Source organism: Pseudopipra pipra, chromosome 17 (assembly GCF_036250125.1).
Source record: "Pseudopipra pipra isolate bDixPip1 chromosome 17, bDixPip1.hap1, whole genome shotgun sequence".
In the NCBI taxonomy this organism is placed as follows: Eukaryota; Metazoa; Chordata; class Aves; order Passeriformes; family Pipridae; genus Pseudopipra; species Pseudopipra pipra.
Window position 1 is genome coordinate 5,002,813 of NC_087565.1, and position 72,089 is coordinate 5,074,901.

The window sequence follows — 72,089 nt, forward strand, 5'->3', positions numbered from 1 at the left end:
AAATTTTTAATCTTGATGGATCCATTTTTCTAAAAAAAAAAATTGTGTTGGGAAATTTCTGAAATGCATTTAAGAAGTCCAAACTAAAGCATGCTAGACAAAATCCTTTATGTAGCCTACTGAGCAGTATTTATTAAAAAAAATATCATAAGGGGAATTGTTTTCTTTTTGTGATTATATTCTGTTGATTCAAATCTCTGAATGGAGTCTCTCTGCTTCCATCTGGTTAAATTTGAGAGCTGTGGGTGGTCCATTGAAAAGACATGATCAGTTAATTTTGTATGGGGAATGTACAATCAAATGGTGAGCATTGTGACACTGTCCCTTAGGCCAGTAGTGCTACGGGCTTGGTGTCTCCTCTTGGTGTTTTCCTTTGATTTGAATCTAGTTTGTGCTGGTACAAAGGACTGTAGGGTGCAGGACAGGACTGTTCCTCTTGGAAATGAGCATGGAGGAGAAAAAAAAGCAGTGAGTCCCCGTTCACAAGGGTGAGCAGCAGCTCAGGGAAGCCACCTCTGCATTCAGAAATGGTTGAGTAATTTGCCACTGTGTTGGTGGAAATGTGTGAGACTGTCTGGGTTTGTATGAGGGATCATCCTGCAGGTTGTGCTGATGGTACCTGGAAATTCATCTTTTGTCAACCTTGTGTTGTTTTAATTGTTCAGCTGGGGAGCAGAAACATATATTGAGTTTGGTAATAAACTACTGTGGTGAAAATGATGAGATGTCCCAGAGCAGTTCTGGGACAGCCCTGGTTTCAAATGTGACAAAAGGCAAGGAAACAAGAAGCTGGAAGGAAAAGGACAGCTCTCTAACTGGATAGAGATCTGAGTACTGATATTGCCCAGCAAAAACAAGGATATACCTATGGTGAATATTTTTTTACTAAGGTTTATCTGATCAGCTGTAATACTACACAAAGGTTTTTTTAAATGGTATCCTGATATGATTTCTTATTCTGATTTGTTCTTACAATATTTTCCTTTTCTTTTTCTTAGCTACAAGAAGTCATCCAGTGGAGCAGTCCCTACTGGGGAACAAGAAACCTCCAAGCCCAACCACCCAAAAAAAGAGGTAAGCACAGATTAATTTTTATTTTAGTTCCATTCTTAAGTTGTCAGTGATTCAGATCTTTTAAACGGATTCTGACCTTTGGGTACAGCAGTGTGGTGTCTGCTGAGCCACAGAGCCAGTGTGTGTGCACAGAAACGTGCTTTTTGTATTAGTGGTGCAAAACCAGAGCAATATCCCTGCCCAGGTACCCCCTGTAAGGTGTGCACACCACGTAGGGTGCAGGTTTGAGTACTCCTTCCACACAAAGGCTGCTCAGAAAAGCACGAAGCATCGTTGCTGGTACCATTTCACGCCTGGTGCCTTCACTAAAGCTGGAGGCAGAGCAGGCAGGGAGCTGGAGGTCAAGGGCCAGGCTCAGCTCGATGCATCAGGCAGCCTCCCTTCAAATCTTACCTGCCCAACCTGCGATGCTTTTGCAGTGAGACGGCGTGCAAACCAATCCCCCTCTGCGACTAAAGATGGAAAAATCCCTTCTTTTATGCAATTGTGTCTCTTCTCATCTCTATTTTTGTCATTGGCTGACAGGGTGGGAAGAGAGAAGGAAAGGATGGGGAGGGAGGCACCAGCGAGAGGAAAATTACCACCAAATCAGGCAGTTGAAGGGAGAAGGGAGGCAAGGGAGAGAAGGGAAAACATGCCAATTCCTGAGGCTGTCCCCTGCAAACAGAATTCCGGCTCCTTTACAGGTGCTTGAGTCAGGATCATAAAGCCCAAACGTAAGCAGATTTCTCTTCCAAGGAGGGCTCATCCCCTGGCTCAATTCAGCAACATTAAGGTGATGTCACTGCTTTTGAAAACACAGAACCAATGGTGGTTGGTGCAAGGCTGCTGCTCTGCTCAGTGTTTTATCCTAAACTCTTGGGGCATCAGTCAGGCAGTTGTTAGTGTGCCTCCCAAGCAATGCCAATACCAATTGCAAACAGAGTTCAGACTGGGAATAAGGGATTGGTTACTCTGTGCCCTTCTGCCTTCCCTCAGCCATGGTGTGCTCCAAGCAGAGGAGAAAAACCAAAGGTGTTACCTTCTGCTTGCAAACCATGGCAGTGATGCAGGGATTTGTGTTGGGCTATTTCCAGCTGAAATGGAAGGAGACACAGTGCTTGTCTCGTGTTGGTTGATTTAGGAGGTTGTCTGCATGTTGAGATTTCAGAGAAGATTGGAGTTTGGCTTGGAAGGGCTGGCTTTCTCAATGAGAGCCTGACTACCATTCAGCTGACTGCAAAGTCTTGAATCAGGAAGAATGCGTTGTGTTGAATTGTTTCTGCAGAACAATGACTTTGGAAAACAAAACGGCAGTAACCAGAAAGAAAACCCCTACAAACAAAATAATATTTATTTCCGCCATGGCAGCTCTGTGAACTGAAAATGGGATGTTTTGTTTTGCTGGGCTCGTATGTAGAAAGTGATTGTATCCAGTTGCAGACAGAAATTACATCTGGGCCTTGGAAGGGGGAAGAGGAGGGTGGAAAGATCTATGTCTGCAGAATCACTGATGCAGGAGGATGCAAGTGCTGTGTTGTGTCTAGTTGCATCATGTGTGAATCCATCAGCGACTTAAAGAAACAGCAAACTCGGTGCAACCTTTTACTGTGGTTTTTCCATCTGCTCCCTGATCTGCTGGTGATGAATGTTCAGCTTTTCCATCTCCTACCCTCGAGATGTCCTTTGTGGGAACTCCTGGTGATTTTTCTTAGCTGAAAAGATACCCAGGAATGTCTGCAAACTTCTGTGAAAAAACCTTTGTCAAATTGTTACTGTGGACGCTGCACTATCATTATACCAATGAAAAGTAACATTTTTTAATGACTTTGAGTAGGGTGTCTGTTAAAATTTTTCCCGTATCTTTACTTTAAACACTGGTAAGATAATAATTATGGGTGGAAAAAAAGGCTTCTAGTTTGCAACTTTGGGTGCAAGTGTGGGACTTGAATCCATAATGTGCTGGTTGTGAGGTCAAAGCTGCTCTGTGAAACTGCTGATTGAGGTTAGTCTTGGGAAGAACTGTGCTTCCAAACCCTCAAGCATGGCTTAATATTTTACTCTAAACCCATTCCTTCTTTTACATTGCTCACTGAAACTCAGGAGAGCTGTCTGCCTCCACCAGGAATCTGTCAGCCTGCTACCAACAAGCTCATATCCACATCCTGACCTGCTCAGGGACTGACCGTTTTCAGTTTTAGCCCAGTTTTTCTCAGGAAAGCAGTGCTGTGCCATACAAAGCAGCGTGTAGGTGTCTCTGTCTATCAGTTCCCATAATATTTTTCAAGCCTGTCAGCTAATTTCTCCCAGTTTTGACAGAGGTAGAAGTGTCAATGTTATTTAATTACAAGTTTTCCAGTATGGGCAGTGGGGGAGAGGGGAGACCCCATTGCCTATTAGACACCAGAGCCCCCCCCTTGGATCTCTACCTCAGCAGTGGGTATTTTGAAAAACCAAGCAGAAATACCACTATTCATTTATTTGCTATTTGCTCACTCACCCATTGAAGGATTTGTTTTTTCAGATGAGCCATGGAGCGATGACCACCAGCATGAGGTTTCTGGGGAGCTTTGCCTCTGTTGTGTGCTGGGCTGGTCTCAGCACATGGAGGTTGGCAGGCGTGTGGTAGGGCTGGGCTAGAAACCTGGGTGCTTCTCTTCCTACCTGTCCCAGGACCTCCTTTCCCAGTACACCTTCATTTGTAATGATTACAAAAGACTTTTTTAATTGACATCTGTAATACAGCCTTAATTTACTGTGGGTAGTTTCAGTATTAGTTGTGTTGGTACCACGTTGATTTTGGACATTCTACAGGATCACCTATGATTTGACTGACCCATAATGAGAGCAAGGATAGTGCTGACACAACAGAACCCCCGAAATGTTTGGCAGTGACAACTGGGGCCGTGCTGCCTTTGCAACAATTGCAGGAATTGTACATTAACACGAGAAAACAAAACACGGCACTGATGTTAGCCAAGCTTTGTGCTGCTGAACTTTAATGTCTGTGTGGGGAATGACTCGGGTAAGATAAGAAAAAAGCTGAAAAACTGCTCACTGCTACCACAGAGATCCTATAGCAGCTACACATCCACTCCATTGTGCCGTCATTTGTGCCCACGAGTATATTACTATAGAGGGGCTGTTGTATTAGCAGAGACTGTCCTCAATGGTGGTAATTTGGTTTTGTCATGGTAATACAGCGCCGATGCACTGCAGACACAAAAGTGAGTTCTGCATGGCTTGGCAAAGAGATTTTCACATAGCTGCTGGGCGAGTCCATTGGTTTCTCAGTGTTCCTAAACAGGAACGGGTCAATGGCAATTTTTAGGAAGGCAGATGCCCCTTGCTGAGCTTGTCTGACTATAAAGTGCTGCACAACACATGCAACGTACACAGCATCCTCAGCCCTCTGTGTAACTTGCAGACTGTTAAAAGTGCACAGCAGGAATGAGGACTCTTTTAATCCACTGAATTTGCTGTTTAGCATGACCTGAATAATCCGGTGGGGCTAACGTGATCTTCAGCACTAGCACTCAACTGCCTGTTATCCCCTTTGAAGCTGCAGGGTATCAGAAATATCTGACTGGTTTGGACTTGGATAGTGTCTGTGTGTAATTTGTTTTTCAGTGACATTGTTCCAGGCTTGGCTGTTCTCGATGCCAGTCAGTCTGTTTCTGTGTGAACTTTCAGATAGGATCGCTCTCGATCGTGCTACTTCTTCTGTTGACCACAGCTGCCTGTTCATCATCACTTCCTTTATGTTTTCTCTTTGGTGGGAAATGAAAAGTAGAGGAGGGCAGAGCCAATGTAGGAAAGCTAAAAATGTGTCAGTAACTGCCTAGCAGGAGGCAAAGTCTTTCCTCCAGATTGCCGGATACATGAAGGTACAGCCTTGATTGGTGTAAATTGCCATAGATGAGAAACTATTTGTATTCATTCAAATTTATAGCATCTCTGTGGATGTTTAAATTCCTCCCCCTGTTCAGCAGCGCCATGATCAGCCACAGCACAGAACTGGTGGGATGATGGGTATGAAGAATTGGACCAAAATGGGTTTTTCCCATGGCTGGTGATCTCTCAGTGGTCAGTGTGTGGTTACATATTTCCACATGCAGTGTGGCTGAGCATGTGTGTTCTTCCTCCCCAGTCTGTCTTAAAGAAATAATCATGTGGAAAAGGGAGTAATATTTTTGGGAAGGGTCTCCTGTTACTCCAGGATTCTGTCTGACTTGTAATATACCAAGTCCTTTCTGTCACTAATGTTAAGAGCTTCTCTGGGGTTATGAGAAAAGGCAAACTTTCAAACCTAGCATCCTTAAGAGGGCATCCAAATGCTGCACTCTACAAAGGAATTGAAATTAGCTCTAAATGCAGTTGGCTTTACCTGCTTTATGAAAAGGAGAAATATATTTTAAAAGGATATGTTTCATGTAATCATGCTGGGTTTATCAAGTGCAGAAAGATGTCTCCTAACAATACCCAGGAAGATTACAATTGTCAATCAGAGCAGAGGTCCTGTTCGTGCCTCTCTGCCTCCCTCCCCTGCCGCTCTGATTTTTCTGGGCATAGCAGCACTGAACAAGGCAAAGAGTGTAAAGAAAACTATTTAACCATCAAAAGACAGCGCCAGCCAGGCATGGCACTGAATTTCAGCTCCTAAACATGCCAATAATGAAGTTTTTAAAGGGAGAAATATGCACAACAGCAAGAGTGGAAGCCATCCTGTGTGGTCCCATAAATGGTACACACTCTCCTTCTGGGGCTCCACAATAGCACAGGGGCTGCTGCAAAGTGGGCAAAGCCCTTCTGAAGGGCTCCTGGAGCTTTTCAGCTCATTGCAGGATCCTCAGAAACCCTCAGCATCCTCCTCCTCTTGGCATGGCAGGGTCGATAAAAATCAGATCAAGGCTTAGTATTTCTAAACAAAAGGGAGTGGTTAAATGGGCTTTTAAACACTGGAACCTGTCCAGCTCGTTGGGAGGCAGAGCCCGGAGAGGCGGGGGTGAGGAGAAAGCTCAAGGTGCCAAACTCAGAGTAGAGTGGCACTTGTGAACAAAGTTGTTGGAAAGTCATTTTGTTGCTTGTGTTGCTCAGTGTGTGTGTGTGTGTGTGTGTGTGTGTGTGCAGAACAGATTGGCAGACGCCTGTGCCCACGAAGGCGGGCTGGGGGCCGGGGGGAGGCTGCTTTGGAAAGGTGCCAGTTGTTCCATGGGCTTTCTGCCATCAGGATTTTTTCCTCCCCTTCCCTTCCTCCCCACCCCAGCCCCCAAACGCACACGAACAGGCTGGCAGGAAGAGCATGCTGAAAAGGATCTGACAGTTTGAACAACACTCGATGACTTAGTTTGTTTTCCCTGACTTTGCGCCAGCAAGCAGGTCTCTGGATGAAAGACTTTATTAGGCTTTTAGAGCCACTGACACAGGTCTTTCTTTGACCTGAGGTACTTGAGAAGAAACGAAAACAACGTGTAACTTTCATGGAGTTGAAAGACTGCCCAAATCGAAGAATACGGTTTACAAGGGATCCAAAGTATCACAAAACGCTTCCCAGGGTGAGGCGTGGCAGAGCAGAGCGGGGGGAGAGCCCATCCTGGGCAGAGGGAGAAAGCATTCAGTGGCTGCTCGTGATGAGGAGAAAAGCTGATCCGGCTAATTAGGATGTGATGAGACGATCGCATCCAGCGGAAGGTGCCATAACCAGTCATCAGCTTTCTGGGTGTCCAATGGAGGGAAGTGATGGAAATTAGCACTTATTGCCAGGAGCCTGTCACCACGCCAGCACCCCAGCACTGCCTGGGCTGTGAGCTCAGCACTGCAGCTTCTGCTCCACGCGCTCTGCTTAGACCTGTGGGGAGAGCCGTGGAGGAAAAGCCACGCACTGTCAGCAGTGGTAGCATCCACAAGGAAAATGTAGGACAGTTGGATCCTCCTCCGCCTCCCGCAGCGATGCTGGATGTTCTTAAAACGGTCAGAGCGGGTTCCGAATATTGCCTAAATTATCCCCTCTTCAATCCTCAGGGATAGAGGGAGAATTTCTCATTAACTTTCTGTATGCCTACTTTACTCCTCAAGGGGCTTGGTTGAGGGGTTTGAACAAGAAAACCAAGAATTAGGCTTTGCCTATAAAAAAATAAAAATAAACAAGCCCCTTGGTAAGGAAAGAGAAAGCATCAGAGAAATGGCAGGTACTAAGGTAGGAATGGTGCAATGGACACTAGAAGTAAGTAACTTTGTGAAGAAGCCCCCCCCCCCCCCCTTGGAAAAGTAATTAAAAGAAGGGGTGATTCATTCTTTTTTCTTTCTTACATCTCATAGAAGGGAAAAGATGGCAGGCCAGGTTTGTAGAACTGAAATAGTTTCTCAAAACTGGAGAACAGATGACTGAGAAACAAGTAATATGGTTGCTGGCTTATCGGTCTTGGAAAAGAATCACAGAAACTGAAACTGCATCTATTTAAGCCTCAGGAGACTGGGGAAGGAGTTTTCATGGTTACAAGCCATGACTGAGAAGTTTTTCTGGAGCTCGTTACAGGCCTGATCCCTCCTCAGACTGAAAATAAAATGCTACAGTCAGCACAGGCCACGGTTCCAGAAGCTCTGGGATGGGCCAGAGTTGTCACACAAGGACATCTTGCAGGAAAAGTTTGGGGAACAGCCATGTTTTTCTTGCAGGAGTAATAACATCTTCTGCTCTCTTAAATCTTTGCTCTGTGGACAACACAAAGCCATGAGGACTCAAAGGCCCCATTCAGATGTATAGAATCACAGAACCACAGAAAGGTTTGGGTTGGAAGGGACCTTAAAGGTCACCTTGTTCCAACCCCCCTGCCATGGGCAGGGACACCTTTCTCTGGATCAGGCTACTCAGAGCTCCATCCAACCTGGCCTTGAGCACTCCCAGGGATGGAGCTGTGGCTCTGGAAGTGCTTGGTGATACCTACTGGTCTGCAAGACAGACCTGAGAGATGCATCCAGGGACCTTGGGCTTGCACCATGTGTCCACTGAGCCCACAGATGTGTCATTTGTGTGGACATGCCTCACCAGAGGCTCTGGTGGCTCTCTGGGGTCTGTGCCAGAGAGTCATGAACTATCTCCCTGAAGGTTTGATGTTCACAACGAACTTGTGACCAGGAAGCCTGGAGGAAGCTGACACTGGCACAGTCTGCTCCTGTCCCCTTTGTTTCAAGTCCTAGTGCCACTGCTGTGTGTGTGCAGGAGCACAAGGACATGTCTGTGTTTCTTGTTTCCTTTCTATAGGACTGAATGTTCTGAGCGATCATGTTATTGTATGTGTCTGATGAGCCATATGGAAGCTGTGAGGCTTCAGGAGTGTTTTGGGAATATAATGCCAGGAACTGATAATCTCAGCAGCTCTTCCTTCTTATTATCACATTGCTTTTGCTGCCATAGCCACTTAGAGCTATTTACGCCCCTTCCCCGAGAAGCTGGTATTTCCCTGCCACATTTTTTGTTCTCCATGGGGTAGAAAGGCTTTGGGAAGTGCCATTTGAGGCTCATTGCGACACAGAAATGCTTTACAGAGCCCGTTCTGTTGTCAGGCTGCCTGCAAAGGGTTTATAGCATGAAATAGCTCAGCCTCTCTGATCGGGAGGATTCCGTTCCTGCAGTACTATTAAGCAGACAAAAGGTGAATTAGCCCCACTCTGTGAAACAGCCCTGACACGGGGTGGTGCTGCTCTGTCACCACCATTATTTCACAAACTGGTTTTCTACGGTCTTTGATTCCAACAAGGCAACTTGCAAAACACACAAAGGATCAGATTGTATCTCCTAGCGCTGGCCGCCGTTTCCTTCCTGTGGGACACCGGCGGCTGCTGCTTTCTCTATTTCCACACCTTTGCATCTCCCGACCTCCTTCCAGAAAACCCACTGGCAGTTGTTTAGCAGTTTCACTAGCGAGTCAGGCAGTGGGCATTTTTCCATACTGTGTGTTTTTCTTCTCCTGTGTTCGAAGAGCCTGTTCTTCCCCTGCACCTGTGGAGCTTGTTAATCTCTGCAGAAGATTCAGTTCTTTGACTGCAATCCAAGCCTGCACCATCTGAGGCAAACTGCATCCTTCTGCCCTTCGAATGATCCTGATCTTATCTTTGGTCTGGCTCAGCCCCACAAGGCAAAGATGGGTGACAAAACTGGGGATGGTTCATCTAAGAGGGGTGGACAGTTTGAAAAATTGCAATATTCCTTGCTGTGCATGCAGTGCCCGGGATGTGATGCTTGACCCAGGGATGAAGCTGGGGCTTCATCCATGTGGCCTGTTAACATGGCTGTGTTGGACAGCCTCAAACAACAAGAAGTTATGACCCCCCCCATGTGACAGATGAAGAACTAAGATACCCCAGGGGCAACAGCACCATGTCCTCCAAGGGTCCTCATCAACATGGGGAGTTCCATCCCTACTGTGTGACCAGGACACCTCCGTGGTACAGCTCTTTCCAAGAGGTGGGTTGTTCAATGTCTGCTGCAGCCTCAGTTCAGTGTGGAGCAATTCAGGACAATTTATATATTGACTTTTTTTCATGTGAAAGGCAGGAAGTGTGAGACCCCTGCTAAAAGTTTGCCTCTCCTTGAATGAGTGAATGCAACTTAACTAACTGGAAAGACTTTAATTACCATCCAGCTCTTGCAGGAGTGTCTAACCTGGCTTAAGAGGTCTTTGAATCCTTTTAGCCCCTTGAGTTTTCTTAACCCCTGTGATATATTCTGTGATCCCTGCAGCCTCTCTATGCTGCACTGGGGATAAACACCACACAGTTTTAGCATTATGCATGTTATGCACCCAGCTCATCCCTCTATGGGCTGTTCATTTCCATATGAAACGTTTCTTTAAATAGCAACAATCTCAGGGGCTGATTTTATTGTCTTTGCTGTGGCTCAGCTCATTCAGAGTGCCCTTTTGAACATTCTGACTTATTGTTTATTTGTGGTGGTTTTTTGTGGCCCCATAATTACTTCTTGCCCATCCATTTTTCATACCAGAAGTCTTACTCTACAGTCTGGTCCCAGACCTCTGCCACGTTCCTGTCAGTGGCATGTGTCCCTGAGCAAAGATCTTGCTCTAGCAAGAAAATCCCAGTCTTTACAATCTGTCTCAGTTTCTCCAAATCTCTCTCCAAAGGAATAAAAGGATACCTGCCTCACCATGCCCCAGAGAGAAAGGGAAGGGAAATCCCATCCCAGCGCATGAGTTGGTGGGATCTCCATGGGATGCCCATGCACACCTTGGCAGAGGTGCCCGTGTGCCCCTGGGACAGCCTTGGGGTGCAGGAAACCAAATCCTGCTGCTGAAGAGGACCAAGTGTAGCCATGGGGGGAATAAAAATAGTTTCAGAAGCAACACAGCATTTCCAGAGCAAGGAAGACAAGTCAGTGAAGTGGATATTTTATTTGAGTGCTCCTTCGTGTTTCTAAGAGGATTGGTTTAAGTAGAAAAGTTGGTAAACAAACAGGTTTGCTTTTTCATAGTTCCTTTGAACTTTTTTGATAATGGAACTGCTTTGTCTATGTCTCCCTATTTCAATTTCCTTTCAAATTTAAATTTCCCTTATAGGAAATAAACGCACCTGATTATTTCCTAATAGCTTTTCTATTAGTCCTGGCAAAGTTGTCCATATACATACATATATATTTTTTTTCTTGATGGTTCTTCTTTTCCCCAAATATGTGCGCTGATCTTCTGTGTTCCTTTAATGTCTTCCAGGAGATTTCCATTCCCCACATCAAGTCTTCCTAAATTGTCTCTTTAATCCCCAGGTTTTTAGTGCTTGGCAATGCTACTTGTTCTGAAGTGCCGTGATGGGAAGGTGGAGGGTTTTTTTCCCCCTCATTAGCTGCTTTTAACATTCACCTCCTTTGTTTGTGTATCTTCTTTAGATTCCCTTCCTTTTGTGGGCAGGGCTTTGCTCTTCTGAGGTGTTAATAAGCCTCTGGCAGAGACGACATCTATGGCAGAGGACATTAAGTTCTGAAAAACATACTTCTTGTGTTATGAGGCCCGTTACCTCATCTGAGCAACAACTACAGCTTTTAAAGAGCAAGGACAAAGGAAACATTGGCTTAGGGCTGCTTCATGGTTGGGTGTTTTTTTTTTTTATATATATCAAAACTCGAGCTCAAAGTGTTTATATGGGAGAGGGGGGAAGAGACTGCCGAGGGGAGGAACATTAGAGGAAAACTTGTGAAGGGGAAAGGAAAAAGAGAAGAGGCTATTTAAAAATACTGTGCATTGCTTAAACCAACACCTAGCGAAGGATAAAGGCTTTGCAGTGTGTATACGTGATCCATCCATCTGTTCATCCCTTTTATCCAATCCTATAGTCATGGGTATCATAAGAAGGAATAAGAGCGGTTAAAGCTTCCCCATCACAGGCATGTCAGATGTTCCACACTGAACAAGATCAAACCAGGGATTTGCAGCCTGTGGGATGCAAAAAGATGTCATGGAGGGATAAGTGCTCTTCCCTTCCTATACTGACAAACGGGAGGGGATCGTTTTTAGCAGGACGGGGAGCAGAGCACTGGCATCACCTGCACCAAGGGGGTGTTAGTGGCTGGATTACCAACCCACTGCTGCCAGGTGTAACTGTCTAAAAAGTTGCAATCCTGCATCAAGACCTCCTGCCTCCTCCTTAACCTTATATCCTGATATGATTCATCAGCTAAACATCTCAGGGCAAAAAGAGGGCTGGTGTAATTCAGACTTCAGGTGTTTGCTCTCTAAAATAATTTTGAATTTGAATTTTAAAAAAGAGTTTTCTCTCCTCATCCCATTCTACTGCCCTTTAAATTACCTTTGATTTACCTGGGAACATTACTTTTGCAATATTTTTATTAATTTCCTGTTGTTCCCCAGGATGTTGCAATGCAAACACTACACAATGCTCTCTGGTCTGTGAAAGTCAGCCTGACATGACATTCTAGCTGACACATTCCAGTCTGTTTTTAAATGAAGGTATCAATTACTTAAGCTGCTAGCTGAGCACCTTGTTGGCTATCAGATGGTTCTGCTGTAGCATTTTCATAGTTGTTGGTATCTCGAAAGCTGAATAAAGCAAAAAGGTTCACTGCACAAGGTGCAGTTCTTAATATTTCCATCTCCAGTTGCTGGTGCGTGGAAAAGGAGTCCTTGCCACGAACTGGGGGACTGAGTGGTGGTGGTTTCATTGCTGTACCTGAACCATTTCACGCCTGTGCCTTTACACAGCTCTCAGCAGCAGGGGGGGGCAGGGGCTGGGATGCTGCTGCCTCGATGCTGCCTCTTCACCTCATCAAACTCCCTCCCATGCCCCGACCCACCGCGTGGGACCAACCTGACCCCCCCCACCCCGCATCCTCCGGCAGCAAATCCCTTTGCCTGGGGCCTGCTGTTGTCTCCCCAAGGACACCTTTCCTGAAGTATCTGTTCTCGGCTCCTGAAAGGCATCCAAACCCCTGTGTGAAAACCGAAATGAAAAACTGGCTGGCACGCGCTTTCGCGGCGGAGCGAGGTGACTTCTGTGCCTGCAGATTGACGGTATCGCTGCTGCTGGCATGACAAGTCTCTGCGTGTTGTAACCCTGGCACCAATCAGTGCCACGGATGCGAGCTAGCCTCCTCTTTCATTACTCTCAGTAGCTCCTTCCCTTCCCTGCTTAGGAAAAAGAGCTATTTATGGACCTGGACAAGGTGACCTCCATATGGCAGATTCTGCCACTCACCGTGGGGACTCGAGCGAGGCACATGCTCCTTGGGCAAGGCAGAGAGACACTCGAGCAGTGGGCACAGGCAAATGTGTGTTGCTTTCAAAGCAGCAGAACATTTGGGTGGGTTTTTTTGTTTGTTTTTTTTTTTTTTTTTGTCGTTGTTGTTGGATTTTTGTTTGATTTGTTTGTTTTTACAAAAGAAATAGTAAAAAAATTAATGACTCAGAAAGCAAGGACTTCTGATTTCCTCCAAGCATTTAAAGAAAGAAATGCATTCCTGCAGATTGCATCTTTGTAATATTCTGAACCTTATCTGGAATATCACGAAAAAATATATATATAAATGCCTGTCTATATATTCCCCCCAGAAGGAGAGAACTGAATTCCTGTGCACAGATAGCTGCCTCTCTCCCTGTAGCACCGATCCCCACTTTATTCCTACCCTGGGGAACTGCACAAAAGCAGTTTTCATTGGGCAAATCTGTGCCAGTGTAAGCAAGGTGACCCAAATTTTTAAAGAAAAGGAGAGGCTGAGGGGAAGGGTGAAGAAGGAAGCGGAGCAGGAGGGAGGATGCAGTTCCCTGTGGATGTGGAGGGGGCCGTGCCGGGCTCACACAGGTCACATGAGGATGCGCTTCTGACTTCGATCTGTTTAATTTGATCAGGCATCAGAGGTGTTACACCGTGACCAAAGTCAGAGGAGAGGAGCTCTGTTCCCTGCAGCTCCAGACAAGTACAAGTGCAGATTGCCACTGTCCTTTGCGTTCCATGTCCTAGAAAATGCAGGCGAGCCCAAGCGCCGTTGTCTTTGTGCCAAATCTGCTATTTGACCTGAGTGCTGCAGCCCTGCTGGAATAAACAGATTTACATGGGTTTAGCCACCAACCAGTATTTTTTTTTTCCAAGTGCATCTAAATAACTCTTAGTATTGCAGTAACAACATTGCAGTTTTTGTGAAGAATCACTCTTAATTATATCAGATTTCCTTGCAGCTCCACAGCCCTAATTTCTAGCTGGGGGACCCTCAGCTGCAGTGTTTTCTGTGAAACCCTCTGAGAGTAGTAGAGGGCTTTCAACAGAGGCATTGTGTGCTGAAAGATCCTAGCTGCACACAATGGCTTTAAAACATATATATATGTGAGCTGTGAGGTGAAGAAGAGTCTGCTCTGCTCTGTGTACCTTTGCCTCCCATTGGATTTCCCCGAGGCGATGCAATTCTCCATATGCAGCTTCCGAAGTGGAATGTGCTGTTTGGGTTGTTGCAGGACATATGCAACACAACAGAAAGGCAAAAATCTTGTCTTGCTATTTGTGGCAATTTATATTTGGAGTTGCTTGAATAATTCATGGCAGATCTTAACCATTTCTTTTTATGTGATACTTATTCAAAGGTAATTTTTCTCATTATCTGACTATTTTTGCTTATACGTTTTTGATACATGGTAATGGAGGTAAACCAGCCAGAATTGCCTTCTTTTAGTGCTGAACAAGGAACTTTATTGCAATGAGCAAAACAGTAGCAGCTCAACAGTTTCTGGTTTATTTGGCATCTGAAGAGATGTGGTGTAACATCATCTCTCTCCCTTTCTACTCAGCTCCTCACTAGAATGCTCGTGAAAAGCAGGTATCCTGCTCATAAATCCCTTCTCCAGGCAGTGATGGGAGCAAACAATGGATATGTATTTGCAACCAGCAGCAGTCCATGGGTATTGATGTGCTGAGTTTCATGATAAGCACCTATTAAAAGTATTTCAGAGTTTGTTTTAAAGGATATGTTAAAATCTGTCTTCCTGTTGATGCATAAGTTAATATTCCAAATGTGTTCACAAATCCTAATACCTGATTTTAAATGTGAGGAGGTATCTTAGGTTGGTATTTTGGCTCTCTTTGTGCAGATGCATATGTAAATCTATATTTCACCAATCACAACCATCATTCTGCTTTCCTGGTCATGTTCCTCCTAGCCAGGTCTGGTTTCCAGGAGTGTTTTCACCCTGTTCTAGGTTGAGTGAAACAGCAAACGAGGCAGAGTCCCTTCCTGAGGGGCTGCAATCACTGTGATTTATCAAACTCCAAATGCAGATTCTAGATGCTTTATTAGAGTGTCCACATTTGGAAACTGTTCTGTAGGGACATAATCCGATGTTTATTGAAAGGAGGAAAACAAAAACCTCCCCTTGACATCAGATTTTGTAGGCATTGGAGCAGACTTTAAATGTTTTTCTTTTCATCATGTCTTTTCTGTTCTTCTTTTGAATTACCTTTCCCCTCCACCCATGTCTTTCCCTCATCCCTCCCTTTCTAAAATCCAAGGTTGTCAGGTGGGAACATGATTCTGCTTTCCAGACTGGGCAGAAGCAATCCACACTGGGAATTTCTCATGGAGGATATCTGGGGGATGATAACTGTCCTGCGTGACCTGCCGGCTGTCACATGCTTACATAATTTATTTTAGGGTGGTGTGGTGGGTTTTTTTTCATCAGGATTTATATCTAAAAGCACCTCTCCTAAGCTCTAGATGCTCGCAGTCTGCCAGTTCCAACCAGCCAAAAATATTTCACCTTCCTTGGCTTGTGGGCATTTTTGTATCTTTAAAAGTTAATCCAGCTCTAAGCTGGATTAATAATGGAACATCCCTTTAACCAAAGGCACGTAAGGTCGAGGCAGAGCTATGAGGATATTCCAGGCTGGTAACCACGGAAGTAATTTTTTTTTTTTTGTCCTGTATAGGGCCAAAAATGATTTATTTCAGCAGTATTTTTTCCTGCTGGACTGGAGGAGGAGCAGAGGGGTGGGAACAGGGACAGGCTGAAGGAAGAACAGGCAATCTGAGAGGTCGGTGGTGGTGTGGGGCATTGGATGACCAGGTACCCAAAGGCAGGAAGAGAGACCAGAAAACCACCAGCCTTTCAGTGAGGGAGAGCCAGAGGGTGAGAGGAGCTCTTTGCGCAGATTAAAGAGAGGCAGGCTGGCACGAGGATGCCTTTCGGAGCGGCAGCGAGCACACTCAAGCTGCGTTCGCGTGGTTCGTGTCGTCACCGGGGCACTTTGATGTGCTCGGCTCGCCTCGCAAATCCCGCCTGTCTGTCGTTTGTTCGGCAGCGTTATATAATGTGCTGTTAAGATCACTGACTGTGCACCCTCGGAGCGGCAAAATGCTCCTCCTTGTTACCCTCCTGAATAAAGAAGACACGCAGAGATCTTCAGATGCTCCCCCTCCTCCCGCTTTCAGTTCAGAGCCTTTAAAAATAAAATAAAAAAAAGGAAATGGAGGGCTTGGTTTTTTTGTTTCCATGCAGGGCTGTTTCATCAGTGGGTGCTTGTCTGGAGCCAGGTGAATTGCCCTGGGGTTGGAAGTGATGTGAGAGCAAGACTGGGCCTTTTGATCCCCAAAAATGTGGTGGCAGTTTTGGCTGCTTTTGTTTTGGAGCAGTGTCCTGGTGAAGCACTCGCTGGGGTTGGATCCAGCAGTACAGGCATTAAAGCACGGGCTGCTCCTGAAGGCAATAGGAAATTTAGGCAGCTAGAAATCTGTGGTTTGAAGGCTGCTATTTTTCCCTTGAATTATTATTCTCTTCCTTTTCTTCTCTTGAAGCCCAGAAATCAATGCTTTTCAAAGATCCCCGATGGATAGGTTTCTGAAGTGTTCTCTTTATTGTCTATTTTAGTGCTTTCCCCCCTCCCTCCCCATTTCTCCTGCTCTCTGACAAGGGTTTCTGGAGTGGCTGGAGCAGAGAGAACATTTCATCAGTGAGGGACATGGGGCAAACCCTCACGGTACCTGTCCCAGAGTGCTTGTTGGCTGGGCTGTTCACACCACCTGAGGTCACAGGCTGCATCTAGCCCTGAGGTGGTGGGTGCTCTGGGGATCTGAATGGATAGAGGACTTCAATTCAAGGGGCAGATGTAAAGCAGAATTGGTTAGCCTTAGCCTTTGGAGGAAAAGACTGATTTGGTCTTGCTTTCTCCACTCAAAACCATTTCATTCATTCTCTCTGAGTCTTCCTGGCAGAGCCCTTAGCTGCTTGGTGCTTTAAAAAGTCTGTAAGGATCAAATAATGTAAAAGAAACAGCATATAAATTTCTTATATTGAGGGACTTGACCTTTCCTTCTCAGTGTTTCCAGGAGCAGGGACAGTGGCAGCTGGCTGAGGGTCAAGCTGTGCCCCCCAACTCCATCAGCCCTCAGACCCTGCACTTTCATAGATCTCATTGTATAAATTGTCAGAGTACAAAACTTGGATCTGAGCATAAAATACTTTAAAGCTTGGACTTTTCTGAGGAATCTGCACTTGAAACACATGTAGGAGATATATTTATCTATCTATATATACATACGTGGAGTTATTGCTGCTGAAGGAGGTTTATTGAACATCTCAGCATGTTTATCAATGACAGACAAATCATTGACAATTCTCATGGCCATTCCCCAAAATCCTAAACCCAACGCGTTAGGCAGCGCGGTCACGGTCAGAGCCACACAGAGATCCATCCCCTAACCAGGCCAAATGCTTCTTTCTTACCTATAAAAACCCATGCTGTAAGATACATTAGCTGCAAATTCCTAACAGATGGGGCTGTAACAAGCTGTTACAGAGCATCTCCTCTGCGGTGGGGTTGCACTGCTGAAATAGTGCCACGTGGCTGTCTGAGCCCTAACGCAACTGAGACGAGCTGGAGGAGGAGGCTGTCATCTGTCTAGGTGTTGATGTCCTGCTCGTCACCGAGAGATCTAGTCAAGCAGTTGACCCCTCTGTTAAACTCACTCAGCTCCTCTGCATATTTACAGAGGCACGAACGCTGCCGTGAGGAGAGTTCTCTTGTTAAACATGTGCCTTTGACGTCCCAAACATTTCACGAGTGATTTGGAGAGAGCGCAGTGCAGGAGAGGTTTTCGGGCGGGCCACGTGTATCTGTGGTACTTTAGAGTTGGTACTGTGGAGGGTTTTTTCCTCTTTCACCTTTTCAGGTGATGGGAGAGTGAAGAATTTATACGAGCAGTGACTGAGTTATCATGTTGTGCATGCACATATAGGCCTGTGGTGTGGGGTGTGCACAGTTATGGGTGTGTATATGTATATATACATATGCAGCAAAGTGTACATAGATATATATAGGTGCCTCTGTATATTTTAATAATGAGTAAACCTACTTAAGTCTGAGTGGGTCCCTTCCAACTCGGTGTATTCTGAGATTCTGTGAAATTTAAAAAAGAAATCTCCCAGAAGAGGAAGTTCATCTACAACTTTTCAACGTGACAAAATAACTGAAATAACAAACATTAGAACTGCTTTTATACAGAGGTGACATATTTCATTAACCCTGTGTAACCCCTTGAAACAATTCCCCTACTCTCCCTCTGACCTAGGAATGCACTCCCTCCTACATTGTGTTTGAGAAGACAATGAATGTTTTTTCCTCATTTTTTAGTATGTGTTGGCCTCAATCTTGGGTCATCCCCCCCTGCCCCAAACAAACTGGAGTTCTTCTGAAGCCTTGTAAAGCACTGCTCCATAATCCCATAATGAAAAGCAGGATTACCTCCAGTGTAACACGTGCAGGACACGTCTTTGCGTGGTGATCACACTGGGCTGGTTACCTGCACAGAGGTCTCAGCTGCCCTGCACAGGAGGGACACAGAGGCTTTCCCAGGTCCCTGCAGCACCTTCACCCCATGTGAGCTCCCCTGTCCTGAAGCATTTCAGTCTACCATTTAATCAGGCAGCTTGCCCTCAAACTGAATAAGGACCAGGAGAAAATTAAAATGCTTGCTAAAATCAGTTAACAAAAAAAAGATATATTTTTCCCAACAAATCTATCCTCAAGTCATCCTTGCATCTTTCTTTAAAGGTGAGGATTTAATATTTAAAACTTGGCCCCAGCTGTTGGGTTTGGGCTCTGTTGTAAGAGTGGATTGAACTTGCTCTTCACTGCATTCAGTGCCAGTGCAGAATCATCAGGCCCAGGAAATAAATGGGCCCCCTGTGCAACTTTTGAATAATTCAGGTGCCTCAAAATCACACAAGGGAATTTTATTTTTTTTTTAAATAACGCCTAATCAGCCCTTGGCACACAATGCCACGAGAGTTTAATGAGATTCCAAAAAGAGCCATCTCCAAACAGCTGCAGATTGAGCTCGTGTGTGTAAAATACATAATTTTGTGCCTGGGTATGTTTATGTGTATATACAAACACGAGAATGCAATAAAATAGTTGGGAAAAGTATTCTCATGAATGCTGTGAGAAAAAGGAGATTCAAATAAATTCACAACGACCCAGCTGATATGCCTTTTTTAAGTGATCTTCTGAATCTTCAAGATGTCCTTGTTTATTTTCTTTGATTGTGCTTTGATTTAAAATTCTAGGCTTATTAAATGCCATAAAAAGAAACATTTACATAATTTACAAGCTCTTTATATGAACATTTTAATAAAAGAACACACCTTTAAATCAAATCACAAAGGCATACGACATCTTTGAAGGAGAAACTTATATTCCCAAACACAATAAACATTCTTCTATTACTATGTTAATTTGGAAAACAGGTCATGGGAAATTAAATTGCTTAAAATAGGTCACCAATTATAACTCTGCATTCTATTAAAGCAAATGCATCTCTGAAATCTTTATTAGTTTATTTTAATTAAAGGCAGAAAAATATTCAGTGTTAAATTATTGCCATTTGTATGTTTTACATTGATACGGACACACATTTATTATGCAGTGTAAAATGCTGCACATCTTTTTCATTATGATGCTTGTATTGTTCTCAGTTACTTTACCCATAAAGAAAGTCTATAATAATGTTGTTTTAAACATAAAAGGAGGGGAGCCCAAATGAAGTAACGGTGCAAATTTAATTTGATCATTTATAAAAGGAAATGCAAAAGCAAACACTGTCTGTATATGAAAATAGTTATTGACCTCCTCAAAATTGTTACAGTGTTGGAAAGACCTGAATTACATTTGTGTCCCATGTTTGTATGCAGTATTGCAGTTCATATTATATTTCTAAATTAAGTACTTTGGGGTATATTCCCCATTGATGTTCTCTCATAAATTCATTAATACCAATGGTAATTATTGCACAAGCCTATGGTGAGAGCTGGAATCTGCCCCACATGCCCTTATTTGCAAACACCATTCCCAAATCACAGTTACAGCCTTGAACAGAGATTGAAATGATTATGAGCTGTGTGCCTAAATCTCCTGGGCTACACTGAAGGCCCAGGTTTGGTGTGGTGCACACACACCTGTTCCTGCACAGGTCCTGTTAAGGCAGGCTGAGATCTAATCTTTTCCTTTAGGCTGAAGGAGGGTCCTAAAGTAGCTTTAGCACCACTAAATCCCAGAACCATGTGAAGGAGAAGCTCACCAGCAGTGTGAACGTGCACAGCCATGATGGGATGGTGCCTCTGTGCCTGTCCGGGCTCTGTCCCACCTCTTGTGCCATCAGAAATAAGGAATATTAACTTTTGGTGTATGTAAGAAATGAAAATGTTGAACATGTGCAAACTTAGGATGCCAGTAATGTTTTTTTTATGGAATACCAGGGGCACCTGTCTGGAGCTTTAAGGATCATGTGAAGGAACCATTCACGAGCATACAATAGTGTTGCTTGAATCCACTCCGTGTTCTTCTGTTGAACGTGCTTCCCCAGCCCAGCTGGAAAAGGTCACTGTGGCTTCACAGAGCTGTATAGAAATGGTTTGCCCAGATGCCACAGAGGTGTTCAATGTTGTAACCTTTCCAAATCAGGATGGCAAGGGTCTTGAATGCTCCTAATAATTAGCAAAGAGATATAAATGCCCTTTTACCTGTAAGCTGTTGGTTCAAATTCAGCCTCCTCTCGTGCTCACTGGTCTCTGGACTCGTGAGTCCTTTCCTTGCTTTCTGTGCTGTTTGTGAGCCCTTCTGCAAGGTCCCAGCCAGCTCAGGGGAGGGCAGCAGCTGGACATGGTTCTCTTTAAGGTAAGGTCAAAACCGCACCTTCATCCTTCATCCTTCACTCAAATCCTTGGCTTCTGCGAGAGGTTTTGTTGTTCAGTCTGTGCTGCAGACAGTTTTGCTGTTCAATCTTCTATGGAGACCTGCCAGGGCAAAGCAGAGCAGAAGAGTAGCTTTGGCTTCTTGCCAATGGACTCACCTATAGATTTCTTGAGCAGAATTCTTTTTTTTTTCTTCCCTTAGCTGCTCAAAGCACGTCCTTAAAAGAGGCTCAAGAGATCTTTAAGTCTAAACAATAAAAGACCTATTACTTACCTCAGAGACCAACAACAGCTCTCAAGGGTAAACCCGCATTAATTATGTATTTGAGCATTTGTATGTTATGCATTTAGACAGCACACGTGTTATTTACTGAAGGGCTGGTAATGGCTGGGAAGCAGTTGTGATGATCCAGGGTAAATACGAATGTCTGAGGATTTGAGGTGAAGCAGGAGGACACAGAAACTGGGGATGGAGCACCAGGAATCTCTCCTCCCTCGCCTGGCTGAGTTGTGGCTGCTGCTGTTATTTTGCCAGCCTCGGGACTGATGCAAACATGAATGGTGGTGACAGAAAGCCACATAGTGTTGCTATTAAAGCCCTCAGATGGTTTTGTAGCCAGAATCTACCCTTTCAAGCACAATAAGCTGTATGCAGTTTTGTGGTTGGAAAAGGGAGGAATGCTTGCTTGTGTGTGAGTCCCCAGAAGATGGGAGCTCTTGAAAATTCAGAGGTTTTCTTCCCTGTAACCATGAATGTAAATTGCCTTTCTAAAGGCAAAATCCACTCAAAACATATATAGTGCTCCCCTCTGAATGCAGTGCTGCCCCTCTGTAGGAACAGCAGAATTTCAACAAAAGAATATTTGTTGTCTTCATCAAGAGAGGAAGGAAAATCAACCAGTGTTGAAAGTAACAGAAATTGAACCTAAACATCAGTCTGGTGCCACCAGCTGTGTCACAAATCTGGATTCAGCAGAGACTCTCATGGAGAAACCATCCCTCTGCAAATCCAGGGGACCAGCTGCTGGGAATAACAGAATTAGGGAAGGGACCTGGACGAAAGGTGTCTCTTGGGTAGTCCTTCTTCCCTCCCTTGGTTTTGCACTAAAAGATGTTTTCAAAGAGTTGCTTTCTTTCTGCATGACTGTGATTTTCGTTTTCCTAATATTTATTCAAATGTAATGTTGTAAATATGAACCAGATGGTTTTATGAGGATAACTTTTATTAGTGACTATGTAGCTGTTATATCAGGTAGCAGTAAAACAAACAAGCGAATCTAAAAAAATTAAGATCCATCAAGTGCTTTTGCTGATTCTCTTATGGAATCAAATTTGCTGAAGCTTCATAAAAATGCATTATTACTTCTCTGAAATAGCATATTTGTATTTCTTCCCACCTTTGTTACAGATACAACTTAACAAGTTAGTCATTATTGATCACATTTATCAACACTATTTTTCTCTGTGGACTTTGTACTCTTTCTATTTGTGCCAGTGAGCTTTTACAGTTTTCTTTGAGTTTTGACTCTGATAGCTGAGGAATTTGCCCAGACATAAGAGGTCTTATATCACGAGGGTTGTTTCTATGAGTTAAGGTTGCATGATTGGGTCCAAAGCTGGGATGTGTTCTTTGAAGTCCTGAATTCAAAAAATATATCCTTCGGAGAGACACTGAAACAAAAATCAAAATGTCTCTGCAATTAGTGGGATTTAAATGTGCTTAAAACTAAGAATTATCTCAAATATGGACAGATTTCAATCTGTTCTTAAGTGCTTTCTTGGTCTGCAGTTTGGATCTGCTAAGTTTTACGTTAAACTTGTAAAAATTAATTTTGAACTATTTAACACAAAGTACAGTCAGCCAAACACGTTCAGCAAGTCTGCAGCCTCAATTTTAAATTTCTGTAGGAAGATTTGTGGGGTTTAGATTGTTTTAACTTGCAGGGTATTGTTTTTAAATCTTAGTCTAGGTGCTTCAAAATGAAAAAGTTTAAATGATACAACTGTGCAAACAGTATTACTATAATCTGCATAAAGATGGGTGTAGAAGAGCAGGGGTATTAGCAATTCATTAATATGCAATGAAAAGCTTATTTGCACTTTGTCTAAAAGTAACAGTAACTTCAGATTTTCTCTCATTTGCATAAATGATACAGCACAAGACTAAACCACTCCAATTATTGTCCTTAATAGGATAATCATGCAAAGATTTTATGTATAGGCTCCTGAACTGTCCATTTAGGCACATTTAAGTTAACACACAATATACAATGAGGAGGACCAAGTTAAGGAATGTGCTAATTTACTGAATCCAGCTTCCCAGGCAGCATTTACAGGGGTCATTTTTCATGAACTACTGTAGTCACTTAAATCATAATATTTCATAATAAGCATCAAAGGCTACTGTACGGTGGGGATCATAAAAAGGCAACAAAGCTGCCCCGTGCTCATGTTTGCCTTCAGCTTGGACTACTGCCTGGCTGGGGGAGCATCAGCCCTGGTTTTCCATCATGAGAATTTTAAACATATTTACAGCTTCTTACCAGCAAAGCTCGACATATAATGGTGTCTGCTAAACCTGCATTAATGACCAAAATGGTCTTCCCTAGAGGTGCACTTGCCCTCTAGAAAATAAATCCTCACCTCTAGTAGATAAACAGCTCCATCTTTGCTCACAACAAACCTGCTGCTGAGAGTTGCAGCATAGTTCTGGGAAAAGCAGCCTCTGAAAGCTGCTTCCCTGTGCTTCTCCAAAGAGATTGCTGTGGGTTTTTAACTTGTGCTCATAATCCTTCAATGCTTTTTGGGATTGAACCCACCGGGCTGCCAGGGCTGTCAGAACTGATCCCCTTCACCAAAATATTGAATCATTGAGTGTTTAAGCAAAACATGTTTAGTTTGAATTTTAAACCTGTCCTTACACTGTTAGCTGACTTCACTTGGGGTTGCTCATTTGGTGAAAGCAGAGCCCACCCTGCTCAGTGCGGAGTGGGGAGAAGATGCTTAGGGTTGGAATAAGCTTTAGCCAGGCAGGAGTCATAGGGGATAGATTGAGGTCACTTTTTTCTTTATATTTTAGCAGAAACACCATCAACTTTCAAGTCATCCACCAACTGCTCCCTGGTGGGGTTAGGCAGTTTAAGCTGTGAATTGCCTGCTAGAAAGATCCTTGCCTCTGGTCCTGGTCCCTGCTGTGGGTGCAGTGTGGGATCACAGCCCTTCTGCACTTGCTCTGGAAGCATGAAGACAAAGATCCTTTTAAATGAGATATCAGCAACTAAAGGAATCACAGGGATCTTTCCAAGTGCCCTTTCCCACATGCATTTAAATGGTGAAGGAGCCAAGCTGAAGGTGGTGCCTGTTGCAGATGTGAAGACAGTTGTGAAAAGCCTGTTCCAATAGTGTGGCAGCTCCATTGTCCCTCCTCTCCTTCCCTTCTCTTCCCTTGTCCAGCAATATTTCAGCTTCAGACCTTGACCCTGAGCAGTGATGGGCACCCAGTAATGTCAGAGGCTTTGGAGCTGCTGGTGGGCACGGTTACACCCTTCTATGTAAGGTTTTTCTGTCAGAGAGGATTTTTACTGATACAAATCAATTGATTTCTGTGTGTCTGGCTGCTGAGTTGCATGTGAGAGCCTAATCAAGCCTGAATGCCTCTAACTTTTCTAATACCAGCAACCTCTCTGCAGATGAACTCTGCTCTGAAATATTCATTTTGGTGGCACATCTTAATTGCATAGCAATTATTTCTGAAGTTACTCTGAGAGCTTTGGCTTTGCTGCCTCTACATTTTCCATAGGCTCTTAGAGCATTCTTTAAATCAAATGGTGCTCAGATACCATGGTGATGGTTGACATTATTATGGGTCACCTCTTTCTTTTGGCCTCGGACAGCAATGGCTGACAATAGAGAAGAGCTTTTGCTGTTTCTGTGTCAGGGTATGTGGGTGTTTTACAGTCCTCATGTGAGATGGTGGGTGCAGATTAAACTGTGGATTTTAAACCATAAAGCAGGGAGAACAGAAAAGTCATATGTGCAAATGCCATTAAGAGAGGCTCAGCTGATTTCTTGACACTGCCATCAGCATCCCTGACATCACGAATTCCAGTTACAGGGAAAACAGATTACACTATTTTTGCAGGGGTGGAATAAGTATCTGCTGAGAAAGCAATGTGATTTTCTGCCTTGGCTTTGTGTGTGTGCAAGCATGTATGGGTGGGGAAGGGTTAGGTATTCAAATCTTTTGCTTCCATAGCAAAAACGTCTTGATTCAGCCTTGTAGAAAAAAATAGGGTCAGAAATTCAGCCTGCAAACATGATCTCATAGGGGTGTCTGTCAATGCATTTTTCAAAATAACATATGTATGTGTACACACACACAAACACAGAGAGATGTTTCCCTTTGGACCCCAAGATTTTCATTACAACAGCTCTGGTCAAGCCCAGGAGATAAAATTGTAAAATGCTACAGTGTGGATGGATCCATAAACTGAAATATCCTTATTAAACACAAAGAAAAAAAAAATCCAAGTCAAAATTCTGATGATTTTCTTTGGCTGTGAATAGGGTTTGGAATTTGCAGCCTGAACCTTAGAGACTCCGAGCTGGAGAGTAACTGCTAAACTGGCTGCCCAGCAGCCAGTGACACTCCTGCATTGAATGTTTAAACACCCTCAAAACAGAATGAATTTTTCATCTATCACTTCGGCAAACAATCTGGCTCCTGTGTGCTGAGGGGATGAATAGCCACGCGTGTGGGATCCTAATGGAAAAAGACAAGAAAGCATGAAGTGATGCTTTCTAAAGCGCGTGCAAGGAGCCACCTCACCCGCGTTTCAGGAGCCAGTTGTCAAGAATTGTGTTTTGCAACAGCATGACTTAATAAATTTTCCCTCTGCTGCCTTCCCTGGTGTTGTCTCCTGAGCCGACAAAGGGCTTTTTCTCGGCATAGTTTTAGGTTGTGGGATTTTTTGGGGGAGGGTTGGAAGCTCGCACCTGATTCAGGGAGGACATGACAATTTCTACTGAGCTACCACCCCGCTGGCTTGTCTTCCATGAGGTGCTGGAGGCTTTGATAGATCCCATAATCATACACTTTCCTGTCTGCAAGGCTGCAATGAAGGTGTCCAAAAGATGCACCATCTCCCAGCTCCCCTTCTGTTGCAGAAACACAGGCAAGAGGGAATATTTATAGAAACGAAAGCGGCTCTTTACAGTCCCCACCCCATTTCTTGCTTCTTTCTAATCTTTATTCTCCATGTTGGTGACTAAGTATCAGCTTGACTTACTATTTGTAGCACTCCGATTGCTTGTAAAAATAGCAGTTTTCCTATTTATTCTTTTATTTTTTTTTTCTATTTCCGTGTTATTTTTGTGCTGTCACGGTTTTTAAATTTGTTTCCTCTTTCGAGCACACCAAGTATTTAAAGAAAAACTGCTAGATCGATGTGACTCTTCAAATCTGATCCTGTTTGTTGCCCTGATTCAAAAATCCTACAAACACACACTGGTCCTTATTGCAGGAGATTTTGTTTTTGGGATCAGTTATAGAGACTAAAAAGCAATGGAGCTTCTGATTTTTTTATTGGTGATAATGCATTTAGAGGTAGGACAACTGTGCAATAAAAAAAAAAAGGAGAAGAAGAGGCAGATATTCATGGAAAAAAAACGTGGACTAGGATTGACAGAAAATGAGTTATTTGTACACAAAATTTTAGGGAGAAAAAAACTTTAAAAATTTATGCAACAGTAATTCAGTTTTGCTTCACCCCACCTTGGCTCTTCAGGCATTCTGAGAAAAATGAGACCTTGGGGTGAAAAATTTAGAAAGTGATATGCTGTGGATATTTTTCATTCAGAATTGACTTTTGGAAAAGGCTATTTCCTTTAGAAAAGCCCATGTAGAAGAGGTTTTAACCCCTTTAATTTACATGCCATCTTCCATGGAAGCAGATGTGGGGCTGATCCAGCCCTGGGCAGCAGTACCAGAGGTGACATGGCTGAAGTGCTGATTCTCTCACTGATGTGGTCCAGGACAACAGCAGTTTGCACAGGTTTATTCTGTAAAACGGTTCAAATATATAACTTTTTAATATTTTAATATTTCTTACTGAGTACAAAGAGGAGGAAGCAGAGACAGACACCTCTGAGTGAAGCTGCAAGTCATGGCACTGGCTCAAAAAAAAAAAAAGAGTCTCTAAGACTCCAACCTGAAAAATCCGGATGTTTTTGCGTTTCTTTTGTTTCCTTTGAGCCATTTTACTTTGGGGAAGCTTTTGGAATAGTTTTAAAGGTCTAGGGAGAAACCCTTTTTTCATAAAGCTGAGACATTTCCAAGAGCTGAAGTCTGTAGAGTATTGTGTAGTGATATTTTGCAAGAACATCTTGATCATCTTCAGAATGCTTTGGCCTTACCTGTACTTTTAGAGTCATATATATGCAGGAGAAGGAGGATGGTCACTCCATCATATTATAGTTGATTGCAAAATTGACCATGGAGAAGGCAAATAAAAGGGTTTTCAGGTGAAGTTGACATTGGCTCTGTTTTTCTCCCTGTAAGTAGAGCAGGTCCACTCAGTGGAGACACCCTGTGCTGAAGTCTCCACTGCAGATCAAACTGTCCAGGGACAGAATTCCCTCACCAGCAAGACTGGACTTTCTGGGAGCCAAGGGTAAGAGGAAATAGCAAGCCTTTAGTTCTATCCCTCTCCTCAGAGACCCCCAAATATTCAACAATATCTCAGTCCCTGGGACAACCTTAAACATCCCTGAAGCTTCCAAAGACAAGGATAGCTCAGAAACAACTTCTGTGTTTGCTGCTGATTCCCTTGCTTTGGCAAGGACAGCATGACCAGCTCATGTAGTTGAAGATGATGGAGATGTAGTCTCTGGAGGAGGTTCTTGGATGCAGTTCATGGGGGTTCAACCCCAGCTGATATAAGCAAGAGTTTGGTCCAGTGAGGCCTCCCAAAGCCTCATGAAGAATTTGCCCATTACAAAAATGCTGTAGGCCTGTGGTTTCATACCGACCTTCAGAGTAAAACCAAGTGAGTGAGGTGGAGCTGGAAGAAATATATTGGTAAAGAGGGGATTTGAGCCCCAAAGAATGTGTGACTGGCATATTGGTGGACACCAAAACAGCGACAGTGGTTTATTTAATTACCAACAGCCTCTCTGGCTGCTCTGCCTTATGTCTGTGGCTGCAAAGAGCTACTTGGAGCAGTAAAAGTTAATGGCACATGTGGCTGTGCAGGATGGGGCTGCTGGAGCAGCTTTTCTTGGGAAAGCTCTCTTTGATGCATATGTTTCTGCCCTCACCATTTTAGTCTCAATGCTTGGGAAACAATTAGTGTATTAAAGGCACATGCGGCAAAAACACACCCAAAAAACCAAGCGTGAGGCTTCAGTATCCCCTTGTAATTTCATTTTTATGGTTTCACAAATATAGGCTGAGAGCCTTTAATTGCAGACAACGCACTGCAAAGCAAGGAGGGATATCCTTGGTATGTAATAGCTGGCCAGAATTAGGCAATAGCTTTGCCCCACCCGCAGCACCCTCGGTGATTTCCTACAGTACTCAGTACAGTCGTTGGTATGTGTGGTGCATTAGTTAAGTTAATTACAACAGCACAGAGATTCATTGCAAATTGTTCCTAGTTAAAACTGAAAATTCACTGGAACAAGGAGTGCTAATTATATTCCACTTGTTACTGCTGTGTCTAGTTAATATTCCAACAGCTGCTTTGGCAAGATAATGATGGCTCCAGCAGAAATTACTGAACAAATAGATTTTTAAATCAGTAACAACATATTTACCAGGGGTTTTTTTTTCCCCTCTTCATACACAAAGTTAAGCCCTGCCAGAGTTGAGCATTCATATTCACTGAAAAGTAGAGATAAAAAAAATCAACATTGCCATTATTGTGTTAATTTGGCACAATAAAAAAAGAAGCTAAGAAAAAAAATATTATTGATAAATAAATGTTACTATCTTCTTATAGGGATATAAGGCTCTTCTCAGGGTCACAAAACCCAGTGTAGCTTTTTGGTTGACCATACTCAGTTAATTGCCCAGCATTGCTAAAGACAGGATCAGGAACAGATCTTGCTCTTCCTCACAGCCTGAGTAATGAAGTTAAATGCTTGTGAGACCTTGTGAGGCAGAAAAACCCTTCCATTAAAGCTGCCGTGCTGGAGGCAGGAGCTGCCTGCTCTGCTGGGGAGCAGCAGCTGAGGTTCCTTGGGCTTTCCTTTGTACACAAACATCTTAACCCACAGCCTACACAGCCCACACTTCTGCCCTTTTAGGCAAAAGTTTCAGCTTGCATCTACCACTGCAGCACTTGTGACCTGAAACAAATCATTTCTATGTCTGAGACAGCAGATAGGGTTTCAGGACTGTTGAGTGTTGGCATCTCTGCCTGCACAGGAGCTCGGGGCCTCCTGCCACAGGACTTGGAGCCCATCCCTGCAGCTCAAACTGGCACTGCACCCACACAGTGATGCACAGCTGTGTTCAGCAGGACACGTGCACACCACCATCCAGCTTCTCTGCCTGCTCATACCCAGCACAGCTCACCTCTAAACTTTCCAGGGTTTTATCAGTGGGAAAGTGCCTACCTTACCAAGGCACCACCACCTCCATCCTGCCCTCTGAGTACCTGAGGCCCAGCAAGGTGGAGAGAACCACCTAACCTCACCCTAAGGCATCACCTGACTGAGGGGAGAGCTCGGGTTTTGACCCTTCTTCCACCTTGTGCACTTGTCTCTGGGCACGCCCTGTGTGTATGAAAAGATGCAGGACATTTTTAATGAGTCGTGAACAAGAAGTTCAGCTGGTGCTGAATGTTTAAAATCAGAGGCAAAACAAACATGCTCGAGTGTCTGGGGTTCTTTTTAATGGATAACACAGCTTCTGGTTTATTATTACTGCTATTACAGTTTGCAGCTGCAAAATGATCTGAAATTTCAATAGCAGCATGCCTCTTCATGCTGCTACAAGAATGTATATGCTCCGTTGTATAAATCGACATGCACCCCTCGTCCAACCAGGCTGGAGCTCTGGATCACACCATTTTATCATTCATCTCCCAAAAAGGGGAAGAGATACACACTTTAACACCTCAGCTGACGAGGGGGAATGTTTAGCAGTGCTACCACTGCGAGAGCCTCTCCTTTACGAGGGAGAGCATGCAGCAGGGCTGTCTTGCTGGAATTACTTCCATTTTCAATTAGAGAGAGGATTTTCTTCCCACTTAGTCATAACACCAGGATGTGTTAAATAAATTCACTCTGGGTTGTTGCTTGTCTTGCAAAATAGTTTGTGAATCAAGGTGGGGGGAAAAAAATCTAGTTAGCAGCAATTGAACATACAAAGTGGGGTGACCAGTAACTCTCTGCTGCTGAGCCAACATTGATATATGTCCTATGGTGTCTTATGGGAGGTTTCTAATTGCAATATGAGTTTTGCATGGTAACCTACTGGGAGAAGGGGAGATGCAATTGCTTATCAGTTTATCATTACAACCTTTTATTAAGGTTGTTTTTAATTAAAATGGAGCAACAAATGTACACTCTTATCCCTATAAGCAATCTTATCTAGTGTGACTGCTGCTATATTAGTGAACTAAATCCTCTTGATTACATTGGATGTGATCTTATGAAGTATGACAGCTTTACATATTAATAATAGGAAGTGTCTGAATAGGCTGTCTCATGACCCTCTTCTCTGTGGCTCTCCACCAGCACAGTTTTAATCTATTTATCTCAGTCCTTTTCCAAGATAAGCTGTCATACTCTCACAAAAGTGCAGTTGTCCACATTTCACAGCTGGGAAGTGGAAGCACAGAGTCCCAGGAAAGATCTAGGACCAAATCCCCAACTGCAGTGCTTTCACCCTTGGTCCCAGGAGCTCCAGATCAATCCCTCCCTTCTTTACAGGTGTGGAACAGCAGGAACCTATTTTATTGTCGTCAGGTAAAACTGAATCTCCTGGTGTTCCTGGCATCAAATTTCTACTTGTATGAGATGAGCAACTGCTTTTGTTTAGTCCCTTCTGCAGCACCCAGAGCAAGTGGGCTGCTCCTGGTGACTTAGCTGTGCAAGGGGACACCTAAAATGAGTGTGCAGGTCCAGGTATGCATACAGCTGAGATGACAAAATGGGAAAGGGGGCCTAAAATAATGGGACTGAAGGGGTATGTTATATATCCAAATTTACCATTATGAATATGAAGGTTGTATTATGTAGCTACAGGCTCTTTATTGAACTTTCATATGGGCAGATAGGGATAGGACAAGGGGAAATGGTTTTAAACTAAAAGAGGAGAGATTTAGATTAGATGTTAGGAAAAAATCCTTCCCTGTGAGGACGGTGAGGCTGTGGCACAGGTTGGTCAGAGAAGCTGTGGCTGTTTCATCCCTGGAAGTGTTCCAGGCCAGGTTGGACAGGGTTTGGAGCAACCTGGTCTAGTGGAAGGTGTCCCTGCCCATGGCAGAGGGTTAGAACAAGATGGTCTTTAAGGCCCCTTCCAACACAAACCATTCTGTGATTCCATGATTCTATGAACCATTTTTGACTAGCACTGCTCTGACTGAGAAGAAAATGGAGCTCTGTGGCATAATGAGACTGAAGAAAAATGGAGAGGGTTTTGTTTGCTACCTTGTTTGCTTGCCTGCCTTCCCTCACTCTGAATTAGGATTCCCTTTAGGCCAAGGATACTGGAGGTGCTCCTCAGCCACTCAGCTGCTGTAAATCTGTGCAACTCCGTGGAAGTGTGGAGCTGTAAGATCCACTCACTTCCACCTCAGCTTTACAGCAAAAAAGCACATACTGCCCTACAGTTTCCAGTCAGTGGCTCAAATTCTGCTGCCTGCAGCACCAGTGCAGCATCCTGAAATTAGTGGAGTTGTTCCAGGTCTGCAGTGGCACAGGATGGGGCTGTGTGCTCCCACAGAGCCGGCTCTGCCGCTCGCGGGAAGCTCTTCACATCTGCACCTTTTATGACAAGCCAGCAGAATCCCTCCAGAACCACTGGGCTTTTATGGCAGACAGGAAAATCAAAGCACTCTCGGTGGGTTAAAATTTAGAAAATCCAGAGGTACAAATGAATAAAAAGGAGGCATGGGCTGTGTGATGCAGCTTAACTGTCGTCATGCCCTCAAATCATAAATGCAGCTGGAAGAGATCTCTGACATCCTGGAGACCAACATCAAGTCAAAGAGAGTACCAGGCACTTACAGCTTCAGTGGTTGTATCTAAATCAGAGTCTGAATGTCTCTTCCCACTCACAACTCCACATAATTGTACTGTATTGCATTGCAGTATTGTTCCATTAACACTCTATTTCTGTCTCATAGAAAGTTTGGGGGAGGTTGTGCTTTTTTAACCCTTGTGGGTAATGATACCTGGCTTTATAATCATAGAATCATAGAATAATGAAGGTTGGAAGAGACCTTTAAGATCATCCGGTCCACCAGCACTGCCACTGTAACCACAAAACCACTAAACCATATCACCCAGTGCCAGATCCTGATGCATCTTGAACATCTCCAGGAATGGTGTCCATTCACTTCTCTTCATTGCATTTTAGAAAGACAATTCATTACTAATTTGACATTAATTCCATTTTGTTATTTAAAACTTCACCTCCTCAACAGGAGTGACCTGCTTTAATAATATTTCATTAGCCACAAGTAACTAAAAGAAATAGCCTTATTTCCTTGGGAATTCCCTGTGTTACAATGGTACTCCACACATATTTACATGACTTTTATGATTCCTTTCAACTGGGCTAGTTCAGGGGACCTGTGGAGCATCTGGAGGATTAGCACTGGTCTTTGTAGGCTACAGCAGCTGAGCAGTGAGGTTTGCTTTCTGTACAAAGAGAAAAGATGCATGAGGAAATGTACCAGACAATCCAGAGGAGTAAAAATAAATCCATTCCCCAGGGAAGCTGGAAACACTAATGTGGCTCATCCAGGTCTTGGTGTGAGGTTACTGTTGGTGCAGCTTGCCCATAGTATTTGTAACCTACTCAAACCAGTGATGTATCTGACAAGTTCCTGAACACCTGGAAAGTGTAGTTAGGAATCAATATATGCTTTTAGAAAGAATCCAGTTGTGGAAAAGTTTGTGCTAAATAAGTCTAACAGCAAATCTTCTGTACTCTGATTTGAAAATATATATATACCCATATAGATAGGGTAGGTCATTATAAATAATCAGGTTCAAGTAGATATTTTTAACACTTGGCATAAGTTGATTCAGAACTGAGGCTGTTTCCTTCCATGACACCTCCTCTGCTTTAACAAACAACCACCAGACGATTAATCTAAAGGGCCTCAGATGCCCTGGCCAAACCGTTGGTGTGAGTAATGGTTATGGCCCCACGTAATACACAAGGATCATAAACAGTTAATCTTCACCAAAAGGGAGAGTGAAATATTGTTTGATATCATTTTTAATAAAGAGAATAAATTAGGCTTTAAATATCATAACGCATCTTTAGGCGCTGGTTACAGCTCCTGCACGCCGGGTGAATTAGCAACTGAATGAGCGTGTCAGGGGTTATCGGCTGAATTATTACCTCCCAGTCCACTTTGCATTAGACTGGCCCTTGTGTCCATGGTAGCCTGCAAGCTGGCCACCTGCTTACGATGGCTGTACAGATAACCAGCTTTGTCTGATGAATTAAAATGGTGGCCGCTAATGGTGAATTAAAATCTTGCCGCTAATTCTTAATTCCGCGAGTAACGTCGGTCGCGTGAGGGAGGAGCGCATTGTCCGCCCCTGTTTACGTGTTGGTGTTTTAGGTTTTGGTGATGTCCAGTCTCCCTGCCATGGCCAATTTAACTCTTCAGGTCTGGCCTGGAAATGCGATAGTCGTGGTGGTTTATTATTCACCATAAATCCAGTGCTGTCAAACAAAAAAGGGAAGGGGTTAAAATGAAATTCGGCGCTCACATCCCTTCCCTCTGGCTGTGCATCAGATTGAATTCTAAGAAAGATTGACGGTGGGATTTAAAATTAATTGCAAGTACAGTTGTTATTATTAATACACATTAATATAGATCTAATAATACTATGCAAGTGTCTAGGAATAACCGTGCCATGAGAAGGTAAATCAGATGTAAGTGCCAGGTTCGGTGCTGTTTATCCAATAATGCCCACCTTTGTTATAATGCTGCCTTCAGGAGCAAGAAATTGTCTTTAGAGCCACTGATGCAATGAGGCTGATTATGTTGGGGTTTTAGGCAATCCATGAGAAACAATTCTGAGTGGTCCCCACAGCAGCAGTTTTGGGAAGCGATGCTGTCACTCCTTGCACAAGGCTGTGATTTGTTGTACTCTGATCTATCCTACTTCTTTAGGGTCTTCACAGACCCAGTGACCAAACTGCCAGCACTGCCAGAGGCTTGCAGTGCCTTGGTTTCCCTCTTTATACATCAGAGAGTACTTAATGATCTCACCTGGACCATCAGAGGCCCACGAGCCGTATGCGAACCAGTGTATAACTCAAATTAATTTGAAAACCAGCAAGATACTTCCCTCCTTCTTTTCTAAGCAGAGGGACAAACACTGCTTGCAGACAGGCTGGTATACATCCAGAACATCCCTGTAGAAGCTGTTGGTAGTGTGATTCATTGCCATCACCATGTACAAAGCACAGTATGATACAGAGCCCTGGAGTGGCTGAGTCTGAACCACCTCTGGGTTCGGGGGCATTCCTGTGGTGCCCAAGCAGCATCTCTCGGTGTGAACACAACCGTGCTGCTGCTGGGACTCAGGCTTGTGCTTCTGCACATCACCACTCTGTCCTGGTCACATACAGGACAGGGATCCCCTCACTGTGTCCGTGACTTTCTCCAAATCCAGCATCCTCCCTTCCATATCCTCTGGGAAAAAGCAGCCCAAGAGTGAGGGGTGACTCCACCATCATCCCAGTTGTACTGGCACTGACGGCAAATCAGTTCCTGTATTTCTAATTCCTGCTGTTCACATGCCTTATTAATTATACCACCTAGAGCATATTTCCAGAAATATACATATTTCTCTTTTGTAAAGAATGCTACATTTTGCTCTGTATGGTTAAAAAAGGGGCAGAACCTGAGAAGATCAGGAAAAAAATAGAACTGGAACAGTTTTCTTTGTTGAGAATTATTTGATCTTTTTATTTTTGAGGGGGAGGGAGGAAATCCTAAACTTTGCATTTCAATGGATTTTTTTATTATTATAAATCCATCTGTGCTCACACACACACACACACACACAAAAGTCTTTTCTGTTCTGTACAAGGCACAATTTAAGGCATCTTTCAGAAATAAAAGGCAGAACAAATGTTATTGTTATTCCCAATATACAGATGTTTATTCTTATCTTTCCCCCCTCCTTCTTTTCTTTATTTTTATTACTGTCTTCTCGGTGACATCATAAGTAGGACTTGTCTCTTTATCGTCTTGCAAAGACTTTTGTTTGCTGGGACAGGAGCCTATTATGTCGTCACACGCTGGAACAGTAATAATCTCCCCCCTCACTTGGAAGTCTTCATAGAAGACAATGAAAGAAACCATATTGTTTTCTGCTGGCACTAAATAAAGGAAGCAAGGGAATCTGAAGGGGGGAAAATTACCCAAGAGAAGCAGTCACTCTGGCATTTTGCTTTCTAAATTAATGTTTGGGGTAAAGAGAGAGAGGGATTCCACGCTTAATAGACAAGGAAGGACATTTTAATTACTAGGTCAGACACCAGGCTGAGTGTCACATCAGGTGAGAGGACCTGATCCTGGAAGGAGCTGGGCACACTTAGGGAATGATGTCTCTTCCTTACCTTGCAGTATCCAGCAGCTATGGTTTGCCTTCATCACAAGGTGACATTTTGTGGTCAGAGTTTGTGCTGCCCCCAAATATCCAGGTGCTGAAGCACTTGAACTGCTCCAGTACTGGCCTGTCCTCTCCAGCTGTGCTGTACCTCCTTGCAGCTGGATGAGTGGGCTTTCAGACATGTGGAGGTTCCTCTCATTGCTGTGCAAGTCCTTTCCTGGAAAAACAGAGTTAGCACAACCTTGCCCTTTGCTCTTCTCTCAGTAGCCAGTATCCAAGGGAACATCTGAAATAGAGTTTGCCTGTACCTTTCTCAGGGTCACAGACACATGCTTTCACCAGAATCTAACTTTATTCTTGCTACAGGATCTAAACATTTTCTCCAGCTTCTGGGATGTTCTCCTTTTTCACTTTCCTTGAAGCATTAAGGGAGGGTTCAAATCCCCAGGGTAGGAACAAGCCCTGGAAGATGTAGCAGCTCCAAAGGGCAATGTCCACCTAGACTTACTACCCTACAAAGGAGATGCATGTGTAAGTTATGATGATGAGCATCTGGGTCATCTTCTAACTTGCTCTACCTTCTCCTTTTTCCCTTTGATTAGACAGAGATGATTTCTTGATAAAACAAGGTGATGCAGCAAAAGGAGAGTATTTTGAATAGGCAGGATTTTGTCTTCATATGGGCAAATGGAACAGAACTACTGAAACAAAAGCAATTCTTTTTTTTTTCTTCTCTTCATCTATATATTGGGAGACAAGCAGCTAATCCCCTTACTTACTGTAACATTGTGCAGCAAAGAAGGCAATATAATAATATCATATGGGAATTCAGTGTTCTTCACACCTCAGCTGCCTCTTTGGGAGTTGCCATGTCTAATGTGTTATCCCTCTTTATCTCTGATTTTCAGACATATTGAAGTGCTTGAAAGGAAAGATAATGTATACAAAATAAATGTACATTAAACTAATACAATGGCACAAGAGTAAGCCTTGTATCTCGTTTATTAGATAAAAGCCAAAGGAAGAAAATTGCATGTATGGGGCCAAAATTTTTAGGATAAGCTTTGCTCCAGCTGGAGAGACCTTGTTGTGGGTAGGGCACCAGCTGGGAAGGAGAGAGATCTGTTCTCTGTTTCTGTTCCTGCCATCGACCTGCTCTATGACCTTACCTCTCCTCTTTGTTTTCTCTCTACAGCTAAAAATATCAGCTCAGCTAAAAAGCAGCTTTTGCTTCTCTTTCTTTTGGAGCATGGTTAGGCCACTTCCATATAAACTCAGCAATAATGAAATTTCCTTGTTTGCCCAAGTCTGGGGCTTTTGCATGGGGCAAACTGACAGTGCTTGTGTTCTCCTCAGTCACAGACAGCAAGGGCTGGAAAACAGCAGCACAGAGTGGTGCCAGCCCCTTCACTGTCACCTGGTTCAAAAGGGAGACCTGTCCATGGCCTACAGACCCCAAAGCATTATTTATTTTATTTTTAAATCCAGTGAATCACTTGTATCTGTAGATTGCATTGAAAATACCCTGCTAGGCAGCCCTATCAGCACTGCAACTCTTCCCTATAAGAAAAGTGATCACAGAGTAATTTTTGAGGCGCTGTCTGAAGTGAGGTAGCACCCTGTCCATGAGCAGATTAACGTTTTCCATTCAGGTAAATATTTTCCAGTAAGATTGCTGCATCTATTCCTGTATCAAATACGGTTTTCATGAATAGCTCTTAGAGAAAGCACCTCAGGAAGGTATTTCTTCCAAACTGGCCTTAGCTCTGCTGAAGCTGTGACCATTAGCAGAGCATGTTGTGTGGTTTGGGTAGAGTCAGAGTGCACAGTGCTGGCTGGGAGAAGATGGTCACAGATGCTTATCCAGAGGCAAAGCTGCTTGGAATAAGGCCTCACTCTTTATTCATGAATTGCATTCCTCCTCTTCCTCCCTTCTCCCCAACAAGTGACGTTTTTTCATCCTCTTCATGCCTCCAGCCTGAATTCTGAACACCTTTCTCAAGGGGTTGGCTTTCACTTGCAGCACTGGGCAGCTTTCTCTCTCCTGTGGTGCCATTGCTTCAGCCCAGTTCCTACCCCAGTGCTCAGAAATTCTGCTTCTCCTGGCAATGATATGGGAAAGGCACCATTCCTTCAAATGCAGAAAAGGCAGAAATCCCTGTGACATTTCAGTAAAGCCCTCCCTGGGAAGGCACATCACAACAGGACTGTCCTGCTCTGCCATGTCAGAAGCTGAAAAGTTGTCAAAGAAGTGATAAATCCCACACAGGGAGAAAAAGGCATTCTGAGATTAGAGAATTTGGTCACAAAGTCCAGTGACATAAAAGTATGGATGCTTTAGTAATCTGTGAGTGGTGTGTTCACCGGGCATCTCTGTGCACATGTCAAGGGTTTGCCCCTTCAGCATGAAAAGCCCACTGATTTCTTTGTACCTGCCCACACATCACAACTAGTGACAGCAGAAGAGACCTGAATCACTCTTAAAACAAGATCTTTATGGTTGATGGCACAAGTACAAAAGTCATTCATTGACTTTTGGGCAGACTTCATTTTAAAAGAAGTCTGCATACCCTGTCTGAACACTGCCAGGTCTTGTTAATTCTCTGCAATATCCACACAGGTTTGCAGCTTCAGGCGTTTGTGTTCTAGGTCAGACCTGCAGAACAGTCCAGCTCCAGAGCTCATGCATTTATAATAGTATGATTTTTTCAGAGGAATTCCTGGCATCAAACACAATCCTAGTGAAGAGCCCACTGTGTAACCAGCACCCAGCCTGCTGAGTGCTGCTGGAAAGCTGGATCTGCTGATACACACCACATTTATTTGAACACCTGGTGGTCTATGACTCTCAATTTCCATATAGACTTTCTGACATTCCATCAGTGTCCTCATCCATTTTGGCTTTTCAGTTTACAAACCTTGCATCTGTGTCTCCATCTTCCTTCTGTCTGTAAAATCTGCCTCTCAGACAGCAGTTCTTACAGACAAGAGAAGGTCCTGGGTCAAAACACCCTGGAACGATATACGTTGGCCAGACAGAAAGTTAAAAGGCATTTTGGATTCAGAATAGATAGAAGGTGTTTTACTGGGCCTTTGCAGAAAGTGTTGTATTTAGTTTGACTGAGGTTTGAGATATATTTGTCTTTTTTGAAGTGGTTCAGTCGCTCATTTCTGTCAACTACCAACTGTGTCCTTAATTCCACTGAAGTAGAAAAGATGTTGCTAAGATCAGCTTTTGGTCTGTATCATTAAAGCTTTTTTAAAAGCAATTAAATTGCATACTATTGTGCAAAAAGGTGTAGAGCAGAAATCACCCTGTAGTGTTGTCGAGGCAGAATGATTAATGAGTACCGTTTTTTTCCCTCTGCCTCTTTAAAGTGGTGCTGCCTTTTGAAAGGGTGGGTTTTAAGCTGAAAAAAAAAATGTTGTTGAAGGTCTCAGTGCTGGCAGTGCCATTAGCATCTTGTTAAATTGCCAATAACGTTTCAACCAGGCTCTTCTTTTGATTTTTTTCTGGTCAGCAGAGACCTGAGTTTGAGGTGCAAGGTTTAGGTGCTGCTGCCTGTTGGCTGGTGGAGGTGTGGGGAGATGTGGGTCACTGTACCTGCAAATCCCACCTTGGAGCTGTCACCTCCCACCCCTGCCACCAGATATTACCCAGATCACACTGAGGTCACCAGAAAGTTGACATGAGGGTAAGACCAGATGCTTTGCAGATCTTGTGCCTCTTTTCTCTTCAGATGTCGAATTTCTTAGTTAAATTTAGCTCATATGAGCAAACTATACATGTTAAAATATTGGTGAAGATAAATCGTAGATCAGGGAGACCACGATTTCCCAACCTCATTTAAAACTTGCTGCCTTGAGTTGTCTGGTTTTACCTTAGAAACCAAAACTCGCTTTTCTCGCGAGCTCCATGTTCCATTCTCACGTTCAGATCAGTGGGTAAATCCAGATCTGAGCCCAAATAAATAATCTCTGTTCTTGTAGATTTGATCCAGTGGAGACTGTGACATTTAACTTTTCCTTATGGTAACTAAGGAAACTCCCACAAGCTGATGTCCTACCAACTGCCTTTTGTGCTCGCGCAGAGACAGCCTTGGCTCTGGGATAAGAACATTCCACCCTCGTCTTCAACTCCAGAGCCAGCTTGGGTGGCTTTCAGGGCAACGCGTGGTTTCCAGATGCGTCTGTTCTAATCTGAACAGTGAGTAGGGACTGACATTTGATTTAGAATTGGGCGTTCGTGGAAAGGAAGAGCAGAAAAATTGCTGTCCAGATCTAGCTCTGGAGAAGAGCTGCAACCTTCTTGTACCTCAGATCAATCCCACCTGGACACAGTGGTGTTTTTCTGCTCCCACTTCTTTTCAGGAAGCCAATTTGTGGATAAATTATGCACTGGGATCAGGACATAACCCTTGGCTACTGTTTCTGACATTTATCCTCTCCCAGATCAAGTGATGCTGCGGGAAGACATTAACTTTGCCCAGCTGTCTATTACCAGCCCCCGGGTAGGAGTGATGGTATGTGCACTCCCTAATCCACTTCGGGCAGAATCAGCCAGGTTAGTTTAGACCTCCAGTGACTGCAGGTAGGAGATGGATGACCTTGTGGAGCTGATTAGGGAGCACTCGCAGGCTCCCAGCTGTTGGCAGGAAGGAAGGAAAGGCTGGAGGCTGGTAAAGTCTTCAATCAGTTCTGCAGTTTGCAAAGAAATATCTTTTTATGCTCTTAACTTGCACTCTCAGCTACTTTCTTCCTCGAGGACAAGGTGGTACATGGAGCCTGGTGCTGACTTTGTGATCATTGTGATAACCAACATCTGTAAACAGGAGATTGGGGCTTTCCAGGAAAACTCCCAGCAGCAAGAGCTTCTCAGAATCATTTTACCTTCTCTCTCTTTTGATTTTTTTCTTGAAATTAGAGATGATATCTCAAGGCTGGTCTCTGAAATGGTCACGAGGATGAAGCTTTTTGTATGGGAAGAACAGAAGGAACTATCAGGAGAAGGGTATCAGGGATTAAAGTTGTGTGTTAATGACAGGTATTTCACTGTGGATAGTGGTGGGAAAGAAAAGCTATTCATGGGAGAGCAAGGACACACAAAGTACGTAACTATTAGTGAAAGATCAAAGGAAACAAAAAGCTTTAAGAGAGGAAAATCTGTGTCTAGAAATGATATATGGACCTCTGGACAAAGGCTGGCCTCCAGAGGTAAATGTGCAGCAAGATGATGGGGATCATCAAAACCTGGGGAGAGATATCAAAAAATATGGAGGAAAGCATTACCAGTTAATGGTAGAGATTTATGGATCTGTTATGAAACATATTGACCTTATGAACCCCCTTTCTCTCTTCCCAGCACCTCCTTTGCCCTTCCCCTCAATGTCCTTTCGTTATTAAAAATGCATGTTTCTGTCCTCAATTTCATACATGGGAACACAGTGACAATCAGTGCCATCAGTCTTTGGAGCACTGAAGGCATGGGCTGAAAGTCTGAACAATAAGCAGAAGATGACAAAGTCTGTCCTTCATCCAGATCACAGCTATCACTGCAATCCTAGACACACAAGGTCCTTGAGCAGCAGCTCTCCCCTGGATTTCCTCAGGCTCTTGCTTAGTTCCTGGCCCTAAAGCAGGTAAAAACCCATCCTGAAGTACATCCCAGTGTGAGAGATTCATGGGACTGCCAGCCCAGGAGCTGCTATCCCCTGCCCACCTCCTCATTTGCAGATGCCCTTCCCAAATGTCAGGGTGTTTGACAGTCCTGAAGAATAAGGGGCAGAGGAGATGTTTTCTGTCAGAAAAAGGGAGAATAGAAAATATCAGAACAGGTTCATAATGGCAAGGAGGAGGAGGAAGGTAGGAATGAGGAGATGCCTAGGATCTCCCAGAGACCTAGGAAAGTACAGCAGAAAATTCTCCTCCAGCTGCTTCCCTTCAGGCAGGTAAAATATAGGGAATCTCCTATTACAGCACACAGTTTTGAATTGCCTGTTGAGTAAATTGTGGTTTTTCAACCCCACTACTCTACTGGTAGCTATCACTCATAACACAAATATACAAAATAAATTAATTAAAAAAAAAACTCATAATGATTTTTCCCTGCTTAAGTTTTCAATTACATCAGCTATCTCATACTCATTAGAAAGACATGAGCCCATATTCATTAAATGCAAAACTAACTTTCCAACAGCAAAAAGGCTTGGGTGAAGAGGGTAATGATTTAATTTTCTTCATTTCAGAGAATTACATCTCTTATCCTGGGGCAATACGTCTGTAAATGCAGACTAAGTGCTGTTTCAGTCTCAGCTTCAATCCCTAATTTGGTGAAGCTACTTGGTAGGAAAGCCTAAATAAGGTCCAGGCACCCATTTTGCCTTTTACATTCCACCAAAGCAAACTAAATGCTAAAATTTTGGACAATTCCAGATAATATTCTCAAAAGCTACCATCTTCAAAAGCGTATTTGTCTACATTTGCCCATATTTATCCCTACAAATAATAGCCTAGGTTTGCAGAAACTCTTCTCTGCCCTAAAATCCATATAGATGTCTACTTCAACATTCAAAACTCGTGACATGTAGCTGCTGTTAAAGACATTCAAGAGCTTTTAAAAATCACAGTATGCGTATGTGTACCCTCAGGTGCCCAGATATTTTTTTAAATTGCAGCAAAAATCCATTTTTGAGTGTGTAGATGTGGTTAGTCACTGTCTGTTGGAGAGGAAAGGACTTCTGCTCCAAGCAAAACTTTTAAAACTGTAATAAGGATTGCTTGAACTTGCTTGAACCTGCCTAAGTACGTCAGCTATTTAATTCTCTTGGGTTTTTCAGTGTAAACCACATCTAGATCTGTGAGACTTCTAAAAAGAAATCTCATGTTGGATGCAAAATGTAGCAATGAATTTCAGATATGTATCTACCTTTACGGAAAAACAGCAGTTTAAACCAAAACAACATTTGCTGTGTACTGGATATTTTGTCCAGTATATGGGAGGAAATGTGTGCTGCTTCTTCGCTGCCTCTCTCTGTGAGGCATCTTGGCTGGAGCAAACAGGGTGTTTTTCAGTTCCAGAGGAGTCACTTTGCAGTGACTGAGGTGAAAGTGCTCATCCAGTGCACCAGGGAGAAGTGTCAGAAAAATCTGCTCATTTTTCCTTTGATAAATCTTGCCCCAAGTCTTGAGCATGAATCCCTGTCTTCTGGATGTCAGTGGAGCCAAGTTCTTTAGACCTGACGTGAGAAATTATTTTTAAACAAAAAGCAAAAAAAAAAACCTCTGTAAATACACGTCTCTAATGACTCAGATGTGTTATAGAACTGATTTGTTGTTTGACTAAAAAAAAAAACCAAAAAATGTTAATTGCTAAAAAGTGCACTTCATTGCACACACCACTTTTTATCATCATGGACATTCAAGGTATAGAAAAGTATTTCTGGGACCACTGCCCTCACCTGTTTGACTCCTGCATTATGGTCACATAGGAGGACTGAACAATTGCATTCCTAGAAAATAAGTTTTTATCAGTAACCACTGATAAAACAGATGCAGGATTCACTCACAAAGTGTGGGCCGTGCCCTAGAGTCCCAGAATTTATTACTTACACAAAGTATGTGCCTCTCCTGTATTTAGTCATGACACATCTTTGGTGTTTAATCATGAGACAACTTTGGTGTTTAGTCATGAGATATCTCTGATAACTCGAAACCAGAGGAGATAGATTAGTTGTTTATTGGATAACCCTGTTTTTTAACACCACTTACACCCATACACATTTTCAGCACATTTTGTAGAAACTGTGGTGAAAATGTTCCCAGTTTATAAAAGGCCTCTGAACCAGTGCTGAACGTGCCTTGGCTCAGCTGTGTGCAGTCCTTCAAAACCCCCCTGAGCATCTTCCCACCTTGTGTGTCCTCAGAGTTAAAACTGTGACATTTCTATTTGTCTATTGCTTACTACAGCTGGCCAAGTTACTGGAAAAAATCAGAATTTCCAAATTTCTTGCTGGTTTTAGATATATTTTAATTTATTCCTTCAAATACGTGCATGATTTTTTATAACATAGTTCAGAATGTTTGCTATTTTTTATAGACTGAATCAAATCATGAATTGAAACTAAAAGTTTTAATGGAAATGTCACAATTGTTTCAGTGAGAAAAATGTGGCCAACGCTGAAAAGACATTTGTGTTCAAACAAAAAATCTTTCCTTAGAGCAGCTCCTCAGATCAGGCTCTTCCCACCTGACTTCCCCCTGTAGCTCTCCAATTTTTTTCCATTCCCTGTCCAAACTGATGAAACAGCTGCATTTTTATCAACTGCTCTTTCCACCCCAGAAAGGGCTGCATTTCACTGGAGGGAAAAGCAATTTTTATACACAGTGCCACCGACAGAGCCTTGTGACGGGGGGGCACCACAGAAGCGCAGGCTCAGGACAGAAGCTCAGGCTGTATTTTAACATCCCTTTATATTGCAGTAACATTCTGAACAACATCTAAGTGCAGATATTACTTTCAAGCCAAGTTTTTCTCTCTTGAAGTTTTCCACTCTTGTTTAATAAAGCAGCAGCGCTGGGCTTCTCATGTCTCTGTTGCTGGCAGTGGCTACAGGGCTCTGCAGGCAGAGCCAGCGAGGGAGCAAAATGTTCTGAGCAGCAGCTCAAAAGAGATGTGAGTTTTCCTCTAAAATCTGGGTCCACGTTAATGCATAAAGATCAGCTCCAGTTCCAAAATAGCTACACGGGGCTTTGTGAAAGCCGGCAAGCACCGAATGTGAAGTCAGAGCCCAGCATGGACCGAGTTAGGGAGGGGCACGAGGAGCATTTGATCATTTGGCCTCTTTCTCATGTAGCCATGAAGATAAAACACCCTCAATTCCACTCTGAGCTCATTGCAGGGCAAACCAAGCTGGGCAACCAGGGCAGGATTTGCTTCGGTTTGACGAAACCTTTGCAAGCAGGAGAATTAAAACCCTGTCCACGTCCCAGGTGGGTGTCCCAGCCTCCATCCTTCAACACCATTAAACTTGTGGACCAAACCAGACAGGTTCTTTGCAGAGATGGCCTCTTCAAAGCAGACGAGGACAGCCCTCCAGGAGGGGTAAATGAATATTTTGAGGTTGCTTTTTGGCAGGATCATGTTCAAATTTGGAGGTCAAATTCTGCGTTTCAGCAGAATGCCCAGGTTTGGTTCTCTGGGAGGAAGGGCAGGACAGGAGGATTTGCTGAATGAAGGATATTGTCCCATGTGGGGATTAGGATGAAGGATGACCTGAAGGGCAGAGAAATAGCTCAGGGCTCACCTCCCTGCTCTGTCATAGCCTCCCCAGTGGCCTCATCTCCCCAGTGGGACAGTATTAGAAAGGATGTCAAAGGGTGTATTGGAATACACCTCCCTGAAAGGCTTTGGTAGAGGAACCACAACTGATTTTTGTCTGCTTTTCCCAACAAAACTAAATTAGTGAAGTTTGCAGACCACAGTCCATCTAAAAGTCTGCCAAAGAGCCACCTCCAGAATGGTGGGAGTTCAGGGTTTTGTGGAAGTTGTATAACAAGTGAGTCACATCCATCCTCCCCGAGAGAAGACACTAATGTGGGTCTGGGTGACGGCAGCAACAGCAGCTCAAACACCTGACCTCAGGTCATGGTGACAGACACAGGACCATTTTGTGCTCTTTGTTCTAACAAGGACAGCCACCACCTTCCTTTCCCAAACACAAGCTGTTCTCCCAAACCAATTTGCAAACCTCTTCCTTTCACTCATGTAGCTTTGTATGTTACAGAGCATGAAAGTTCTGCAGCTCCCCCAAACATCTCCTGATTTCTGTGAGAGAGGACATGGGTGTAGCAGGGAGGGAGGGACAGAGGAAGGACCATTAGCCACAATTCAAATATCATTTCCAGGCTCTTGCTGGCAGTATCCCGTGACTTCCACAGAAATCTTGACATAACCTTGGAAGAGAGTCAAGTGAGAAATCCCAAGGCAGCCCATGAACGCTGGGGAGAAGGAAGGGGTGGGGGGGAGGACGGGGGATGCAGCCTCACCTCTCCATGCTGGAGAGGTTTGTCCTGGGTTTAAAAAATGAAATAGGGCTGGCAAGGTGGGGAAGCAGTATTAGTAACTTCTTTAAAAGTTATTTCACAAGACTGAGGGTAGTCAGTTGTCATTTATTGTAGCCTAAATTATAAAATGAATTCTGACATACAGGCCTGTAACTAGAGGATGGGATATTTCTCCTTGTTAGAAACAAATCCTTATGTCTGCAGAAACATTTTTTTTCTCTGTGTGCTGGCTGTAAATCTCAGCAGAAGTAGTGCAAGTTGGGAATGAGCAGTGGCAAGTTTGCTGCATTTTGGAATTAAGTTCATATTTCAATTCTGCTTATTTTGGATTATTACTGTTCAATAGAGCAGGGAGGAGGCAGGATTTGCAGGGAAATCCTGCAGGACCAGAGAAAAGCAGCTTCCAAATGACTGCCAAAGCCTGAATTGTGCTACTTCATTCCAGGTAACTTCATTTCCTTCATCAGGATGACTCCTGAGCTAACTTTTAAATAACGCCTATTTGATAATATAAATTTTAAGTCCTGGATTTTGCAAATGATAGCAAACAGGAAAGCTGCCATCTGACTCTGGAAACCCAAAGGGTATCCCCAGATGTCAGCTGGACCCCGCAGAGCTGCATTTGCCAGCAGCCGCAGGGTATCCCAAATTAATGCTGTGACACAAACACAGGAGCTATGTGAGCATTTTGCATTGTCACATTGAGCTAGTTTTGCAGAAACATCTTTCTTTCAGACTCACCCAAAGTCTCAACACTCTACGTGATTTTAAGGACAATGATTTTTCTGTCAAACATAAACTTTGCTCTCAAAATAATTAGCACATCATCCCTTGGAAGTAAGCCTTGTCTGGAGTGAAAGAATGGAGTTATGTGGGTTATTTTTAACTAGCAAAACAATATAAGAAAAAAAAATGCTTAAATTATTTACACTATTTACACTATTCTCCTGAACAACATCTTCAAAAACATGTTTTTAAAAAATGGCATTATTAATTGAGAGGGCTTTTTGAAGAGGATTATTTGAAGTTTTTGGAGAGATGGTTAAAAACTGAAAATGACCTCAAAACAAATCACAGAATTATTTGTTGTTTGACTGGGTCTCAGATCATGTGTAGAGTTTGGACCACTCTAAGTGCCTTCCTGGGGTGGGCGAGCTTCTCCTCATGAGAGCAGATCCAGGGCAGTCAGACTTCAATAATGTGGGGAATCAACCATCTGGCCCCAAACAAATCAACTTACAGCCTGATCCCCCAGCCCTCCATGGGTGTTGTTTTACTCCTGTGAGCAGCCCAAACACATCTCCTCATGTGTGTAGGAAGATGCTGCACGCAGGAGGGGGTCACACGGGAAGACCCTTGGAAGCTGGGTGAGGGACTGTGCTGGACCAGGCAGTGCTTCACACCATGGCTGATACCCATCAGCAGGGTCTGGAGGCTTCAGCACGAGGTTTGCTGGTGAAAACAATGATTTCTAAATTTAGACCTCATTCCCCCGGTTTATAAACCCCAAATTCCCGGTGTGTCCCCGGGATGAACGTTGGCTTTGGGGGGGCAGCTCCACCTGTGCCCCTCCCCTTCGCAGCAAAGGACGAGGGAGGTGGGGAGAGATCAGGCCCGAGCTCTGTGCCGAAGCCTGACCCTTTGTTTCAGCGGTGTCTCTGTTGGTGACAGATGGTGATGCTGTCCTGGTGAATTTGTTACCTTCTCGATGACATGCAATATGTCTGCATCCTGACAGTGAGAGGAGAGACTCCAGCTGTCCCTCCAGTAATTGACAGCAAGGAGCTGTTTTCACTTTTGACAGAGCTAAGAAGCATTAGCATCATATTGGCTACTAGGAGGGGTTTTATTATTATGTTTATCATCTGAGAAAAGTCATTGTGATGTGGGACTGGGTGGGTTTTTTTACTACTTTGCTCCTGCAGCCACCCGCTCCTTGCCTTGCAAACTGTCACATGCTCCAGCGGGAAAGAAAGGGAAAGAAATGTGGGCTCCAGCCACCTCGTCCCCAAACGAGCCCTGCTCCTCTCACACTGATGGAAATGACAAAATCCCACCTCCTTTCTTCAGAAGCAGTAGGGGAGGCAGGAGAGGAAGGATTATTTTAGGATAATGAAAGTGCTGAAAGTGGGTCGCTGAGGTTAGTCGGGAAGAGGTCCTGCCTTGCTTCTTGCACGCCTGATGCCTTCTGAAGTCACTACTCACTGAAGGAGTTTGGGTCAGATCCTCTGCTCTTTGGAATAGAGAAAGAAAATAACCTTGGTTTTCTGTGGGTTTTAAGCTCTGCTGGCTGGCATTTCAGATGATTGATGTCCGGTTTTCTTCCCTCTCACTCTTCCTAGCTCACACACTTACCCCTCACTAGCAATAAAGGGCACCTCTCCTGTACCCTCATGGACTCTGCAGCAGTCTTCACTCTATAATCAGCCCTTAATAAGATTGGGGGAGTAAAATCAACTCCGAGCACATAAGTCACATAGACATCCATACAACAAAGATTCCTCCCTAAATTAGATTCGAGCTGACCTAAAACAAAGGTTGAGTCTTATTGCAGATCTAGCAACAGCAAAGCTACCGAGACAAGCAGTTGCTTCAGGAAGAGCTGGATATTTCCCCTTGGTCCTACCAGCTGTAGTTCCCTGAGTGAAAACCACACCCTGACACAAGGCTGAAATTATATGAAACCACACCCTGACACAAGGCTGAAACAAGCCATTGTTTATTTATTCAGAGTATTAATACAATCCTGTCTATTGTCCCCTCAGTGTCTCTCAGACAGAGGTCAGGGTCAACCATGATTTTGGGCCACTCTTATGTCTTCTGGGTTTGTGTAGCACCTACAGCCATGGGACGCTGGTCCTGTGCCAGAGGGTGTTGATGACAGGGACTGGTGTTTCATGCTGGATTAATGAAAATCAAAGCATAAAAAAGCAAATACAGCCCTGAAAATCTTAAAAAGAAAGTTTCACCTGCAGGATAACCAGCCCTGCACTGCTTCTGTGTTTTGTGGCCTATGGAGCAGGGTGTGACCACAGACAATGCACACACACAGGCATCTGTAACAGGTGAGGCAGAGTCATGGATGCTACTGCTCCATGAACAAGTTTACCTCTGCAGGAGGAACCGGAACTTCAGCTATTTCTGATCGCAGAATATTTGTTCAGTTCTCATTTCAAACTATTTCAAGACTGGCCCTGATATCTGAATATTATAATCCCACTATTTTCACTGTGTATGGGAATTTGGAAATTCCCAGGTTAAAATCTCCAAAGTGACTTCTGTGGATTTCTGAAGCAAAAAATAGCATGAGAAAATAAAAAACAAAGGTTCTACCAGGGTTATAAAAAGTCCTTTGAAGTTTATGGAAATATAATTCCAAATGTTTCTATAAAGAAAGATCTTGTCCACAACCAGGTCCTCTGTGAAAAAAAAATCTACAAAGTAAAAAATGCCAGAACTATTTGTCAACTCTGATTTTTTTATAATTCCAGGCATTTTAACAATGGTTACTACAATACTTTGCCAGTTTCTCCAAACGAGGATTGATTTTTAAGTCTCATTGAATACCTTTGTTGAAAGGTCCTTTTCCCAGACAGCTTTAAATATGCAAGGATAGCACTCTGCTGCGAGGCTGTTTGTGCTGACTAAATTCAGAACTTATCGATCTGAAAGCATGGCACCGACCTCAGAAATTAGCTGGCTTGGGAACAGCATCAAACTCCTAAACTCGTATCGGTGTTGACATGAGTGCGTGACAAAACCCGAGCCAACTGAGCGCTGTGCAAAAAAACCAATTGCTGGTCCTGGTCTGGGGCCAAAAGCTTGACTCATGCCTTGGACCACAGTTTGGAGGAGGCCTTTTCATTCAGTAATTCCTGAGATCCAAAGATGGGTGTAAAAGAAAAGCACGTATCCTTGTCTCTGTATTTGGGTTGAGGGGCTGGAACCAGGATCCACCCAGGGATGCAGAGCCCCTGGAAAACCTGGGGCTGGTTTAAGAGTGAAGTAGATGGTTTAAGAGTGAAGTAGATGGATGCCATGGAAGCCCCATGCTGTCTGTTACGTGCCTTTACGAGCTGGTATTAAATTATTCCTGTTTCTTTCAATATGCACTGCACAGTCCTGGTTCCAGTTGAGAAAGACAGTGAGGGAGAGGGTGCGGGACCGAGAGCAAGGGGGGAATCCACTGTGTAACCAGTATTTGTCAGAAATGGGAGTAATTGCTGCTCTTTGGTGTGATTTATTGAGGTAACAAAGGTTAATAACAATGCCACTCAGTCGGTTTATTCTATTCATTTTCATGTCATTACGAGGTATCAGGCACGGTATGTTGCAGCTGGGGTAAGGATTGTGTCTCTCCCGGAGAGATGCTCCTGTCTTCCTCCTGACCACCAACGCCCCTTGCCAGGGTGGGCTGGCGGCTTGGAGCCAAGCTGGAGCATGTCCACACAGGGTGGACATCACAGGTGACAAAGGACTCGCTCTTTGCATCTCCCAGGCCTGAAATGTCAGACAAATTACAGAGGAGTCAGCATGAGGAGAAGTTAGCATGGGACCGACATATCAGAGCAATGCTTTGGTGGAAGCGTGTAGGAGTGAGGGGCAAGGGTGGGCAGTGAGAGGGTGGAAAGCAGCCTGTGACAGCAGATATCCCCACGGGATGCCAGAGGGATGGACGGGGCTTCTGTGGGAAGAGGTGCATAATGCAAAGGAGCCGTCTGTCATACAAATATAGAGACAAGGGGAATATTCCTGGGTGAGCTCCCTGATGGCTCTGGGGGAGCAGGGAAGGCTTTATAGTGGGATGCTGCTGCTCCAGCCCCTGGGGCTCTGCTGGGGAAGCCTCTTGCAACAGGAGCAGGAGGAGGGGCAAGAAGGAGAGCAGAGCAGGCTGGGTTTACTTTGTTGTTTTGTTTAGGATTTGGCAAAAGCCTAAAACCACAACTGCGAATTCTGAAAGTGAAGGAGTCTGGCATTTCAAATTAAAGAGGTTCCTTCTCTGTTGATAAAGCTGCCACAACCCAAACCCTCACCTGGCTGCCCCTACCTACATGAATTTGTATCTGTGGTGTAGGGATTTAAAGCATGCTCCATGCTGAGCCTTCATTTATCAGCAGCTTTCACTGAAAACTTCTTGTTCCCAAAATCTTATACTGCAAACAGCTATTTTAGCTGGTCTCAGTATCTTTTCTGGGCTTGTAGAAGTCATCAAGACTTGGAAATTTAGTGGCAACAAGATTCCCTGCTCTTCAGGAATCTGGGTTTGCTGCTGAATTGTGTGCAAAGTACTGCAGGAGATGCAAAGGCCCAGAGTTTCCAGAGTGGCTCAACAACCACAGCTCCCTGCAAACCAAAAGATTTCCACAAATCATTCAGTGCTGTAAGAAATCCATTAGACTCTTTTTCCCCAACACTGAATACCAGTGTCCACATGTGGTTCATCTGCACAAAAAACCATACTGATCTCCGCTCCTGGACTTAGCCCAGATCCAGAAGCTTAGCTTCACTTAACCTGCACCCAAACATTTCCAGGCTTTAAATCTCCACGGCTCAATTCCCCCCACCACCACGGACGGTGCAGGGGCTGTTCTTTGTGTTGAGAGAGGGTTAAAGAAAACCCAACATCTTGCTGCAGATCATCCCTCCCTTCCACCCGCTTTGGCGCTGGCAGTCTCACTCCCTTCTTTCATCCAAGTGGGCATCAGCACCAGCCCCACATTCATAAGTGTCAAGAGGTGTTGATGCGTGCGGCAGTCGGCTGCTTTTGCCCACCCCGGAGACTAAATGCCTCGCACCTCCACTCGGCTGCTGGGACTTGGCTGGCTTTCAGATTTTAATTTTTGGAAGGACTTTGAAATTTTTCCAGCTCTCTCTCTCTCTCTCTCTCCACTGTTTTTCACCGCCTGCTCAGGGAGGTACCTGGGCTGCTTTGTTCTCAGAAATGCGTCGATAAATTAGCGGTCGCAAGCTACGGTAAATGCTGGGTTTTCACATGCTTTGGCCAATCTCAGCTCCTGTTCTAAGGTATGAGATGGACAGCAAAGGACAACAGTGCCTTGAAGTGCTACTAAATTGTCCATCTAAGTGCTCCTGCTGCAGTTTAGGGGAGAGAATGTGGATACAGTTAGACAGAAAATGGAAGAAAGACAGACTGCTGTGGTCAAAGTCGTAATGCTGATGGTGGAGTATCCAGTTCACATGTCATCTCAGACCCCAGCTGTCCAAGAGAGGTGTTTTCACACAGAAATCTGCCTGCTGCAAGATTCCAGAAGGATCCTGCGGCAGTTTTTGCTATTGAAAGAATTTTCAGTGTGGGTGAAAGTTCCTTCAGACATTTTTGGAATACTTTGAAAGTCCTTGAGTATTTTCTTGTGTCCTGAGTGTTTTCTAACCTTTTGGGGACAGGCTGTTGGGGTGCATGTTTGGTGATATCTCACAGACATGACAGCAGCCCATGGAGGAATATTGGAGCTAGTTAGCACTGCCTGGCTTGAGACTGAGAGCAGAGTGGTGAGAGCTGCATGGAGACCCAGAACTCAGCCAGGAGTAGTTTGGCATATAGCCCAGTAAAGAGATCTGTGCTTTTACAGGTATCTGAGATAGCTCATTTAAATCTTGATCTGTAAATTTTTGCTTCTTTGGGGTACTGGCAGCATTTTGTGAATATATCCAAAGTTGTCTGGTGAATCAAGTTTTCAGCTCATCTGGTTAAAAAGAAGTCTCAGTAGTTTTCAAATATATGGGGTTGTGAAAGGCTGGGGCACAGCCCAGGGTTTGCAGCACTAATCCAGGAGGTGTTAGCACCTGAGTTATCTAGGCAGGATGGCAGAAATCAGCTCACAAACATCTCATTCACCCATCAGCTCAAAGCAGAACCATGAACTTGTGCTGTTGCAGGGTCTCAATCTGCACTGATACCATCAGGCTTATACAACGATACTAAACCAGACTGGGACACACTGGGTGAGATTCAGTTACCTGAATATCAGTGTTTCTAGCTGTTGGAGGTGCCCAACTTCAGTACTCAAAAGTGTCCTATCTGCCAGTCCCTCAGGGATGGCTTGGTTACACTACAGAGTCTAAAATAGCCCTAAATCTCTATGTTCAGAAGGGTGAATGCAACTGAAGAAGCAAGGGGAACCCTGTGGCAACAGGGATAGGAGTTGAGGAGAAGATTGTTGGAGCTAGAGAATGCCCCTTTCTTTGCTTTGCTTTGCTTTGCTGTGTTGGTCTCCTCTATCCATTTTCCCCTGCACTGCTGTGATACATTTTCCTTCAGATACCCTCCATTTCTCCAGAGAATGAGAAATCCTTTTACTTTTACCTCATGGGAACTCTCAGCCTCTCAAACACATCCGTGGACATGTTTGCCTTTCCTTTAGCAGGGAAGTAAAAAACATCTCTGTCCCCCTCCAGGTCCTGTAGCCTTTGTGTTTGAAGAAGACCTTGGGCTGGAGCAGGATGAGTCCTGCTGACCCAAGCTCAGCTCACGAATCGCTGGGTTCCTCCGGGCCCTCCCCCATCTTGTAACATCAAGGTCTTTCTTCTCTGTAGCAAGGTTAGGCTCTATATGTCTTAACCATATGCCCCAAGTGAGGAATTCATTAGCATTCATTATGCATTCATAAGGAACAAATGGGCAGAGGAGTGGGAGGTATTGCAATTCGTCTCAGCTGCTCCTTCACACCCAGCGTGGAGGGAGGGGCACCCGCTGTGTGGGCACTGGGCCCCCGCCAGCCACGCTCCTGCCTGCACCACTGACCACTGCTGACCACCACTGCACCACTGACCACTGCTGAGCACCCCTGCACCACTGACCACTGCTGAGCACTGCTGAGCACCCCTGCACCACTGACCACTGCTGAGCACCCCTGCACCACTGACCACTGCTGAGCACTGCTCACCACCACTGCTGACCACCCCTGCACCACTGACCACTGCTGACCACCCCTGTACCACTGACCACTGATGACTACCCTTACACCACTGACCACTGCTGACCACCCCTGTACCACTGACCACTGATGACTACCCTTACACCACTGACCACTACTGACCACCCCTGCAGCACTGACCATCCCTTACACCACTGCTGACCACCCCTGACCACCCCAACCACGCCTGGACAGCTGACCACCATTCCATGCCCATCCTTCCACGCTCTTCTTATGCCTTCAGCTGATTTACAAGTTCTCAGCTGACAAGCCCCACCCGCCTGTGTGAGTTCCCCATCGGTTCATTTAACTCTACAACATAAGCTGATTACGGAGGGAAATGGCTGGAGCATAAATCTGGCTTCCTTTTTTTTTTTTTTTCCTCTCTTTTTTTCCCTCTCCTTGGTGGTAGCAGCTCCCTCCCCTGCTTCAGTTCCATTTGTTCCCTGTGCAGGGAGGCCAACACAGACAGATACAGGCTCTGCCACCCCACAGGTCCCAAGACACCCCCACATGAAGGAAAGAAAAGAAAATCCTGATGATGTTAAACAGTAATGAATGTTTTTCACTATTCAGTCACAGGGAGCAAGTTGGCTCAATCCTTAACTGTAATTAGTATCTGGATGAGAGTTTGGGTCAAAATAAAGCCAAATACATTGTCACAGGGTTATGTCCCAGGATACAGGGCATGGTGCTGGAGAGCCCATCATGCGTCTCTTGGCTCTCAGCAGTGCAAAGTGCTTCAAAGTCACCAGTACTATAACAAGAGCAGTTGTGGATTTTTTTTTTCATCCCTTCTTTTCGCTTACAAAGACCAAAAGGTTTCAGGCTACCTGTGAGAGTGTATCTTGAAGACACAGGTAATAGGCAGGAGAGTGGTGAAAATAGCTTTGATCCATGTCTAAGGAGCTCCAGGACTGGGTCCAGCATCTTGCTGGCAGATCTCCCTTAAAAGTGGTAGGAATATCCACCCAACACAAGAGAAACTGTCTGAAGGGAAAGATGGATTCAAAAAAGCTCCTAAAGAGAAACACAATGTGCTCTGTCTCTGTCCATGGGCTTCTAGCTTGATTGGGAGGTTTTTGAACCTGCCTGGATTTTGGCTTGTCATTTGAGAGTAACAGGGACTCATTTCAGTCTCCTTTGACAAAGCCCAGCCCCTGGAGCAGGAAAACACTGCTAACGCTACCACCTGCTACTCTGACAACTTTTTCAGTAAACCTACTGAGCAAAACTAGAAATCCAACCCAGGGAAAAATTTGTAAGTCTCATCTGATGCGTTCAGAGATAAATTCCTGCTGTCTTTGGTACCCAAGCATCATCTGGGAACCTTCCATGGCTAAAGACAGCTCTTGGCTACAGCAGTTTCTGTGCTTTGCTGTGCCTCTGGGAAGCCCGACTTGCCTCCTGGTGGAAGGTCTCATTACAGCAGGGATGCTTTCCAGCTCCAGGAGCTTTTGGAAAAAGCAGGACGTGAGCTGCTAACACCTTTAGAGGAGCCTGACAGGGAGGTGGGTGCTACACCAGAGCCAAGAATTCAGTGTGTGGCCCAGCTCCATGCACAGCACCACAGCACTATGGGCTGCAGGAATCAGGTGTCCCTGTCATGTATTCCAGCACAGGAATCTCCTAACACAGCAGAGCCCGAAGCAAACAAAATTAAAGATCCCACAGCCCTGGAAAGCAGAGTGTGCCTGCTATGCTGCAATGCTGCAGTTCTCCCCACAGCTCTCCTTCGGACAGTAGAATATTATATAATATCTCTTAAAACAGGAAAAAAAAATTACTTCTGTGTTTTTTAACCTGCTGAGTGAGGACACTACCAAGCCCACAGGTTCTGAGGAAGTCTGTGTTAGTGCAGCTCAGTGCCCAGCTGAACTTTCAGATGCCTCATATGAAGGTTCACATAATGTTCAACAAGGTAGGAGGACTTTGAAGTCTATTTTTTTTGGGTGGTCAGAACAGAGGTTTTCCTTCCTGAGTCGCAGTGACCCAGGCAGAGCTGTGCCCTCATCCTCCAGTCCTGCTTGTTGGTGATTCCCCTCTGTTTGCCACTCTCTCCTTGCAGTTAAGTCTTCTTTTCTTTCTTGCGATGTTTTTTTGTTTGTTTGTTTTTAACGAAACAAACTAAATCTTTGTCCTGGAGGGAACTTTAAATGTTTGGTAGTTACCAAACATCATCAATAAAGCTCTAAGCAGTCCACAGCTCTGGCTGTCTACCTGCTTCTCCATCCCTGAAAGGGCAGCAAGGCAGGGAACAGGCATTTGCCTTGCATGGAGCGGAGCCACTCTCCAAACAAACACCAAATCAGAGCGGTGTGGCCCCTCATTAGCAGTCAAACATCAAGGACCTTCATGCAGCAAAATTAACTATTTTTTGTAGGATGTTTAACAAAAGAAGAGATACTAATGAGGTTAGTTAAAGGGTGGCCCTCTTTCATTAGCTCTGCTGGGCTAAGTCTGCCAGTGAGGAACTATCAAGAAGATTGCTTTTTTTAATTACTCTGTTAATTGATATAAAACAAAAAGGACGCAGATTAGTTGCATGCAATTAGCAAATTAATTCTTGGCAATTACAGACTTAATAATGGAGTACTTTTGCTGCTGTGTGTTGGATTCTGTGGCCTATATTCATTGCCTGTATGAGCTGAATAATTTCTTTTTTATTTTTTTTTTAAGAGGAACAAGAGTTAAATATAGACATGCACACATTTCTTTGGAATTCTCTCAATAGCGTGATGAGGGAGATAAAGTGCATTTTTCACCTTTGACACAGCAGTGCCTCATAGTATCTGTATTGGCTTGTTAACACTGAAGCCTAAGGTGATGCAGCACTGCCTTCTTGCCTAGTTCTGACTCCTGTGCTTGTGAGCTCAGTGAGACAAGTCAGGCACAAGTTTCAGCTTCTTTCTGAATGGGGCCAATGGGCAGGAATACTGGAAATCAGGTCCTTAGGGTCTATCCTCAATCTAGGACTCTTCCCAGGCTGCAGCACTCTGGCGGATCAAGTAGGCTGAAAAATACACCAATTCTCCTTGAAAAGCCACAGTTTGGGGTGGTTGCTATTGCATGATTACAGCAGAACAATGATGATGGCAAATTCCCTTTGTGATACGTGGCTGTCACCTGCAGTGGGATGCTCTTCCCTTTCCTGGACAGTGTAGGAGGAGGAGCTGGAGGGCTGGTGGAGGCCTCTGGTTGTTCCTCAGGTGTGCAGGACAGTGGGATGGAGAGGCAATGGTATATCCCTATACAAGGAGTGAATCAGCACAGAGAGGGAAATGCCTCACTGTTCTTGACTCTAGGCTGAGTGAATTTGGTGTTATTTACCTGAATGACCCCTCTGCAAAACCATTTGGCAGGTTACAGTGTTTTGGAAGAGGAGGAGAAAGGAAAACAGGTGGGAATACCTCCTCTGAAATCTGCCCTAGTTCAGAGGAGCTGGGCATTTCCATGATCCACAATGGCAGCAAGCCTTTCATCCATGCCCACAAGACTCTCCTCAGTCCTCAGCTTTCCTCCTGCCCTCTCCTCTGCTTTTTTCTCCACCTGTGCATTTTCTTTCCAAGTGAACTTCCAGAGAAGACAATGGTCATGTCTGTTGCTTTGCTCATATTGCTTTCCAATATTTTTATTTTTCTCAAGACTGAGCCCATGTGTTTCTGCAGACTGGTTACAGGCAAGGAGGGACTAGGGGGAGGAAGAGTCTTGGTGACAAAACACCCACACACACATAAGGGGAAGCATATACACATGGAAATGCTGAATCCAGAGAAGTTCAGAGGAGAAGAAGGATTTACTCACTGGCTTTAGTCTCCTGGGTATCCTCATTCTGGTCTGTATTTAGAGAGCACCTAGCACAGCAAAGGGCCATGACAGAGGCTCCTGCTTCTTTTTCTCAGTCAAATCAGGATTAGCATTAGGAATTCTTTATTTAGATTGGGAAATGTCAGTGAGGCTGCCTGTGCAGCACAGGCTATAGAGAGGCAGTGAACAAAGAAGTTTGCATCCAGTGTGATTGATTTGCACACTGAAATAGCCACTGCATGTTCCTTTTTTTCCCACTGACTCTGATCTTTCCTGCGTGTACCATAAAATGAAGTTCCTCTGGTCAGTTGTCAAAGACTCGAAAATGTTGGGAGACTGTATTTGGCTGGGTAATTGCTTTGATTCCTTATATTAAAATAGTGAAAATAGTCACTGAAAGTGTTATTTGTGCATCTATTTCTACCTGTACAAGCCCTTGTCTTGTAAATGGGGGGGAGAATGAGACCCTTTGCAGAGAAAGGGCACTCGGGCATGTGAGCGGGCATGGGGAATTTCTCGTGGGAACAAAGAGCCTTGCAGGGTTTCACTGCAAAACCATGAGGCCTTCTGCAGCCATGTGTCTCCCTTCAGCTATTTCAGAGCTTACCAGGTTGAAATCTGCCTTTAAATCCCAATTTTCAGAATACCTGTTTAATTTCACTGTTACTTTTTAGCTCATGATAACGGTGGTTTTCTCCTTTAACCCATCCCTTTTGCTGTTAGCTGCTGTGAGGAGCTTTTTGCCAAGAATATGGAATTTTCATGTATACAAACCAGCTTGCTTCCATCTGATTTCTTCTAAAAACCTTTTGACTACCTTTTAAATGTAAAAATATTGGACCTGCCATAAATGACTCTCAGGCAAGCGAGAAGATCATCCGATTCATCCAGTGTTTTGCTTCACATGAGTTCTCAGTATTGACAAGGAGGAAGAAACCTGCAAAGGGAATAGATCAGACTTGCTCTTAAAGATCTCTTAAAGAAGAAAATAACCCAGCAGCCAATAATTAGATTGTTTTCTTCCAGCGCCCAAGCCCAGAGTTTATTTGCAAAGCAGTTTCTCAAAGAGTGGTTTAGCAATGAATTTCTGATTAGTTTGGGCACTAGGAATGGGCTGAAGCAGCTGCAGAGATGCAGTGGTTGGGAAGTGTCAGCACAAGGGTGTGGATACAGCCTGAGGATCACATCCTGCCTTATTCCCTGCTTCCGCCTGTCTGCCTAACTTGGAGCAGACTGTGACCCTCATTGCAGAACCCCAGATCAGAGACTTTTAAAGTGCCATAAAAACTCTCCACTGAAAATTCAGCTCTCGACCAAGGTACAGGGAGAGCACAGGCAGGACTGAGCTGGGACCTGGCTCTGAATGTTCTCATGGAAGTCGGTTCAGGCAGAGCCATCAGTGCCACCCAGTGTGTCTGTCCTCCCTCCCCAGCTTTACTGTCTTTTCCCCTCCACATGGAATTTCAGACTTTGGAGGCTGCTGGTAGAGGCTGCAGAGGAAACAGCCATGCAGGAAGGCAGCTTGCTGCCTCATGTTTTAATTTGGTAGTGTCTTCCCTTTCCTCCTCTCACTTGCCTTTAGTGCCCAGCAAAGCCCGAATATTGTTTAGGATATACTCCTTCCCATGTATCCAAGCTTTCCAAGGGGAATTAGTCCGTGTAACTGTCCTCTTTTCACCAATATTCCTTTCCTGCAAAACATGTGCCTTGCTTTAAATTTTTTTTTTTCCTTACATGAGACATCTTGTTTATTTTTCCCCCCTGTCTTTGCTCCCCCCTTGGTGCGGCTGCTTCTCCTGCTGGTGCTGCCTTGCTGGTTGCCAGAGAAATGTTTTTCTTTCGCATTTATTGTAATTTATTGATTTTTTTTCCCCCCCTTATGGACTCAGAACCTTTTGCTTCTACCAAATGAGGCACGAGGCATTAACAACCAACTATATACAACTTACAACTAAATTAAAATAGGGCATGCTCATGTCTAACAGTCAGTTAGAACATGAGGAGACCTGAGCCACAAAACAGAATCCAGCAGCATTTTCTGTCTGGTTTCTCCCTCTCTTCCCACACACTGGGGACATTTTTTCTCACACTTCTGAGGGGTTTCTGCCTCCCTTGCTACCTGGCTCCATAGCCAGCAGTCCTGCCTGCTCCGCCCTCCGTGTGGAAATGGGTTGTGATTTGTTGGATTCAATCACTGCTTCCTTTCCAGAGGCTCTGGGCAGGAAAGCCATGAGCACTAACTTCAAGGAGTTTGCACCATCTCGTCTGTTCCTGATGTAAATCCCTCCTGGCCAAGGCTCACAGTCCTTAGGGAGAACTTTAATTGTTTTTTCAGGGAATCTCCACAGAACTGGAGAGATTTCCTTCCCCTCCTTCCCTTTCTCATTGTGGCATGGAGCCATAATCTTCTTTCCCTGACATCTTTGATTTCCACTCCCTGTTGCAAAGGGCAATCCCCACACATGCCAAGATCTCCATACATTGGTGTAGGAGGGTACAGTCTTCTCCATCACAGTTATTTTGGTCCTGGTTATCTGAGACTGTGTTCTCCCACAGACCCCATTGGCTTCAGAGTTGCATGGATTGAGATCTTACAAATCCAGATTTTTGGGGACTAACCTGTGCTCAATCTGCCCCCTGAGTGTCTCTTCTAAGGTTTCAGAGACCCCGCTCATAGGAGACACGACATGTGGACTGGACAGTAACTTACTATAATGCACTATATTAATTTAGTGGCATTAATTTAAATGAGAAAGGCAAAGCTTACTCAAGGATTTCTGTGGATGGTATCACCTTTCTACCCAGCTGCCAACCCACAGATCCCTTCTACCACTCTCCCTTCTCACCTCCAGTCTCTTGACACATCATCTATACGTGCAGCGAGAAAAAAAGTTCATCTGTTAGTGCCCAATAATGTTTAGGGCAAAACTCTTCCATAAGTAGTTTTGGACTTTTTAAGCCAAGAAAAATCCTTGTGGAACAGAGCACTACTCTGAGGCTGGGTCTCCTCAGCACTGTCATAGTAACAATTATTTTTATGTTGTTTTTTCCAGATTTTTTTTTCCCTGACTGCGGCAGGACTAAAAAATAAAAACAAAACCACAAGCCAACGTTTGAAGTATCAGCATCTTTCTTGCAGATTTATTTTTTTGTATACACAAACCTTCAGAGACAGAAAGATGCATTTGCCAGCTCATAAAGATATACATTAGTCTTCATAAGTATAGGTTCAAGAAGTTGGATGCTCCAAGTTTTTGTTACACCTACGACCATATTTCATCAATAAATTTGCTATCTAGACAGTACACAAACCTAAAATTGGACCAGCAGCTGACAGCCGGGGGACTGAGCTAGGGACTGTCAGAGCTGGCAGTGTTTGCTAATTGAGTTAAAAGAAAGACATCCCTTTTCTCTAACTGGAAGAGTCTGACACATTTTCTGGGGTCAGGGAAAATAGGACCCCTCCCTTAAAAAAACACTTGCCAAAGGGTCTCTTTGTAAGCAGCAAGACAGGCTTGGATGCAGGTATCCGAAAGCCTGCCTGGTTCAGACTGTGTTATTTGCTTTTTCACAGTCAATAGGCAATCGTACATGACAACAAAATATTGGATCTCGCCTGCAGCGCTGTATAGCCTTTTTCTTTAATGTGCCAGCACTGAGAAAGAAACTTCCACAAGTTGTGGAAATCACTGCTGGTCAAACGAAAACTTCGCTGTAGCATGAAATGCGAAGTGGCACCTTGGATGCAACTAATGGAGCTATCATGGTCCTAAAAGTAACTCTCAGGGCACCTCAAAGGGATTCGTTTCTTCCCTTTCAGCCTCCCTGTCTTGCGGGGACATTTTTCATTGCCTGTCTCTCAGTCCCCATTTGGGCTCATTGTTAATCATCAGGCGCTGGGACTTCCAGGCGTGTAGGAGTGGGCTTGGAGGAAGCTTGGACAATGCATCATTTCAGGTGAGGATAATTCTGAGCTCATTATGACCTTGGATGTGCTGCAGATAAAAATACCATGCAGGAGGGTTTGGGGATCTGTTTTTGGAAGAAGAGTTCAGCTCAGGCAAGATATCGGGAGCGCTGGAGCAGGCACTGCAGGCTGGCAGGGCCGAGGTGAGGACAGCACAGGGGTCAGTCCAGCACAGGGCAGCCTCTGCCTCTGAAACTAGTGCAGAGGATGGAGTCCAGCCACAGCCCCACATCCAGGTCCAAATTGGTCTATCAGCAGTGGCTGTGGCATGACTAGCTCACAGCCCATCTTTAATATGCCAGAAGCCCCTTTGTAAAGAGAAGAACCTGATTGTGGAAATGGAAGCGGAAACATCATTACATTTTCAGAGTAATGAGCTTGGCCCCCACCCTGTAGCTAATTAAAATTGTGGAAGTCTTATTTCAGCTGTAATCAACCTAAATCTTAGCTACAAGCATAGCAAATATTTTTTTCAGTGTGTGTGGCTTTGCTTTTATGTTGATAAGTGAGTAGGGGAGGAGACAGAGTGTTTTCCTCCATGGCATGAGCCGTTTTGAGCTTATTCCTTGACTGTGAAGGTGATGTAGTTCCTACAGGGGCAAACACAGCCCTTCTGTGCTTATTTAGGTACAGTTACCAAACACAGAGATATTTCAGTGCTCTGGGGTTTCAACCTGATTTAGGATGAGCATATAGGTTAAAAATAATAATCAAAAAGGTAGAAAAATAGGTAACACATCTCCCTTGAGCTTCAAAAATGAATTGGTTCAAATTTTAGGTACGTTGTTTCTTACTTCACTGGTGTTGCCTGTTCTCCCCAGCTGAGCCACGTTAATGCAGAGATTGAGATCCCCTTCCTAACATTTCTAAATGGATGGAGGAATCCTCCCGAGGCACATGCGAGGTGAAGATGTGTAAGAAAAACCTCAATTTAGTATTCTAATATGAATTAGGCATCCCTATTTCTTTAACAGCTTTGCAATGTCAGACGTGAAGCACAAAGGGATCTTCTCCCTAGCTCAGGGGCACGACACACTCTGTGGACCAGGCACAGAAGAACTGCTCTGGTCTTCCCCACTCTCAGCAAATTATGGTTTTCCTCTTCAAAAGCTCTTGATTTTATTTATATCATGAAAGATGGAGCTGTGGGGAAAAAATCCCTATCTTTTAGAAAGCTGCAGTACTGGCAGGAGGGCAGATGCTGTGTGTGCTAATAGGGAAAAGACAGAGAGACATTTTTCTGCTTGCTTGTTTTGGGGGGGGAAAGAAAGGCACATTCAAAGCACTGAGCACACAAACGTGTGCACACACAAACCCTCCAGCCTCTGCACATGTATTCACCAGGGGTTCAAATTAAACTCCAAATCGTGCAACCGTGATCTGTACAGATTAGAAGCGGACTTAGATTGCAATTAAGTCAAGGGAAGTCAAGAGCTTAGATAACGATTATCATTTTTTCCTATTTGGAAGAACCAATTGGAAAAAAAAAAAAAGGGGAAATAAAAAGAAGATTAAAATACAGTATATCTGCAAACATGCACTAATAAATTGTCGTTAAACAGTTCCATCCTCATTGTACGAATGGAGATACTATGAAATATTTGTAATTAGCAACACAATTTATTAAAGCTGCCCTATCTTGGCTTGGTGCTGTTTCACAATCAAATGCAGTTTGGGATTTTGCAGCCAACCATTTTTTAATCACCGGAGCACTTCATTTTTAGTAAATCCAACCCTAATTTTTGTTATCCCCTGCTGGGCTTTACTTGAAAAAAAAAAAGTTTAATTTGGTTGAGATCCCCTCAAAATCATCTCTGCTTAATGCCTCCCAGCCTTCTGCAGTCTGTCTGCCTGTTTTGTACAAAACACACACGCAAGCAGTAATCAGCAACTATACCCCAGCCTTGCATTAAATGTCAGTTTTGTGCTTTGAGATTTTTCCTGTGCTTTTGAAAAGGGTGCAGCAGGATGCAGCCCACATTAAAAAAAAAAAAAAAAAGGAGAGATACAGCAGAAAAATAGTGTTCATTATCGGGGAGAAGTAAGTAAATGATAAGAGATGATTTAGAGATCCGGAAAATGTAAAATGCATGATGCAAACGTTCAGAAATGGACTGCTCCTAGACTATTAGGAGTTGAAGGTCACGCCACATGTCATTGGAAAGGTAATTTTCTCTAGATTTTGAAATAGGATCTCAGATTTGACCTATGCCCCCCGTGTCAAGAACATCTGGGCATCCTTAATACATCTATTCCTTTTCCTTTTTTCCTTATCCCTTTGTTCCCAAAGCTGGAGGACAGTCTCTGGTTTGGAAGAAAGAGAAAAACAATGGCCAAATTTCAGTTTTAGCCTTGTCATGGACTTATCTGAGACCCTGGACAAGTCATTTCATGCCTTTTGGTTCCCCCTTGTCAGTAAGATGGATTTGGTATAGAAAGGCCCAGATAGCTCATGCTTAGGTCTCAGTACTTGATTAATTAATGCTCATAAGTTATTTTGTGATCCTTATATGAAATAAGTTATTCACAGCACATTCAGATGTGCTTCCATTGGTTTATCAGGTTTGAGAGTGAGATTTGTTTTCCATAAATAAGATATTCTTTATCCATATAATTCTTTTTGGAAAATATAGGTGCCTATGTGCTTCATTTTCCCTCATCTTTAAACTGGGAAAAGTGAGATTTATCTACAAAGTCCAAAGAGAGGAAGGTGAAAGCGAAGAAGAAAAGCTTCCAGGCAGTTCCTGCAGATAGCTTTCCTCAATATTTTGAGACAACCCTTCCACACAAGTCACAATTTCTGTTCTGTGCAAAAATCCAACTCTTCAGCATACTTGGCTTCCTGATTTCCAATGAAATCTTCAAAAACTAGAGGCCAAATTTGCTCCAAGACTCGAATTAAAATCCTTCACCTTCAAAAAAAAGCTCAGTTCACGCTATTAGCAATGCTGCAATGTAAGGAGGGAGAACATCCATAAAATAAATGTTTTCCCAAGGGCAACAGCAATGTTTCAAGAGGGGAGAGCTCACTCTGCTAGTGCTGGGCATTTGGACTGTTATTGCTGAATGAAGTCAGAGACTAAAATCAGACCTAAAATCATCAGTGCTTCAAATCTGCTTTAGCATCAGCCTGTTCAGCCTCCTGTCTGAAGCAGCATAAGCCTGGAGAGTGCCGAAGCAGAGCCTCTGCCCCTCCAGGATGCTCTTCCCAACAGCCCTGTGGCAGCCACTGGGCTCGTCTGCTCAGCTTCTGCCCCTTCAATTCTCCTTTCTGTTTATCTTCTGCTCATGAATGGAGCCCAGATAATCAGCTAGATGGCCAGGATGCCTGTCAGAAAACACATAAAAGGATTTAAATCCCTTTCCCTCCTTCTGGAGAGCTTTTCCCTGCAGTGGGAAAAGGATTCGTGATTCTGGCTGTGGAAGAGAGCAGGGAGATCTACACCCAGGGGCAGTGCAGCTCTTTGCAGACCTGGACTTGGGGTTCATGTCCAATTCCCAGCTAAACATCCTGTCTAAGGTGAACTTAAAAACAAAGTCATCTTGCAAATGGTTCCCCCAGCAGGTTGAGACATGCTGTTGAGGATAATGTGAACTCCCTGCAGTCTCAGAGAGACAGGGAGAAAGCAGCTTATTTCCATATCTTAATTAAAATTTCCATTAATCCCATCTGAGGCCTCATAACTTCAAAAACTTGGACAAAAAACCCAACACTTATTTCTGATAAATATTTTAGACTAATTGTTCTGAGGTAGCAGACATCTCTGGCTGGTGAATATCAACGAGCCGTGGGTCCTGCCGACTATTTAAAGGGAACCGCGAGGGTTTTGTTTGTTTGTCCTCTGAAAATTGCTGAACACCTTAAGTGCCAAAGATAGGAGACACTGAGAGCAAATGCACTGGGCTGAGCAGGGCAGCTGTAGAGCATGTAGGATTGTTTGGGGGCTGTTTTTGTGTCTTGCAGGCACCTTCCTGCAGGCTCAGAGCCCTGGTGCTTCCAGAACAGAGGATGCTGCCAGGCAAAGGAGCTGCTGGCTCAGGACAACGTCTCCTAATGATGCTCCGTGCTATGTCTTTGTGCTCTCACTCAGGAGGGTGTTTGTGTAAAGAGTGATGAGAATCAGGGGCTTAAAAGCAAAACACACAGTTTCCCCAGCCAAACACTGTGCTTGGAGGAATTGTTTTTTGAAGGGAGACGTGGATCTGTGGTATGAATCAAGATGGAAATACCTATGTCGGGGTGAAGCTGAATATTTGGGATGTGACCTGTCATTGTCTTCCTCTTCTGCCCATCCCAGGGGCCATGGGCTGCTAGTTTTCCTTAGATGCAAAGCCTCCATGAGGGATGGAAAAGCCACTGCTCTATTGAGCATTTATCAGGAACCCAGATAAGATCATGACTTTTCCCTCTGAGGAGGGTTTCTCCTCTTCTAAACCAAGATCACAAGCAATACTTAATCACCTTCTGCCTTACTTCCACCAGCCTTTCCATCTTCCCATAGCTCCTGCAGCTTTTCCAGCAGTGACCAAAAAAACTTTCCTAAAGAAACAGAAAAAAGAGCAAAATTAATGGTAGTTTCAGCCACCTGCCTGACCACAGGAGATGGCTGAGAAACAGCAGCAAGGTTTAGAATGGGTAAAAGACAAAACATGATAAAGAGTTTTCGTTTGCTGTTTAAAAATCATGCTTCTGCCCCATTCTTAGACTGGGTTGGAGAGGAAGGAGTGGTGGTGTCGGTGCTGTCGGGGTATGGAAATGGGAAAGGGAAGAGCTCCTCTCTGGCTTTGCACTTATCATGTAAGTGGCAGCCAAGGAGAGGAGCAGCCATAATTAAACCGTGATGCTGAGCCCTGGTGTCCCGGAGGTAACATCCTCGGAATGAACTGAACATTGAGAATGGCAAACTGCAAGGGACATAGTGACAGGTTCTCCGTGGTTGTAGATCACCTCTGAGTGACAGAAAATTGGACACAGATCACAAAGAAGGCAGGAGAGAGCACTGGGGAGGGGGGAGGAAGGGGAGAAAACAACCATTCCTAAAACGAGCCTAAAATCTGCCTGGTTGCTAGGGGAAGTGGGACTCCTAGTAAGTAATTTCAATTTGTACCTATATTTATAACAGTATGAAGATACGTTTTATAATCTGTGTAATAAAGAACCTCATCAGCAACTTCTCAAAGAAACTTGTTATTACGGAGAATGACACTCTAATTGCCTCCAGACATTTAGCTTGTCTAGAGAGTGAAGTAACCTGATAAGCTATTGAGCTATTAAGTGATGTAGAATCAATTAATGTAGTTAGATAAGAAAGTAATACCCTACCTAGGTTAACTAAGTAGTATGTGTCAAACGAGTCACTATTAATTCAGGTCCTGAACAGCATAGCAGACTTGTATAATTCCCAGTAAACTTCACAAAATTAAGGAAGTTATATCTTGACCAAAGGAAACTGGTTTTTCTAAGATCTTTTATGGGGAAAAAAATATAGACAAATACAGAATGCATTACCAGGCTCATTTTTTCAACAATATTTTCCATGCCTTTAAGACATAAATTACTGAATAGCAGTGCTGCAGAAATGGTTAAATTGTAGGGTCTGGCTCTCCTGAGATTTGGAAAGAGAGAGAGACATGTGGAAAACAGTGTGGGAATGCACAGAGGACCCAGATAATGGGGTGTGCCATTACTTGTGTCACCTCGTGCACGTGCAGGCTCTCATGCACAGCAGTGGAGAACAGCACACACAGACCCATTAGTGCCTCCATATCCTCTCAGTGCAGCAGCAGACCAGGCTGGCATGATGTGCTGAAGCTGGGCTGTGAGTAGAGCTGACGTGGGGACAAGGTGACAGATGGGGAAGGGTCGTGGTGCCTTGTGTAGATACAAGCAAGAAATGTGTGAGGACCGAGTTCTAGTTCCAGTTAATTTTGTCCCTGTCTGATCTAGCTTTGGGTGTGATTATGTGGAGTGTGTTAGAGCAGAGGAGAATGGGTGAGAAATTATCATCCTGTCTGTCTCGCCACTGCTGCAGGTTTCCTCTCCTGATATATTGTCTCGGTAGTTGGGGAGTGCAGAGGGAGGTTAATGAATCTTAAAACATTTGTAAGTGGCACAGTGTAGCTCCAAGCAAGCTGGGGTATGTGGGAAAGCGAGCATGAGTCCCCAGGTCTGCGTTGCTGTGCTAATGTGCTGCTCAACAAGAGCTAATTAGCCCTACCTGGGAGCACAGAGCACCAGGGGACACGGTGGCACTGCCAGCTCCAGGGCTGGGTGTGCTGCCTTCAGTGCCACTGGCTCCACATCTCTGTTTTAGGGCTTTCCTTCCACCTCCTCAAGTTTTTGGAAAGAGGTGTTTTTAGCTATAAAATTGCAATCATCTGGGTATTGCTGCAGGGGTTGTTCTCATTCGTGTATCCAGCTGTTTGGTTATGTCCAGTATTCTATATATTCAAAATCATAGAAATGTAGAATATCCTGAGTTGGAAGGGATCAATGGGGTTATATGCCCTGCTGCAGTATTTGTAGCCCCCTGGAATGTATAGACCAGGATTTAAGACTGACTCCAGGAACATTTTGAGCTTTCTCCTAATACTAGGTCTGTCATGGAAAGAGGGTTGTTGAAGGACTCAAAGCAATGTGTCAGAGGTGGGGGAACACCTCCAGGTCCTCATGGGTCAGTTGACATTAGTACAAGCTGCTGTACTTCAGTAACAAACTTTCTTAGAGCTCTTCAGAAACCCTTGGAATGGCTGTTTGCAACTTTCAGAAACTCACAGTCCTTTGCAAATCTGGGCTTGTAGGAGACATAGTAAAGTCCTGCTGGAAGCTTTATTGCATATTACATTGTGGATGATCAATGACAGAATAATATTTAGGGGAAAAAATAAATATTAACACCCCTAAAATGTCTTTCTCCCAGCCCATTAAATGAGGTGTAACCATATGGAAAACTTGGTATTTCTTCTGTAAAGGACCACAGCAGTTCCCTATGGACAACAGGGCAGCAATAAAAGGCTGATCAGCTGAGTGAAATGCAGAAAAATAAATATATCAATAGTGAAGGTTTTAGTGCTTCATCTCAAGCATTTAGATGTGGTACAGGATTGGAAATTTTGTTTCTGATCTTCTTTAAACAAGAACAACTCAGAGCCATCTGAACTGATTTGCTTAATGTGCTGTTCAGCATTCACGGCGTAAATTGAATTGTTAGCCTCTCTGTCTGTGCATTTGAATGTTTTGATTCTGATATTACCAGCAGAGCAACCTTCCCTAACTGAATTGTTCTCACAAGTAATGTTCCTGCTTTGCACTCCCACTCAATTGATGTCACTGGGGCTACTGACAAGAAGGTGCCTGTTAGAGTGAACAGGTTGAGACCGTGTAAGAGTGGAAAATCAGAAAGACATCATTTTTCATCAGTGCCCTTTATTTCAGAAATTCTTGTCTTGCCAATTTCTAGTTACTCACTCCATGTACTTCTGACAGGGATGGGCTTGCAGATGTTTTACCCACAGCTAATGCTGCTGAGGGCCTGGTTGGGGTGTGTGGACCTTCCCACACAGTGTAGAAAGGCCCATCAGAAAGCCTTTGCAGTTATCATCTGCCCCATGACACTTGTGTGTCTGCACAATTTTTGTGTCCAGTACTGGGAGAAAACTCAGATCACCCCGTGCCAGTTGGTGCAGATTGTCCACATATGCTGGAAACCAGCATATTCTGGGGTGGCTGAGCTTCTCCCAGGTCATCTCTGGACCCATATGGAGTTATTGTAGATAAATAATTATCTATTTCAGTACAATGGACTTGAAATTACAGAGCAACATGCAGCAGCTTGACAGCTGTGGACTTCTGGGGAGTAGTTGAAGTCAGGAATTGTTTCTGGAGTTTGAAGCTGCAAGATCTTGTGGGGCTGGTGTTTTAGTGCTGCTGTGGGGAGAGACATTTCCAAGTGTGTGTCTGGTGCAAACATTAACACACAGCTGGTGCCTGAGTCTCTGTAAGTTGGATCATAGTAGCAAACCAGCAAGGCTGCAACAGAGACCATCAAGGACCAGAGCCCTGGGGTGGAGAAGTGACAGTGCAACCACATCCACCAAAAGGAGGGAATCTGCAAAAGGTGTAGAAAACAGAATGGACGACTGAATACAGGGTTTGGGATATAACACAAGTGAATTTGTCACTACTAGATCTCAGCAGAGTCTCAGAGGCCCACGAAGGGAGAGGCAAGACTCTGCTCTGGGATCCTTCACATGTGAGTAACTGTTGTGACCTGTGTGGTTTCCAGTCCTTTACAGGGTTTGATGTTTCATACGTAGACAGTTGCCAGGGGAAATTTTGCTTACACCGCAATTTTCCATTTGCTGATGGATTTCAGACAGATGAGTGCAAACTGTTCTCTCTGCAACTCAGGAGATAATTTTGCAGTCAGTGTGAACACTGCGAACCTTCTAATTTATTTTTTTTTTCTCTCTAATAGCAGTTTGGCAAATCAAAGTGTCTGTTTAGTTAGGCAGGAAAAATACCTAAGAACCATAAAAAAAAAATACACAGGCTTAGAGCTGGACTCCAAGCTGGCTGTGTCTCAGATTAGATATTCTCAGTGATTAGGGGTATTGACAATTTTCTGTTTTATCTTGTCTGCATTGAAACAGAAGTGTTGAAGGTGATTTTAGAGGCAAGGAACTAACACACACACACACATACAGTTCCTAAGTACTTTTATTTACACAAATTCCTTTGCAATATTTTTCAGCATGGTAAGGCAATGGTCATCAAGGTAAATTCAGAAATCTGGCCACTACTGAGAAGTCAAAAGGGGGAAAAAATGAGAAAGTGAATATATATTGTTTGTATGGTAGAAGTTAAGGAGACATGAGTGCATTTCTTGCCTTTCAAATAATTTCCATTTTTAGCCAAGAGCCCTGATGGTGGGACAGCAAGTAAGAGGTAAGGATTTTCTCAGAGAATAAATTTTACTTAGTTCAAAAAAAATGGTAAATTTTGAGAGATTCATCCAGATTGTTTTATCTACAATAAATAATAGCAATAAACTCTCCCCCTCTACTTCTGTCTTGCACATATATGAGCACATGCAAGCCCAGGTTAGCAAAACCACACTTTCTTTTGTTCTCTTTGTTCCCTTTGTTCACTATGCAGTAATGAAAAATGACAGCCATATTTATTGTAACATTCCTCCAGGAATGCAGAGATAATTACCTGCCCTTAGCATGGGAGAGGAGAACGAGCATGAGCTCCATCTCCTTCCAGCTCCCTGGAATCCAACCGATGCGTTGGCATGGAATGTGGAGCGGAGGATGTCAGGAGCAGAGGAGATCTGCTGCCTTGTATGGCTGTTTTTAGGGTTCATTTTTTTGTCTGTTGCAAAACAGCAGCTGAGGAGAGCTCAAACATCTGTGTTAAAAGGGGATTGCTTTGAATTCTGCCTATATTCTCACTCATTTCTAAGGGAAAGGCCTCTGTGTGTTCATTTGAAATAGGCTTGAGTTTACTGTTAATACCACTGTTTTCATGAGGACTTTCTCAGGGTCTGTCATCAGCCCTGGCAATTTTTGGAGTGTTTCTGCTTTCCATTACAGAAAACCCAAACTTCATCCCATGTGCTTTTAAGAGGAGTTGTGCTATTTTTGAAAAGCACTACATTAATAGGCATTGAAACTGAAAACCTCTAATCTAACAAAATAAAATAGTCATTTTGCTGCTGTAAGAGTATGTGTGAGCTGGTTCCTGTTCACCCTCCTGGTGTGTGTGTTGGTGGTGAGCTACAGCCTGGGCATAGGAATCAGAGAATAGTTTGGCTGAAAATCAGAATAGTTTGGTTGGAAAGAACCTTAAAGCTCATCTCATTCCAAACCCACTGCCATGGGCAGGGACACCTTCCACTAAACCAGGTTGCTCCAGGCTCTGTCCAACCTGGCCTTGGACACTTCCAGGCGTGGGGAAGCAAACGTGCTTCCCTTCCCACCACGTGGGTGGACAAGCTCTCCTTGTGGTGGGAGCCTCAGGGTCAGGAGGGCTTCCCTCCCCTCCCCTCTGCTTGTTTGGGAAAACCCCCCGGATAAGCATGTCCCCATATCTAAGATCCAGTGCAGAAAATTGTGAGGAACTCTCACTTTTACTCTTTTGCTCAGTAAGAACAACCCATCTCAGCAAGATCTGCTCAGGTGCCTCCCTGTGGTTTTTTATGATGATCTTCTTCTATTTGTTACTGTATAATGGAAATTCAAAATTTGGTGGATGAAGGATGAATTGGTTGGTGCCATCACGATGGGATAGTAATTGAAATATAATAGAAAATATTATATAATGTTATATTACATTTTATTATAATAATCAAAGTGCCCGAGTGTTTAAGGAACCTGATTCTCTTTATCCCTCCTCTCCCCTTTTTCTCTCTACCCCCAGGAACTACTTCAGTTCCTACAGCTCATATTTTCAAGTTTTTAAATAAGTGTTTAATGGGTTTTATAAAAACACCTGAGCAGGTTAGATAGGTTAGAATTCCCACTGATTTCACTGACCTCTCTGTAGATGGGATACAGGCTCCTATAATACACAAGCTTATTTGAAAATATTAAAGTATGCTGGAAAATATTAGTCCTATTAGATTTGTGATTTAAATTCTGGGAGGTACCATCAGAGTTAGACTGGTGCATAGAAATATAAATAAAAATAAAAATATATAAGGGTGTTAGAACCTGCCGCTGTGTGTGTGTGTGTAGTCATTATTGGTGACT